Raw genomic sequence first — 71,241 nt, 5'->3', positions numbered from 1 at the left:
TTTTTTATGTGCACTGTGACCCATATAAAAAAGGGTAAGGCTTCAATCACATGGTTGTGACCACCATCTTGACACCCCTGTGGACACCTCAGTTTCACTTTGTGCACGGGAAATTATTCAAGTGCTGAAATTGGGCTACTTGCCAGATAATTGAAGCAGCCCACTGAGTGTGTTAATTTTTTTCTGATGAAACTAGGAATTTCAATAAGACTTTATATCAACAAAGAAACAAATATTCAAAGGGCCAATATCTAGCATTCACTGTCCTCTGTCGTATTCAGATAGCTGCTATATTTCTATGCCAGCGGTTTATTCTGGAATTGACAAACTTTATTCACTCTGTTTTAACAGATAATATCAATCAGGGGTGTGTCCCTTTTTCTGAGCAAAGAGCAACACTTGAACTACATATTAAGAGGTGTGCTCCAAAATGTAATGGATGGATCTAGCACTAAAAATTAGAAATTAATTGAAATGACATGTATATTTTAGAATTATATTTACATAGTTAAAATCACATATGATTAATATGGTTATTCATGTTATATGGAGAGTCATAAAGAGGGTCTTTATAACACCTTGAATACTACTTGTTCTCAGACCAGATAGAAACAAATGCATATTTACAACTTTTATCATTCACTTTCTGAACTGCACATGTCCATATATACTTAACCAATTTAAACTAGTTGATTAGGTTAGATTTGAATTCTAGAAGAACAGAGGCAGGACACCCACCGTGTATGATACCTTGCTCTATGTGATAGCTCTGAAGCTGAAGAAGTAGAAGCAGTAGGAGATTTGGGAGGAACATGTCCAAGTACGGTAGTAATAGAGTTCTATAGAATCAGAGTATAATAAATTAAGATCAGTTATAAGGAGAATCACATGGCAGGAGAAGCTAATGAAAAAAAGAGAATGAGATAGCTGAGAGCTCCTAAAGAAGGAGATACTAAAAGCACATTTTCAAACAATTCCAGTTAAGAGGAAAAAAAACAAGGACAACAGAAGATGCTAATGTAGCCAAACAAAATCCTTAATGAAAATCTGGAAACAAAAAAGGATGCGTACAGGTAACAGAAAAAGGGCCACATCACAAAAGAATAGCAGAGATAAGTAGTTTAGAATTGTAGATAAGTAGACTGGAATCAGTATTATGAAAGCAAAAACTCAGAATGAGATTTGGTTAGTGATGGATGCTAACAATAGCAAAAAGGGCTTCTTTAAACATGTTCAAAATAAAAAGGGAAAGAAAAGCATCACTATACCAGTTGCTCAATGAAGAAGACAAAATGCTAACAACAACAAAAAAAAGATAGAGCTATTCATCTCCTATTTTGTTTCAATCCTCTCCAACAAAAATAAGTGTGTGTTCTATCAGGAAATTGTGAAGAACAAATTGAAGGGACAGGACCAAACCTTGAAACTGATAAAAACATAATCAAGAGATACTTATTTACTTCGAATGAGCTTAAATCTCTGGGGCTAGATGAATTGCACCTAGGTACGGAAGAAACAATTCACTGACAGTCTGGCTGAATACTTTTTTTTTTAATCTTTGAGAAATTATAAAGAATAGGTGAAATGTCAGATAACTGGAGACAGCAAATTATGTCATTATCTTCAAAAGGGGAAAAAGGAAAATCCAGCAAACTTTAGACCAATCAGTCTGGCACTGATACTGTACCTGGGAAGATTCTTGAGCAGATTACAACAAAATCATTTTGAAAGCATCTTGAAAATAGTGTAATTACCAAAAATCAACATGGACTTGACAAGAAAAAAGAACAAACTAATCTACTGGGTTCTGTTAAATTTTTTGGTGCCCTCAAGTCAGTCTTGACACCTCTTGACTGCCTGGACAAATCTCTGCAGTTTTCTTGGCAAGATTTCAGAAGTGGTTTGCCATTGTCTCCTTTCTAGGGCTGAGAGAGAGTGACTGGCCCAAGGTCACCCAGCTGGCTTCGTGCCTAAGGCAGGACTAGAACTCACCGTCTCCTGGTTTCTAACCTGGCGCCTTAACCTCTACACCAAACTGGCTTTCTTTTTTAGGTTCTCTACTATTCAGTAGTTTCATTAAAGTCTTAGATGAAGGTGGAAAAACTACTCATCAGATTTGCACATGACACAAAATTAACAATCCCTAGAAGACAGAAGTAAAATTCAAAAATTCAAAAAATTCAAGGTTAGAGCAATGGGCTGAACGTAACAGAATGAAATTTAACTGAAACAAATGCAAAGTTTTCACTTAGGAAACAAAATCAAATGCGCTGATTTAGGGTACCTGTCTTGGTATGGGTACATGCCAAAAGATTTTAGAATAGTAGTTGACTACAAACTGAATGTGAAGCAGTAGTGTGATATGACTGCAAAAATGCGAAATAAGATTTTAAGCTGCATCAATAAAAGACTACCATAATTTCCAAGATATCAAGCAATTCTCAGGCCAAACAAAACCATTATGGGAAGTGTCTCCAAATGTCAAGGCTGGAAAAAGAATGGCCAGAAGTCCATAGACTTGAAAAGGCAGGAAGAAAAGTCCTGAACATTAAGCCATGGAGAAGAAACAGAACTTGATTTTAATGTTCTGCAGCAGACAGGTCTTTTGTGCAATAAAAAGTTTCATGCAATAAAGTAACATACCCAGCTGTGTCATATCTGCTGAAAGCAGGCTCCAGAATATGGGGATAGGCATCTGAAGTGTCATGATTTATTGCCAGGCCTGGTGTCAAGTCTAAGAAATCAAGCAGCTACAAATCAACATATATGATAACTACATAGTAACACTGATAAAAATGTGGTGCCATGATGCAGTCTTTTTTTCTTCTTTCTGTCATATTTAACATTTTAATTTGGAGATCTTACGGGTCACGTATATTCAAGGTGTTAACAAATAAGGCCACAGCAGATGCAGACCTCAGATCTAGATGATGGTATTGCAATTCTATATTATCTTCCTATTTTTTTCCAGATCAATTTTGTGCAGAGTTTTGTTTGAAAACAAAACTATAGCATACTATTTTGTTCCTTTCTTTTTAAGTAGCTAACGAATTTCTTCTTATTCACTTGCTAGAGCGTTTCCTAATTACTCTTAATTAATCAGTTCCAATTCCCACTGAGAATCAGTGGATGGTGCGAGAATAGGAGAGTATGTTTTATTACTAGCTAGTTTTACAATCAAGAAAAAAATAACCTATACGTAAAATAGAATTCTTATGAATGGACCATGCGCAGTAGCAGTGTTGCCCCCCCCCCCCCCAAGGGAGATCAGATGGAACAAAATTCCTTTCTGGAGAGAGCTTTGTTGTACACATTAGAGTTCCCAAGAGAAATAATGGCATATTTCACATGAACATTCTCATCATAAACATATCTTCTCTGAATTGAGTATGAAAAGTGTCATTTCCTCGATAGGGAATCAATCCACAAATACCTCTGGTGCCGTCTAAGCTTCTCTAGTTTAATAAGATGTGGCTTTATCAATAAAAGGATTCAAAAAGATATAAACTCTTATTAATAAAATTATCCAGGAGATACAGATGGGGGGATGGGTATAACTGCATTCAAACATTGTTTTCTCAATGCCTGCTGTTGTAACTGTTCCTGTGCTGTTTGTATTCTGCTATTTTAAATAATGCTACTCTTTTTTTTTTTTTTTTTAAAGAGGTTTGATCTGTACTGTTGCTGTAATGGACTTTGGAAAGGTCCTATTGAACAATGGGCAAAAATGGCAGTATTGGGTCTGTCTCTTGATCCACTCATTACATCTCATCATCATTGGACAAATTAAAACAGGGTCTAGGATAGGCCCAGTGCCAAGGCTTGGCTTTTCTTCTCTAAGTAGCATATACAGATAATCCTCGTTTAGTGACCACAATTGGGACTAGCAACTCAGTCGTTAAGCGAAGTGGTCACTAGGTGAAACCACAACTGTGCTTACAATCTTACTTCAGCTTTCCTTTGCTTTACAGACCTGCAACGGTCATAAATGCAAGGACTGGTTGCAAAGTTACTTTTTCATCACTGTCCTAATTGTGAATGGTCGCTAAACAAGTCAGTTGCTAAACAAAGTCTACCTGTATTATTGTGGTACAGGTAGTCCCCAGTTTAAGAATGAGTTCCATTCCCAAGTTCTGTCCTTAAGTTGAATTTGTATGTAAGCCAGAACAGTACTATTGTATAATACTGTATAAGTAGTATTGTGTAATTAATTTGAACCATTGTGTATTTAACTCAAATCATTGTGTATTTAACTCAAATTTTGCTACAATAGGCTCCATTCTTAGCTACAGGTCATTCTTAACCCTCAAATAAGTTGCGTGGGGCTGATTTTCCTTCTCATATTGAGTTTCTCTATCCCCACAGGATGTTGATGATGCTGCTTTAGTCCGGATTGATCTGGAACGCAAAATTGAATCATTGCAGGAGGAGATTATTTTCCTAAAGAAAATCCATGATGAGGTACAATTCAACAGAGTCTACCACTAACACCCCATTTTTTAAAACTGGGTATGGATGGGAAATCAAAGGCACAGATTAGTCACCTTGCTAGACAGTGCTTGTTTTTCTTTAATGTCTACAATCAGGCTGGGTTTACACGTTGCATGATGCCATCATTGTTTGGTTTTGTCTTAGTATGCGTTTGAACCCTGCTTACTAGGCATTAATCCACAAATGTATGAACCAGATCAGTTTTCAATTATAGGAAAACTGGACAACAGCTTCCCATAACCAGGTGTCCTGAAGATGTGTAAGTCCAACCAGCACACCCAAGAGCCACATTTGGTGGAAACTATGGAACCTGTAATCTCACACATCAGGAGGGGAAGAGATTGGGAGATACTGCCATACGAAATATAATGATACATTGTTTGGAAAGCTAACCTGTTTGTCATCAGACTCATTGACTGATTATTATACTGTACTTTGTGCAAACAGTTCTTAAATTCTTATTTACTTTTGTTGCACTACCATACTCAGTGTTATCTTCCACTCCAATTCTCTGCCAACAAGAATTCCAGAATGCAATGTTATCTAGGTTTAACTTCTTTTAGAATGGGATCACTGGAATGCTATATTTATATGGAAATCAGTAAAGTTCACAGTTTACCTTCCAATAGATAGTCTTCCATAGTTCCAGTATGGCTGAAAACTGAAAATTGATTATATTGTGCTATTTTTACAAAGACATCTAAATTTGTGCATTTGGGAGGAAGAAGGAACAATCCAAGTAAGCTGTCTTCTTATCTTTCTGGTCAAGAGCATTTGATCACCTTCAGTTAATTTACAGGCATTTTCCAAGGGATTTTGTGCAAAATATCTTGCTCCCTTTAATCCAGAGTCCTTTATACTCAACATCCCTGGGCCAGAACAGTCCTGAGGAGATTATTTAGTCTTGAGGTGCATAATTTTTTATGGGATAAGCTCCACATGTTGATGTTGTGCAGTGTGTGATGGGCAGACACCCAAAAATATTACATGGAGCCAAGAAAAAATATTATCCTCCAGTCATATACTTCATAATATGGGAATAAGTTAAAAACCAAGACTTTGGAGGGTTGCATACAGCCCCAGGGTCTCAGATTATACACCTCTGATTTAATCCAGTCACCAGTCCCATAATACAGAGGTGGGCTTATTTTTTTTCACACATGGACTGTACTTTTATTTATTTATTTAGATATCCAAGATCTACAGAAAACATGGTGGTGACATGGTGACATAATGGAAGGAGGGGTAGGGCCGAGAACTTCCTCTCCTCCTCCTCCAACTTCAGTGGTGTTATCTGATGTCCTGTAGGAGACAAAAACAGCCCCAAGACTATATGTGCTCACAAGGTATAGGTTGTCCTCTCCTGCCACAACAGTATTTAAATATGGGTGCATGTTTAAAGCTGACTTATAAATATTCACATAAAAAGCCCATCCCCTGGAACCTGGAACTAGAGATGCTAATTTTGTAGTCCCAATTGTCTCCAGGGTTCTGGAAGCAAAACTATGCCTGCCCTATATTAATAAATATAGTATTAGCATGGATGAGGAAAGGAAAAAAGAAAAGGTAGGTATTCAAAAACCAAGCCAGTGAAGCTTGATTTCAGCTGTAGTTCAAATGGTCTGATGGTCAAATAATTTCTTTTCTAAAGTTGTGGTTCAGAATATGCAAAATATGCAAAAACGTGTGGCTGGGTGTATTTATAAACACCAAAGGAAGTATAGGTAGCAATAAATAAATGGTAGCCCAGCTCAAAAAGACAGCTTGAGCTGATCTTAAGAATGCTAAGTGGGGTAGAACCTGATTAGTTCTTGGAAGGAAGGGCTCCAGGAAAGCCCCAGCCTGAAGGTTATATTGTGAAATTGAAAAACAACAACAACCCTTTCTGTACTGTTGCCAAGAGAACTCTATGGATGTCTCTATGTAGTCATCAGGAGTCAAGACCAACTCAAGAGAAACATTACTCACTCTTTTTTTTTTTAAACTTTGTTTAGCCTTTGGCCAAACTTAGCCTACAAGCAACTGCCAATTCATGTTTCTCTGCTTGCTTATGAGCTGTGGCTAATTGGTAGCCTTTAAGCCACAAGCGTTTATGAAGATTCTGAACTCAAAAATCATTTCGTCTCTCAGAACAGGAAGCGCTGCACTCTGTAGCTCTCAGATGTGGTGGTGAATGTTAAGAGACTTACCTCTAATTCTTAGTCCAAAGCTCCAGTTTGAATGGAGCATGGGGCTGAGTCTATAGGAGTATACTCTCACTTATGGAATATACAAGGTGTGTCCCAACCCATCCTCCTAATGTTACTTCCCTCCAAAACCTATTTTTCCTCTGACTGGTTTTATGATGGTTCTTTCAAGCAATCACATTTCCAAGTTAGGATAGAAAGTTGCTTGTTACAGGCTGCTTATGTAAGCAGGCAAAATCAAGCCAGGCCATTTTTATAGGGATTGTGAAAATGTCTAGAAAGGATTCAAACTAACAATAACAATAATTATAATGCCAACACTCCAGAGCATGGTCCAACCACAATTAAAATTATCAGTTAAAACAAAAGTAAAAATTACAAGGATGCTATAAAATCAATATGCATTCTACAATCCCAATTGAAATAATACCTAAAGAAGTAGTAAAACTTTACTGGACAGATTAGGATTGGTTTTAGGGATACAAATTCTTATAAAATCTACTACAAAGTGAATAACTTGCAAAGGAGAGGGTGGAAGCAGAGAGGGAAGAAATGCTCCATTTGATATCCCCAAGAAAATTAGAGTCAAGCAAAATGTTACTTCTTTTCTTTCACAGGGAGGAGAGTTCTGATCTATGTACTTTTGCTGACAAAAATTAGGACTAAATCAACACACACACACACACACACACACATGCAACTACAATATTGTTGGTCACACAAACTTATGAGTTTTCTAGCAACTGATCGTTCCTCTGCATTTGTGAGGTGGTATGTCATCCTTGTGTAGTGTAGTGTAGTGATTAAGGCAGGTGACCCAAGAAACTTTGGACATTATCTGTCCATTCAGCCTACCTCAACAGAACTGTTGTGAGGATCAAAGTAGGGGAGACCACCACACACACCACATATAACACTTTGAGCATCCAGAGCAATGTGGGATATCAATATACTGTAGTAAATAAGCAAACATGCACACAATGGAACAGGAAGTGAATTTGGGGAAACTATGGCTGACATGGCACTCCATACCTGGAAGGGTTCCCCTGTAAATTCTGCCCAAGGTTTCATAGTGGAAACCTTTTAAAGATTTCCCTTTGAAAACCGCACAGGCAGTGAACTCTTGCCTTCAGTCCATTAGGGGGACCTTTCTTTCGTTGTTGTTTGAAATAAAAATGGCTGGGTAGTTAGTTAGAAAGAAAAAAGACAGCATTGCTGTTAAAAGCTGGCAACCAGGAATCACATTAGTCAAGGATGAATCCCCAAGGTCATAGATCTGCCTGAATTTTCAGTGCTTTGGAAGGAACAACCAGAGGTCACCACATAACTCTCTCTGAGAGACCAATTTCATACAAACAATTGCAAAGTGGTAACGTAAAGCTGTTCTGAATTGAACCACTTGATATTTGGGGGAGGGGTGAGAGAGGATGCTAGAAAATCAGGCACCATTGCTGGAAATGTTCTATGTTTTCTGAGTTTGTAGAGGGTTTGTTACACACGAAAGCATTGCATTATGCAACCATTCTTGTGTACCAAATAAAGGGCATATGCAAGAACCATGTTATCCTCTCCATACCTCTTGTGGAATTTGTATGTCTGCATTCATTTCATTCCATTTCAGGGAAACTTGGCCCCGCCCCAAGACTGATGTTTCTGGCTTAAAAACCTTTCCATCACTTTCTCAGGAACTGCGGGAGCTGCGGGAATATTTGCAGCAGCAGCAGGTTCACGTCGAGATGGACATGACCAAGCCTGATCTGACATCTGCCCTGCGTGAGATCCGCATCCAGTATGAGTCCATGGCCGCAAACAATATGCATGAGACTGAGGAATGGTACAAGTCAAAGGTATAGCCCCAATACTATGGACAGAAGCAAGAAGGACTATCAAAGGGAATGCAGCATAACTAAGGGCTTCCTTTCCAATATCTTCTGGCTAGCATTTCTGATGCTGAAGAAGGTGGCCAGACTAATCAAGATGCAGGACGTTGACTGGAGTAGCATGGGCAACAACAACTTTCAATTCAGTGTTAGAAATTCAGGCTATTAATTTTATTTACCAAAAATTGTGTGCTGCCTACTTAGCAAGCTCTAGGCAGGTTATATTTCACCCTTCTTCTTTCCTGCATGAGTGAAACTCCTTTGAAGGGAAGATGAATCATATTTACTTTGATCGTAAGAATAAGGACAGGGATATGTGGCTAAAATCAAAGTTTCTTTTGCTCTCCTCCAACTATATCTGTTGTTGTCATTGCCATCATTATTATTTTAAACGTTGATTTTTTTTTAAAGTACCATTTGAGGCCCAGTCAGCATAGAGCAGGAGAATACATTACATTCTGCATTACCTGCTATGGAAATTGCAAGCCTCTGATTGTCCTCTCCTCTGAGGTGCTACCCATTTGAATTCAGGTTTGGTGCTTCCATTGGTATGGAAGCCAAAGACTCTCTTAAAGGCAGAGATCCAGGCATAGTTGACCGCTCAGCTTCAGGAACTGAGGTGATGAAGGATTGGAAAGGCTGGATAATGTTGTTTAAACTCCTGGCTGCAACTTTTGAAAACAACTTATTTGTATCTGATAGTTTGCAGATCTGAGTGATGCCGCGGCACGGAACATTGAGGCACTGCGTCTAGCCAAGCAGGAAGCCAACGAGTACCGCCGGCAACTGCAGGCCCTCACTTGTGATCTGGAATCCCTTAAAGGATCGGTAGGTGGAGCTGATGCTGGGAAAGACCAAAATGTCGAAAACACCTGGCTAGCAGGAGGTTGGCTAGTCCCAGCTCATAGTTCCTGTGGGTAGCAGAGTGAGGGAAATTAATAACTTTCTCCTCAGCTACATCGGAAGATGAGATAAAGCAAAGAGAATCTCTCCACTATTTGCCCCCTCCCTCCAAACTGTCTCCATCAGTGGCCACTCTATGTGGCTGCACCAGAGGGTGAGATGGAACCACAAAAGCCCTTCCATCAGCTGAGCTGAGACCAACCAACTGCTATTGATTCCTTCCCTCCCAATAAACGTTATGTAGCTTTTACTTTCTTTGTATTCCAATATCTGCCCTTTTCTATATTCTTTGTATTTTAATATTTTAATAACTATACAGATATACCCAACACGTTATGGACCCTCATTAGACAAAAATCTAAAGATTTAAAATTGCTTATTTCTTTTCTTTCTCTATTCCTTTTTCCGTTATGTTTTCTAGACCAGTGTTTCTCAACCTTAGCAACTGTAAGATGCATGGACTTCAACTCCCAGAATTCTCAGCAGTGGTCATGCTGGCTGGGGAATTCTGGGAGTTGGTCCACACGTCGTAAAGTTGCCAAGATTGAGAAGCATTGCTTTTAGACCATAAGCCATTATTTTAAACTATAAACTATCCTAGCCACTTTGGCAGACAGGCAGTTTACAAATGTAGCTGGTAAATAAATATGGGCCACATTCAGGGACCATAGTGTGGTCAACATTGATCTTTCTTGCTATGTCACTTAGGGCTCCCTGCGAGCTGCAGCCAGCGGGTGATTCTTTCCCTGTGCTGATTACAGTAGGGTTGATCACTGCCTTGTCACCTCATCAAGAACCCTTTTATTTTCTTCCTTGCAGAATGAATCTTTGGAGAGACAACTGAGAGAGATGGAAGACCGCTATGCTCTTGAGACTACCAACTATCATGACACAGTGATTCGGCTGGAGGAAGATAGTCGGAGCTTAAAAGAGGAAATGGCTCGTCACCTCCAGGAATACCAAGATCTCCTCAATGTCAAACTGGCATTAGATATTGAGATTGCTACTTACCGCAAACTCCTGGAGGGAGAGGAGGGCAGGTAAGATACAGATCCGTTTCTTGTACTGACACTTCTGCACAATAACTTTCCCAGTGAAAATGCTGAGAATGCTCTCAGTGGTCAGCCTTGCCCTATCAGAAAACTGCAGACCTCATCTGTAAATCAGCTTTGATCTAGATATACAGCGGAGTGAGGCATTAATGTCCTGAAGTAACAGAATAAATTGGACCATATCACACTGGGATCATATTTTAAATGTTCTCCTATGTTAAGGTCCTGCGATTCCCTCAAGGAAGAAACTGGTGCAAGAAGGAGCCGGCTGAGCTTCTAGAGAAGGATGGGCCTGTACAACATGCAAAGGAAGGCTCTGCCGCCTCTCCTTCCTCCATTCTTTTTAAACAGCCCCAGCAGATCATGGCTTTAGCGAGCTAAAAGAAAGAATTTACAGCCCAGTCAAGAGATTGAGGAAAGATTTTTCATGCTCCTGAAGCTGGCTGAAGGGAGTGAAAAGCCATCAGAGCCTGGAAAGAGCTGGATTTTTCCTTAGAGCTAGCAGGCTGAAAAACTGAAGAGCCAGAGGAAAACAGCCATCTGGCTGAGCTTGCCTGAAATTGCAGCAGCTGAAACTATGACAGAAAGGCAATGTCAAAGCCAGAAAGAGGTTCCACAGGGTGGGGAAAGCAGACAGGCCTAGGGAGTATTCTTATGAAGAAGCCCTGAGGCAGTTAAGTGGTACACTGGCTAAGACCCACTAAAGAGGCCCAGTGCTGGTGGCCCACCAAAGAGGTCTGGTTGCCAGTTATTGTCCACCCTGTGGTAGTTTTCTGGGAGAGGCAGGTGGAAGGCAGTGGATCACAGTAGGAAGAAGAACATGTTTACAGTGACCATACATCCTTTATTATAAGGAACAGTCCTCTATTTCAGAAAGCTGTTCTTTACATTTATTTATTTATTTATTTATTTATTTATTTATTTATTTATTTTCTTAGTTTTGCTCTTGAATTTCCCTTTGTAAAGCAAAGATATAAACATAAACATTTTTTTTTAATCCTTATGAACCTTTTTCAGATTTGCCCCCTTTTCAGGCTTGTCCTTTATTTTTTCCAAGAAAATGCGGTCACTGTACCCATGATAAAACCTGCATCAGGCCTTGGAGGACCAGATAGCCTCAGGAAGCCTTTAGCCAAGCCAAAGGCTAAGTCCTAATGGATCATAGAAGGACTACAGGGATCCTACTCAGTAGATGTAAGCAGCATAGCCCTACACACTTGGAGAAGTATTGCACTACCAACTTGTAACCAACCTGCCAATCGACTGCCCAGTATATGGGTATTGTCACTTTCCCTGCCTGTTATTGATTCCATCCTAAGTTGAACCTATCAACAACTTCAATCTGTTTTCTGCTTGCAGGTGGGTAGGTGGATCAATGGATGGATGAATGGATAGTCAGATAAATAGATACTAATCCCCATCTGCAGTATAAAATTATAGTCTATTCTCTCACTTCAGTGTTCTTCTGGTTCATTCTATTTATGTGGAGATCAGGTCTCCCTCCAAAGCTGGGACAGATGATCATGGAATATCATGAGATAAAACATATGCCTCCAGGTTAACTTGTTGCTAGTCAGACACTGCAGTTCAATATTTTTAAAAGTGATTGAATATAATCAGGTTTGAAACAAAACATGCCCTTGTCCCGTTGAGCTACCATATAGGTTCAAAATTATGAATTCACCATGCTAAAACTCTCCATTTAGTTCAGGAATACTGTAATATGCATGTGGAAAGCTCCTGACTGTTATCCTTGGCTCTGAAAAATTGTTGTTTTTACTATTTCACTTCAGTTTGAGCAACAACTTTGTCAGATTCTTGTTTCTTTCACTAGTGCTTCTTTGATCTTATACCTTATCTAAAACAGAATCTGTAATTAATTGATGGACAGAGATTGGGGAAGGAGGGAGAAATGAAAAGATTAGTACATAATTCCCAAACCCACATTGTTCCTTGCTTACTTCTGCAGGATTACTATCCCAGTACAGACTTTCTCCAACCTTCAGATCCGAGGTGAGATATTCATTCTGCCTTGCTGATCAGCACACGTGGTCCCTCCTGCATGAATCAGTACTATTTTTTTTTTAATGCTTTGCTTCCCTATCTTCTGACCAGTGGGCTGTAGAAAGATGGCTTCCGCACAGCTGGTTTTCTTTGGAACAGGGAATTATGGCAAACTGCCTCTTTGTAGAAATAAAATAATTGAATAGGTTTCAGCCTCAGAAGGAAATATATAAGCAGCAGCCAGAATGATGGATACTTTAAAAATGTATATTATTATGTTTATTATTATTTGTAATCCTCTCAGTAAGCAAAGTAAATCTCTCAAAACATTAAAAATAATGCAGTAAGTACAAGAAGTACCAAAAGAAACATACAAACGTGTTTATAAACTTGTTTATTTTCTATATATTTATTTCCTGCCTTAAGTCCAAAAATTCTGAAGAGCTTTCACAAACATTGAAAATTTTATTGGAAATAAAGAAAAAAATATTCCTTGCTTATTGAAACTCTTTCACAGGCCAATAACTGAATCCAGAGTGTCTTTTCCCTTGCTCCCGCATCTGTAGGAGAAGTTATAAACTCTTATATGGGCATCTCTTTTATCTCCTTTTCAAGGATGTGTTCAGTGATATTGGAATACTGGATCATCTCAAGACCTTTTGTTGCAATCCAGTGTAGAAACACTGTAGGTCCTGACATTCAGCCAGCTTAGAACAAAGTGGACTGCACTTGAGAAATCTCTGCTTCCAACTTCCAACCCATTTAAAAATTCTCCATCTATGAACCCTTGATAATCAACCCCATGAAGCACAGAAGCATCGCCCTGTTAGATGCTATACCAGTTCTCTGTTCTTGTATATGTTTTTATGCTTCTTCTTTCTAAGTTACAACATTTTTGTGGTTGCCTACTTTAGGAGAGGCTGTTTAAAACACTCCAAACTAAAAAGTCAAAAGTCTATCTTATGCCCTTAAATCATTTTTTTCTGTCTTCTAACACCAAAGATGTTATTATGGATTAGTTATGTCCAGCAACATTAGTTACGTTTAGTCTACTTTCAGCACTCTCTAGCAAAGTTTCTTCCATGTTTTCATGCTAGGTGTTCAATGAAGCAGCATTAGAGAGTGAAAGACATTGAGTTTTCCATCAGAGTGTTTTTTCCACCCCCCCCCCCCCCCAAGAAAGTCCTTGTCATGACTTTTCCTATGGTCTCACATCTCAGAGCTCACTGCAGATCACCAGGGGCTCCCAAGTCAAAGTTTTGCTCAGTGTCAATGACCCGGCTGTTCTTTCCCTCTTTACCAGAAACCAGCCTTGACACAAAGTCAGTTTCTGAGGCTCGCCTGAAGAGGAGCATTGTGGTCAGAACACTGGAAACTAGAGATGGAGAGGTAGGCAATAGTTACCCATGCACCCAAAGCCTTCTATTTTTGATCATAGAGTTCATCTGATAAAAAGTGTAATGAAAAATCTAGTTGGACCTTTTGTTTTCAAACATCTGAAGCATCCATGAGCGTGTCTGCTCAGAATCTCTCTATTTTTATTCCCTTTCAGCTCTGATAGCCAAGAAATTCTTCTTAATTTTCAGATTTATTTATCCTATGTATATAGCCGCCCATCTCATGCAAAGTGATTCAGATTATTACTCTGCAATGTTTCTTTCTTTCATCTTGTTCTGCCATCAGGAGGTAAATGACTCTGTCCCTTTTAGCGTTCAAGCTTCTTTGTAAATTGCCAGTATATCTTAGTCAAATTAATGTTTATCATTCTAACTTGTTAGATTACATCTTTAAATAGCCAGCATTAAAGGATCAATACAGCTCAAAACTGATAAGCATAGTATTGTATTAAGAAAAGAGGGGGAAAGGTGTGGAAATTATGTCGTAAACAGAACAACTTTGAAATCTCTGACTATAGTGGTCAAACATCTTATTCTTTGTCCCGTTGTCAAAAAACCAACAACAAAAAGGAATCCCCCCCCCTTTTGAAATGATAACAAACAACACAACATTGTACATTTCTGCAAATCAGCTATAGGTCTTACTCTCTAGAGTTAAAATATAATTCTTTTAGCCAGTTCCCATGTCCTTCTGTACTGGGATTCCTTTTTTAAAAAATATGTAACAGTATTCTTTCTGGTTTTCATACTGTTGCTTTCTTACTGTATCTCCAGTTTACTACAAAGAAAATATCATTAAGATTCCTACCTTACAAGTACGACTGGGCACAATAAAAATAAATTTTATTTCCTCTAGAACTAATGTATGGAAATACAGGTGATGGGTATGGAGAGTGGAATTAGAAGAAATGGGGAAATTTTATTAAAGATTATATTTGCAATAGTAAAAACTAATACAAACTAAAAGAAAGAAAGAAAGAAAGAAAGAAAGAAAGAAAGAAAGAAAGAAAGAAAGAAAGAAAGAAAGAAAGAGTAAAAAGGGCAAAGGAAAAGAGGGAAAAAGTAGAGAAAAGAAAGAAAAAGCAAGCAAGCAAGCAAGAGAAACTTCATCACAACAAGTATAAACAATTTTGGTAACTTTTCACCTCCTCTTAATTTACAGCCAATGATCTCTTCATCCCACATCTCATGTCTTATCTATAAACAAATTCACAAAGCATCATCATCTCAGTCCTGATGTCAGCAAAAGTCCGTTAAGGGTTGCCAGAAATAACAACATATCTTAACCTTGATCACATAAACCAGCTTTATATTCCTTCCTTTTACTTCTAACAATCTTAATCTTTAGTCCATTCAAGTAATGTTGTAGAACTTGATTTCTTTTCATTTCTTTTTTACCCCTTATCACAAGATTCATCCAAGCTTTAACAAACCTCTTTTGTAAATCCAATATAAAAGAATTATCTAGGTCACTCTCTTGGTTTATTATTTGTAATTCCCTTTTGATTTTTAAAGCATCAACCGATTCCTTTTGTATGCCCAATGAAATATCTTTTTCCATCTCATTCTTGTAGCCTGTCATTTGTAGATCCGCTTTCAGTGCCAACTCAGTCTCTGTCTTGTTAGATAAAACTTGTTCCTCTTCTGCCATTTCTTCCAAAACATCTTTTGGACACAATCCATCCAAAGAAGCAAACATTGCTATTGACATTGTTGATATTAACTTCTGATTCCATTTTTCAAAAATATCCTTCAGTATTTCCAATGTTATAATATTTTGTGTCATTCTGTAGCTGTTAATCAGGTTTCTGTATTCTTCTCCTTTAATTAAAATCTTTAGTTCCCTCTAGTGTCCAATTTTTTAAAACTGTTTATCTTTTTATGTCATAGAAAAAAAATTATGCAAGTCAACTTTCCCATGGGAAGGATTCTTTATAATTAATTGCAAAATCTGATTTCAAATTTATCTGGACCTTTAATCCATTTATCACTTTCTAAAATCAAAGTCTTAATTAGCTTTTTGCTGTTTTTTCAATTTTTTAAAAGTTCTTAAGCTTGTAGTTAAAATTTTCTTTCATTAAGGATCGAAGGTAGACTCACCCAGTGTTTTCAGACTTGTCAATCCAAAGGTTTCTAACAGCTGAAAAGTCGTTAATAAGCAATTTCTGAATGTGATTAGAAAAGGAAGTATGCAAACCTAGGGCCCTTTTAAAGGTACTGACTGCAATTTGAGCAAAATGGCTATTCCCTCATCTCCTAGTGCTCAAAACCCACCAAAGACTGCTCTCTTGCTGTCTCCTTGCAATGAGCAACTGTCTGGAGCATGTGGGTGATCTCCTGTCCTCTCCATTCGGAGAGATTCAGAGCCAGGCTACTCACTGGTTTTCGTTCTTTGCCATAGTCATCAGCTCCGCTTTTTGCAGAGCTGTCTTCAGTCCACCATTTCTTTCTCTGGAAATCTGAATTCTGTAATGTTATCAAAGTGAGTTTTTTCACCATAGAGAGGTGCTTAGCCACTTGGGAAAGAATAATTGATCCTTGATTTATATGATGAGCAGCAGATGGCACAGTATGAATAAACTCTTCTGCCTTACCTCCTGAGTCTGATCATTTTGAATCAGCATGCAGAAACTATTCTACTAGAATCATCATCGTCATAATCATCTTTAGGAGTGCACAATGAGTTTCATGTATATTACAATCTTTCAAACACCTTATAAATCAACTTCATCTGAATCTGGTGGTTCACTCCAAAGAAACACTTCCTATTTTGTAGCTTAGAAGCATTGTTCCACAAGTGTCCTACCTACTGTGTCATTTCCATTCCCCAGTACCTCAAGAGCAGTTTGAAATCTTCACTTCCATCCACCTCAGCATGCTGAGAACAGTGCTACAGCTGCTGAACTTCTGGTGGTGGAGGACAAAAGATGAGAAGCAGAATAAGATGAGTCTCTGCCAGTTGAGAATGGGTCACCCCTAAGCTCAACAGAGCTGTAATGCTGAGTGAAAAGGCTGCCTTTGCTGAGGCAGCAAGACATTGACTTAGTTTCTCACCATAATCAACTGTGTGAGAGTGGATAATTCTGGAGGTGATAAACTGACATAAAGGCCCCATGTGAAGGCTGCCTAATCACGACACTGTACCAGCTAGAATGCCACTTCTATGTGCCAATCACTTTCTACAATTTGAGTACTTTTTCAGGAAGTTGCCTTGCCTGAAATACCTCTTAGGCCAAACTAGATATGCCCCCTTCCACACAGCACTTGCTTTGCCTGCCAACCATAAGCAGCACTGTTATACCACTGTGTGGTGAAACACTTCCCCTCCTTAAAATTGCCAATAAACTAAAACAGATCATTGGAAGCCATGGCAAAGGTGCCTCTCAGAACAGCTAGAAAGCAGGGGTGGGGCATTAGCAGCAAGACATCACTGTACCTTTCTTGGGGAGGCAAAACCTGAGGAGCCAGGAAACAGCCCACCCAGCAGATCAAGGAAATATTGCAAATCAGTCTTTGCAGTGTTTCCAATAGAGCAGGAGCTGAAGTGCAGAGATTCCAGTCTTCTGGAAGTCCTGTGGCACCAGCCTGTCTTCTTAAATGCAGCCCTTGCATGTGGAAAAGCCTATGATGCTGTTCTGAAATCAATAGCAGGATCTTCCAGGGCTTTTCTGAAAATGCACACAAAAGTATAGAGGAAGAAATTTGAACCTAAAGCTTATGAGAAGAGGTTTACTGGCTCTTTTAGCTAAGGCCAAATTCCCCATTGAAAGTGCTTTACAAACTTCTCATTCACCCAACAGGAAAAAACCAGAGCTGAGGGAAGAATCTTAATCAAGAAAACGGTGGGGAGACCTTGACTACCAAGATTCACATTTACTTTAAAAAAGGCCAAACAAATAAAAGGGAACCAAATGACAATGTAAATGGCTAAGAGAGAATTCCCCCATCTTATTAGCCTTTTTTGCTGAGTGGAGTTGGGTAAAATCTCAGGTGCCCTCTTGTGTTTTATAAGGTAGACTACAGTTAGTTTAAATCTTCCTTGGCTAAAATTTTCTTTTTGCATGTGATACCTGTCCCCTGCTATTACGTTTTTCGGCTCCTACAGGTTTGTATATTGCAAACCATTAGCTAAATTAATACACGAAGGTATTAATTGCAATAACAAGAGCCAAATTAATTGCTTAATTTCTATTTTCGCCTTAGTATTGTGTTAAAAACTGGGTGAAAACCAATCACATTTTAGACTCTGTTTATAGAGTTGGTAGAGAAGTATTTTGATTTTTAAAAAAATGTAAAATGAAGCATATGCCTGGTCAAAATGAACAGAAATATGGCAATTATAGGTTAAACACCAAGTGATGCAACTTTCACATTCTCTCCACACTCTCTAGGTGATCAAGGAGTCCACCCAGGAACAGAAGGAATTGGCATGAAGTAAAAACCATGTCTCGGAACATGGAAGAATGTAGCTTAGAATGCTAAGAGAGCTTTGCGTCCTTCCAACCTTCAGTGCCTCAGTGCAGAAGCAGTTCTGGACCTGCAGCTACCATTGAGGATAAAAAATATGCAAATTTAATTACCATGCCAGAAAATAACCAAATTACTGGGTAGCTGGTGCTTCAGCTGACTATAATGGCTTTTTGAGTTTACTTTCATCTTGAGTGCTCCTGTCGCAGTGACCTTTAAAGTGTCCCCAATAGCGCAGTGTTTACACCTGGCTATGTTTTGTCTAAATAATCATTCTGGGCTGGCTTAACCACAGCTTGATGCTTCTCATTAAAACCAATGAATGAATAGGATCCATGTTATTGCTGATTACAGGAAGGTGCTGGGTGTGTTTATATGTGAGAAATAGAACCATTGACCTAAAAGGGCTGTAATTCAGAAGTGAGCTTCTTTAATGAAAATATATGTCATAGATTGTAAAGCTTAGATCTATTATTTCTTAGTAAGGAATTCAGATAGACTTACTTGACTGTGAAAAGGGAATTGATGCTTGAGACACTCGCAACTTGGCTTTTGTGTTAGGTTTACTCCCATTTTCTGGCAAAACATCCATGATTTTAAGAAATGTATAACAGACTGAAATTTAAGTTGCAAAATATTCTACTATGAGTTTACAATGAAAATCACCCATGCTGAAATTTTAGCTGTGTTGTAGATGTTAAAGTTTCTTTCCTAGGGAAAATAAACAGAGATTCCCACCTGGGCTTCCTGTACCTCTTCAAGAGGGGACCATGGTGAGCAGGAGGCAGGTTTTATTTTAAAAAATAATCCATTTGTGGTCCCAATCCTGCTTACTTCCGACAATAGAGGATTTATTTTATTTATTTGTTAGATTACATCTTGCCTTTCTTCCAAGAGCACAAGGCAACTTACAAGGGAATCTCCCTTCCTTTTTAAAATTAATTCTCATACATCAATAAGCAATTAACAATGTTTTTAGCTATTTACATCCATTTATTTTGTATCTAGTTTTGCCCTCATAGTTGGTTAATTTTGTTCACCTTTGACTGCCATGTAGTTTGAGAGGAATTCCAGTAAAACTTTGCTAGTGGCTGAAATCTGTATTCCTTCAGTTCCCCTGTGCCTTCTCTCTATCATCTTGTGTGCTAGTTTACTGGTTGTGATGGATAGAAGTATTCCAGATTAAATACATGTGTTACATGTGTCATTTATGTATGGAAATAACTGAGCCTATAGAGTGAAAATTTGGAGGTCTCAAACTCCTTCTCCCAGAAGCCCTCTGAGTCTACATGTCTTAGCTCAGCCCCCTTCCTTGGCTGGCTGGGGAATTCTGGGAGTTGAAGTCCACCCATCTTAAAGTTGCTGAGGTTGAGGAACCCTGTTCTAAGGGGTCACCTTACCTGGTATCCTCTCTCTAATCCCAGCATGTGAGAGAGGTAGGGTTCCACAACCCTGTGTTGCCTTTCTGGCAAAATAAGAGAGAAAAAAATGAGGAAAAAAATGAAATAATTCTATAGCACCACCTTCTGGCCCGGTAGCACTGAGGCATGCAGTTAAGGGCTAAATAATAAATACCTATTATTTCAGAGATCACTATTTCCCTCTGTCTCAATTGTTCCTGGACTTCCCTCCACTCAATTAATTCTGAAATGCTAGGGAAATGGAATGAGTTCCATTTCTGTTCTCAGTCTTTGTTCTTGGTTCCTTGCTCCTCTGATCCTTGGAGTTCTGCCTTAATATTTTTAAAAGAACAAAGCTTTTTCATCTCCAGGAGGGGTGAAACGAGGGATGTGCCTGTGGTACATGACTGAAAAGCATCTCTCCTGTGAATGATGATATGGGTTTAAATCCAGATGCCAGCTGGCAGTAAATGTAAGATGGAATTGCCTGCCCCCTAGCTCCAATTGATATCCAGTTTTCTTTTAAGGAGTTACGATGTTTAGATGACTCTTCCCATTCTTTTATCCAAGCAATCCTGTGCTGTAGATTAGGCTGAAAGATACTAACCAAATTGAGTATTTGAAACTGTATCTCCACATTTATAATCCAGCATTAAAACTTCACAGAATACTGATTTCCTATAGCTTTTAGTACCTTCCAAATTGATGACACTGTAATTTATATTCATCAAATTGTATGCGTTATGATCCAAGTAAAAAGGGGGACGCAATTTTAATCTCGTGGATGATGTGCAGTGGGTGATAAAGAGGACTGATGGGAATGAGACCAAAAGGCAAAGTGGCAGAAGAGAGGAAGACAGAGGAGGAAAGGTTAGGTGTTCAAGAAGGGCAGTGACAAGATGCCTGTAAGATTAGAGATCTAGGGGAAAGATGCTTGAAGGAATTTGGCGTATGGTTTAACCAAGCCAGCAAAAAGAAATAAAAAAATTAGAAAATTGAAAAGATTGCTTTCAAATATTGAAGCAATTGCTATAAATCAGGGTTAGGCGACCTATGGCACTTCAGATGTCACTGAATGACAAATTTCCAGCTTCCCTAGGAAGTATGCCTAATGCCTACCCTAGCCCTAAATGACAGTCCACTTCATTCTGAAGGCTCAGATGGTTATACTTTATCAAATATTTATTCTCTTGGTGAATACGTATGGGTAGGAGGGTTTCAATTTTGGGAAGTCCACAGCTTCAGCTTAAAGCGTAGCAGAATTCAGTTGCATAGCAGAAAAAGATACAAGTAAGCAGGTAACAGAAGTTAGGGGGTTTCTTACGGTGTGTTAACAAGGAAAGAAGAATGGCAACAAACAAGTCTTTCACACAGCATGCCTATAAGAAGCACTGAGGCATTTATTTCTCTTTTCTTCAGCAACTAAATAAGAGGAACAGAATTTGAGGGGAAGGGTTTTCCAAGAGTGGCTGGATTTTTCCACCCGTGTTAAATCAATCGCATGTCCAATTATAATTTCAAGATGTCAGCCTGCTTAATGGAAAGCATAAATTTGGAGACATACATTTCTTATATGACAAGTTATATGGCTGTGTGCACATTGTCACTTATAAGTATTGTTACTTATACAAATGCTGCTAATTGCATTTTTCACTTTTGACTCCCTGCATTGCATGCACCTATGCATGGACTATATGACATTTGTTGTGTTGTTGTGTTTAGTGGTTCTTTAGAGCAGAAAACTGAATGATGTTTAGCTCAGCCTCTTTCCTTCCTCCAGCGTCCTATGTTTAAATTAGTAGCTGTAACTGTGGAAGAAATGGGTTAGCTTTGATTTTCCTTTTAAAAAGTAGAAGTAGGGAGAAGTAGGAGTCTGAAATGATCAGTGCCTCCAACAGAGGAGAGCAACTCATGGTGGAATTCATTGTTTTCCACCACAAAGCAGTTACATGCAACTTATCTTTCTATTTTCCAGTAAAACTAGCTGTACTAACACCAGTAATGTGGGTCATATAGATATGACTAAATTATATGACCAATTAATATTTCAGATATTTTCCTTTTTGGAATCACTGTGCCAAAATACTCCTCTGTAAGTTTGATGCTCTGCTTTGTATGCTAGCCTCTCAAACCTGCTTGTATATTTCTATTAATAGATGAACTTCCAATGATAGTTTTTATAGGAGATTATACGTAAATGCTTAACAGAAACTAAAAGTATAATGAAGCTGCAGCAATGGCATTATTTAAAATTGCACTCTTGTTTATTATCTTCTTTCTTTTACAATTAAACATTACATTATAACATTGTTTCTCCTCTAGTTTCTCATTGCTTATTCTCTTTGTTTGATGTCTTTATATCCTACTCTCCAAAGTATTCTCATAGTGGCTCACCAAGGAGACAAGAAAATATATGACACAGATAGAAATATGTATATAAAAACAAAATGCAGAAGTTCCTTTTGGGATGAAAGCTGCACAAAATCAATTGCTCGTTCTGCCTTACACCAATTAAACTGGTTGAGAAGTGAATTACCCACCTACCTTCAGCTGTCAACAGAATGATTGCCCTGTGTGTGACTGCTACAGATTTGCAATATATGTGTATTGTTCAAGTATTTTTGAACCTATACTAGTTCAAAACTTTGGCCCACCTTGCCGTAGTAATGCCTGTCAGAATGGCAGCAGCTCTCAGGACTCAGCAAAAAGATTTCCTCCTGGCCACCTAAAGTCCTTTCCAAATTTGAGATGCTAATGTCTGCAGGATGAAACTGACACTTTCAGCAGGCAAAGCATTTGTAGTAACATGGTGTTCTTACAGTTTTCTTATCTGTAAGAATGACAGACAACTCAGACTGACAATGCTCAGTTAACAGCTATTCTATCTGAATTTTTCACAAAATGGCTTTTGAACTGGCTTACCAATTGGCGTATTATTACAACAGAGAATTCTACAGTAGAGAATTTTGTATTCCCATGTTTAATGAAAAAATATTAAACAGCATCCTTGCCTTCTGTTAATAGTTGCTTACTCCATTATATATTAGCTCTCACATTTAAGAGAGCTGATTGTCTAAAATGTACCTTCACTGAGGGTTCTGCAGTGTTCTTAAACTGAAACACTTAATTGATAAAGAACCAGACAGTTGATCAGTTAATTATTAAATTAGTTGTAAGACAAATCATCATCATCATCACTTATTAGGCCCATGGCAATTTTCTTGAGATGCTATTCTATAGCTGTACACTTAAACACATAGAGGCAACATTGAACAATGTGAATGATGATAAAGAAGGTGGTGATGAACACATAGCTTGTAACAATAGTCTTAATAGCATACTGAGTTTCAGGATCATCAAGGCTTCGTCTGTGGCGGCTTTTGTACACTACAGATAGCCGGAATCCAGCAACTATTTCTCCTTCTCGCCAGCAGTAGTAAATACCTCTGTCATTCATCTGGGTAAAGCGAATGTGGAGGTGATTTCCATGGTCAATGAAGACCCTCATGGTCTTGTTAACCCCAGTGAGAAATCTAGTGAGGTACAATCGAGTTGAATCTTTATCCCAGGCAACAGCATGCTCTGGCCTAGCACCAGGGCAGGCAATGATCAATCCTCTGCCAAGGGGCTGCTTGTGGAATTGAATAGGGATGTTGGAAACCCAAGGTTTTTCTCCAAGCTTTGAGATGACGTTTGAAATGGATGCCTCTCCTTCATTTGAGGGTGTCTTCCCCTTACAAGATACCATGCAACTTCGTATAACAACTTCAGGTTTTCTCATCTGAATACCACGAAGAAAATGCTTTGGGATTGACTTTGAGCCACAAGATGCCACCTCTTCTATAGTGGTATGGTACCGCCTGAACAGAGAAGAACTCCTCACATAGCAAAGACCAATTCTCCGTTGCTCACCTCTGACATCACAGCGGTTGCATTTGGTCCAGTCCCAGAAAATGGTGAAAATTGTGAAATTTGCTTCATGGAGGTCATTCTGTGGATGCTGACCCTCATCTGCAAAGGCAACAGCTATGCCCCTTGAAGGCTGTACATCTATATCATAACCATAGAAGAAATCCCCTTTCTTTGTACCACAAATATAATGCCCTGAATCTTCCACCTGAACCCGGAAGACAATGAGACTGAACATCCTAATGCTGAAACGGCGGAGCATGTCACTGCCCACCTTGATGTGGCTTGAGTCTACTATCAAAGTGCCATCAAAGTCTGTCAAGACCTTAGTTTGCTGACTGCCCATGCTTTTTTGAAAGTACCAAACTACAGTAGTTATTTCCTCTGGCTTACAATTACAGGGCAACTCAAAGCTCATATCAGCCAAGTAAGCAGCATTCTCAAACATCAAGAAAGCTGGGCAAGGAGTCTTCTTGAACACATCTTCTTTTTCCATAATGGCAAAGGCATAAAGAACATCAGCAGCACCAAGGACCATAGCTATCCCGGCCCACCCTGCTGAAGCCATTTGATGACTGTCCAAATACACATCACCCAACAGTTTCCATGTCCTATAGGAGAGGCCATTTACAAATTCTGGAGTTTACATTTTTACTATGGCCATCAATAAGGAGACCCTTTATTCTAGAATTGCTGGTTTTGTTCCAATTCTTTTGGAGCTGACTTTTTAACAATGTGTATCTGTATGGGCATATTATCCTTTCATAAGAAACAAAGACTCTAGAAATGCCTCTGTGAGTTCTAGAATGCAAACTGAGTTCTGATATGGACACATCTAAGCCCTTGTAGACCATTATGGCTGATTGTATAAATGAAGCTGCCTCATACTGAGTAGGAGCATTGTTGTTGTTTTCTAAAGTAATCAGAAACCTAGGACCATATGCTGTTGTGTTGTTAGAGACCTTCAGACTGCATTGCCATTTCTGTAGCATAATTATTGAAACCTGGCAGTGTGGTTTCCTGTTATTTTAAGGGGAGAAATACTGAAAAACTGTTATGTAACTCTTTAAATGGGTTTAACATAGTTAAGGAACAAAAGGCATTTTCCCAAATGCACCTACTGTAACTACAGTACCAACATGCCTGGCAACCTGTTTGGTTTTTGTTTTTGTTTTGCCAAGTCCTCATGACAAATTTTCATCACATTCCCAGACTATGAGCCTATGACTGAGTTATAAGGCATCTTTAGCTTTACTACTGTAATGTTAAAGACTTCTTTCCCTCACTTAAAACTGACAGAATTCTGGTCAGGTGCATGATGTGCAAATCTGTTTCACACACACAACACACACATCTGCTATGTTGAAGGTGAGTAGTAGATGGGATCAGGGAGTTGCTGATTGGCATTTCAGGCTGATGTGAGCATGCACTTTCCCCTTCAAGTCCTATTCAGCCTTTACTGATCATCTGTCAGAATTGCACAGTAATGTTAGACTGCTTTAGCTCTATAACCTTTACCAGTCTAGTGAAACTGTGGAATGATAGGAACATTACAACATGTAGGATCACCATATAATTGCACCCCCCATTGCATATAAGTATCTGCAATATTTAATGTAGCATCTGAATTAAATAATTCTTTTTGGAAGAAGACTGAGATGGAGATTCTTTTCCCCCATCCATCTACACCCCATTACTTGTGATTTTTCTATTACTAGAGTATACTCTAGATACAACTTCATAACATACGAAGTTATATAATTAAGTGCTAATCACAATTAAGACGAATTAGAGCACTCATGGTGTAGATAGCCTTTTGATGGCTGAAGCTTATGCAATGTCTTTTGTGGAACACTAAGAGATCTACAGATTGGGACAATGATACCAGTGTGTGGTAGAATCATGTTTGCTGGAAAGCTGATATTTTTTTGGTTTTCAGGATGGGTGGTTTTTTGTTTTGTTTTTTAAATGCTATTAAACTGACTTGGAACCAAAGCCTGGCTAGGCAGCTCAAAGTAGAATCCAAGGAACGTGGCTTCCCCAATTCTGAACTAGATAGAAGAAACTTATGTACTATAGCTGAAGCTTTATTTCTTGAATATGGTAAATATAGCATCCCTCGTTTGCTATGTTTACATGATATGCTAAGCCCCAAAGTCTAATCTTCTTGGTCCAAACGTATCTGTGGTTCTTTGCTGCTTTACTACTTTCACAATAATATCTTTTTATAGTATCATTTCTACCTCAATATTGTGCCCAAGATGACACAAGATCAAACAATTCGATCATTTGATAACAGCAAATTTCTTGACAATGCATGGCCTGCATGTTTATCTTTAGTTAAACTAATTGTGAAGGGTTGTAGGCACTCTCAACTTGCCAAGGCCTCCCTGGTATATGTAGCATCTCTGATGAGAAGGATGAAAGAGAATGCAAAGGGCAAAGATTAAGTACTGTATAGGTATCTGATGGACAGTTCCATCTGATACCATGATCCAAAACAACTTCCTTAAATTGGAGTAAAACATCTTGAGATGTCATTGAAATGTTTTATTGCTTTGCTGGGAAGTAACACATTTTTTATTTTCTCTATCAAGACTAAGTTCGTTGGAATCCCAACTAATATAGAATCAAGTTAATATTAGCCTGGATGTATAATACTATTTTTGCTTTGACATATGTCAGAACATTGCAGATACTCAAAAGCTTGCTTCCAAACTGTTAATTGGACCATTCCTATGGTGAACATCTAGAAATAGAAGAGACAAGCAATCTATCATACCATCGCTGACATTGTATAGTTTTAAAGAATAAAGTGCATTCCCTCAAAATATCTTAATAAAATCCTGATTATGATTAATACTTGTCTTCAGTTTCTGCAGTCTGAATTAAAAGTCCTTCTCTGATCCCAGCTGAGTTGCTTGCTATGGTTACCTATCAGTCAGAGAAAAACACTATGCAAATATGCTCAAAGACGCCCACATTTGAGTTGTCTGTTTTGCTGTGCCTTTGCTACTTCAGGGACTAAGCCTTCTAGTTAAAGCAGAAGATCAGTCAAGATGTGTCATAAGAAATATGACAAAAGTACTGCAAAAACAAATCAAATAGCAAATATTTTTTAATTGATAATGGTTTAACTGTGTGATTGGAGAAAGTAAAGTTGATATAACATTTTAATGCAACAGAGACAAAAAGCAAGAGGCAAGGACTCTTTGACTAGGTATCTATTCTTCATTCACTCTTCTATATTTCCAATATATACTAAAATAGCTGATGGATATGGTTCATTTTTTATGATTTTTATCTTTTTTTATGGGCACTCTAGTCCTTCCTTTACATTATAATATTTCCATATCCTGTGTAGTTATTAATATAAATTCAAGACATGATCAAGGAGATATGGTAAAGGCTCATTAGTTCTAACACTTTTCTTTCAACTACTTCACCTGCTTGGCAATGGATTTCAGTAACATCTGTACCATCTTCATTTGGAACCTGTGGAACTGCAGGAAAATCGCCAAGGGGAGTTCCCATTTTTTGCAATTTTTCAAACAACTGCCTGCAGCTTTCTTTCTCTTTCTCACTCAGGAGTTCAACGTTTAGACCAAAACGTTTGGTGCCTGATAAATTCTCCAAGATGTCCAAGATAGCATTGCAGTCTTCGATGCGAGCATTTTTATTCAGCACCATTAGAAATTCACCTAAGAGGCCAAAGGCAAGATCTGTTTGGAAGATCCGGCCCAAGTTCTGGGATCCAAGTTGGAGCAGGAGGTGATAGCGTTCCTGATTGTTTTTCATACATCTGCGCCAATCTCTGTAGAACTCTGCAGAGGTCTCAGGGAGGCGCTCCAATTCCTAGAGAATGTTTTAAAAATGACATAGGTCCACCACCTAGCTATTATTCTACTTTCAAACCCCATAATTAAGAATTCAGGCTTCTTCCTTTTTTAGGGTATCAATTATATGTCTTATGGAAACTGAAATTTAAACAGGGCTGGTAGAAACTGTTTTTTTAACAAGTGAACAGCATAGTATATTAATTAATGATGAGCAACCAGAAGTAGAAGAGACCCAAGTGGAGAAAGCAGGAGCATCATCTTTTGAAAGATATTTGCTCTCACTATACTTTTGGGTATAACTTCAATCAAACAATAAAAACGAAGAGAAGGGGAGAGGAGAGGAGAGGAGAGGAGAGGAGAGGAGAGGAGAGGAGAGGAGAGGAGGAGAGGAGAGGAGAGGTGTGGTGAGGAGAGGAGAGGAGAGGAGAGGAGAGGAGAGGAGAGGAGAGGAGAGGAGAAGAGAAGAGAAGAGAAGAGAAGAGAAGAGAAGAGAAGAGAAGAGAAGAGAAGAGAAGAGAAGAGAAGAGAAGAGAAGAGAAGAGAACAATTATTTCATATTCATTGTCAGATTTATCCAAATATTGAGGAAAGCAATCTTCTAGTTTTAGTGTCTAATCAAATATAGTTTTAATTTTTAGAAGAACATTTGGAGAAAAATTTCAGCTCACAGAAAAAATTACTTTTACCTGAGGCAATTCTATCTTACTCTCTTGTTTGTGATTTGTTTTAACTGCATAGGAGTTCCATAACACATTTCTGCCATTTGCCATTTTGTCCTTTTTTTCCAGAGGTTTCAAATGGGAAGCTAGAACAATATCCCTGCAGATAGAATGGAAGAAGGTTCCAGAGATATTTCAGATGATATTTCAGCAACAGCAACTTGGTCTAATACAATGTTGCAGAGATGAAAAAGTTTAAAGCTACTAAACTATCATTTTTCTCTAATTATTAAAGATGCAGGAAAGTTTCAATTGTTTCATGCATCCTATATGAGCCCTGGCCTCTGAACTGTTAATGTATGGGAAAGGCAGCTCTGTCACATGAAACTTTGGATAACTTACTATAACATTAATACAGACTGCAACATGCAGGAGAAAAAGGATGTGGTAAAGAGAACACCTCTGCTTCCTCCAGTTCTAACTGGTAACTCTAACCTCTCTGTGTCAAGTTCTCCAATTGTTGCTTCTTTCCCTGATAAATAATGCAAAATAATAAGAGGGAGAGTGATTTAATTGTTAAAAGTTATTTGGCTCCCTTCTCTCAGGTATGCAAAAGTTAAAACTGGAGGTGATGGAAACTGCACTGTATTGCTAACACATATCATAGAAACGAATACCTCTTCAGTGTTGTAGTAAGTTTCCCGCATAAGATAGAAGGATTGGACAAGAAGGTCTCATAGGTCACTTTCCAATCTCTATGTTCCATAATTAACGTTTAAGATGCTATTTAGTGTGTAATACAATATATCACCAATATTCTACATGCAGTGAACTAGTAATCTTATGGGCCAACTATTACTCTCCAGTTTTAACACACTGCAGGTAGGCTACTATAAAATGAATACATTTCTCAGCACCAATAGAACAGCGGGAAGGCAGCTCAGACAATCACTGTTGGGACAAAAATAGAGATGTTACAAATATTGTGCTTTCATCCAGAAGAGTTCAGATTCTAAAAATAACCAGGCTTACAAATGCTCACATATAAACTGTGTTAAATTCAAAGGAAGTTGCCCTCATGGATAAATTAATGTCTCTATACATCTTTTGTATCAAATCAATAAAGGAATCAGTGAAAATCAAGAAACCTGAATTCTTCGTAAGATGACACTTTCTGATGCACTGCTCGGAACTTAGCCTCATTTTCTCTCTGGTATTTCTCATCAGTGGCAATAGCTTCTTCCAACTCTTTCTCTAAAGCATGGAAATCTATCATGCCTTCCACTTTGGGAACCTAGGAACAACACAGCTGCCCAGTAATTATACATTTGATTTGAAAGACTAGGTTTCTTTCTCAAATAATCTCACAAGAAAATTCAATCAGCTTCTTATGATTATCCAAACATACCATTATTTAGTCCCACATCTGTAATGTGAAAATAAATGAGATAAAATGTTGCAGTAACTGCTTTCACTGACTATTCCAAATTAGCCATGCCTGCCTCTATCTTCCATTTCATTTGCTCTAATATATTAATACAGTCCCCATCCCCATTATTCTGTGGCCAGTGAATTCATTCAGTAAAAACAGCAAAGATCCTACTGTACTGGACAACTTTCGTCCAGTCTCCCACCGCCCCTTCTTGGGGAAGGTGGTTGAGAAAGTGGTGACTTCGCAGCTCCAAAGGGTCCTGGAGGAAACGGATTATCTGGACCCTTATCAGTCAAGTTTCAGGCCCAGCTATGGAACGGAAACGGCATTGGTCGCACTTATGGATGATCTCTGGCGGGAGCGGGATGGTGGTAGTGCGACCATCCTTGCTCTCCTTGATCTCTCAGGGGCATTTGATACCGTCGACCACGGTATCCTATTGGGACGGCTCAGGGATATGGGGGTGGGCGGCACAGTTTTATGCTGGTTCACCTCCTTTCTCCGGGGCCGATCCCAATTGGTGGTGATAGGGAGCGAGAGGTCCCATCCTCGGCCCCTCCTTTGTGGGGTGCCACAGGGTTCGGTTCTCTCTCCGCTCCTTTTCAACATCTATATGAAGCCACTGGGTGAGATCATCTGTCACCATGGGATGAGGTATCATCAGTATGCTGATGATACTCAACTATACATCTCCATCCGTGGTGAGATAAGTGATGCCATGTCCGCCCTCTCGCGGTGCCTGGAGGCTGTGAGGGTCTGGATGGGGAACAACAGGCTCCAGCTGAACCCTGGCAAAACGGAGTGGCTGTGGGTTAATGGCTCCCCTGTATCCGGGACGTTGTCATTGTTGGTTCTGGATGGGGTAGCACTGCCCCAGACAGACCCAGTGAGTAATTTGGGGGTCCTCCTGGACTCATGACTCCTGCTCGAAGAGCAGGTGGCAGCTGTGGCCAGGAGGGCTTTTGCACAGCTTCGGGTTGTCCACCAGTTACGCCCTTTCCTGGATTGGGATGCCCTACAAACAGTCACTCATGCCCTCGTTATCTCCCAGATAGATTACTGCAATGCGCTCTACATAGGGCTACCCTTGAAGAATATCCGGAAGCTCCAGCTGGTCCAGAATGCGGCCGCGCGAGCAATTTTTGGGGCCCGAAGAAGGACCCATATAACACCTTTGCTCCGTGAGCTGCATTGGGTACCGGTTTGCTTCCAGGTCCAATTCAAGGTGTTAGTTATCACCTTTAAAGCCCTATATGGCATGGGGCCAGGCTACCTGAAGGACCGCCTCGTCCCCACGATCTCAACCTGTCCCACCCGATCTCACAGAGAGGGCATGCTTCGGATCCCCGCGGTAAAAGAACTTCGTTTAGCGGGATCCAGAAGGCAGGCCTTCTCTGCTGTGGCCCCCGCCCTCTGGAACATCTTGCCCCCGGAGGTGAGACAGGCCCTCTCACTCCGGGCCTTTCAGAGGGATTTGAAGACCTGGCTCTGCCATCTGGCCTGGGGCGGGGAGGGAGGATATCAGAAATGGGGTTGGCTGGCCCCTTAGCGGCCTGGTGTGGCCCCCATCGGCCTCTTGGATTTTTCAGCTTTTTTATTTTTTAATGCTTGGTTTTTATAACTTTTACTTGTATTTATGTTTTTAGTATGTTGTAAGCCGCCCAGAGTCCCCCATTGTGGGGAGATGGGCGGGGACAAGTTAAATAAATAAATAAACTGACAGACAGACAGACATGGTCTCTTTTGAGTCGATTCAACTTTGGGTGATTTCACCGCCATATCCTTGCAAGCGGGTTCTGACACCATTATGTAAGGGATTTGCTATTGAATGCATCCTTCTGGGTCATTTTTTTTTCCCAACTCCCAATCTAGCCTACAGCCGCGGGGTCTCCTGGTCGACTCCCACCCAAGAATAGGCACTGACGGAAACGAAGTACGTAAATATAAAACAGTAAGCAAGAATATTGAGCATGAAACTGAGCAAACTCAGGGAGGCAGTGAAGGACAGGAAGGCCTGGCGCAATATGGTTCATGGGGTCACGAAGAGTCGGACACGACTTAACGACTGAACAACAAAAAGCAAGAATATATTCGGCAGCACTCCCAGAAACAGTAAGCAAGTCAGCCCGAACTCATAACGCTGTTTTGACCACTCCATATTCAGTGCCGGCGGATTCCACTGGCTTATGTTTTATGTTACTACCCCACGTATATACCCCGAAAACTGATCTCGATTCCCCTCTCCCTAACACGACCGATACCAGATAGAACGAAGGGAAGCTTTGTGGAAACGTGGTTCCATTACCTTCTTCCCGCCTAGGCCTCCAGTTTCTATAGCAATTAAGCTTCGGTTGGGTTTCCATAACAACCAGAAAACGAAACGTCACAGGGATGGCGGATGGACCTATGGCGATCGGAGCAGTCTATAATAAATGCCTGATATAACCCATGCTTTTGCAGGAATTTTAATTTTGCCGAGACGGACCGAAAAGAATCGGAAGTGAATCTCTAATTCTCCCTCACTCCCCAGCACCAAACAGAGGGGAAAGGGCTGAGAATCAATTAGGCTGGTAAATAGACAACTTCCCACTTCCGGAGGAAGTGAAAGGGACTTCTTGTCCCGCTGTCGCATCGTGCGCCGGGAAAGGAAACGTCTCAAGTAACGCGCGCTTGCTGAGAACGGAAACAAAAACGGTGAGTGTATCCATGCGCGAGTATTTCTGGCATAATCTTCCAAGCTTAAAAAATTGATTCTTTTTAAAAAAAAACCTATTTAAAATAGCCGTTAGATTGCACAATACCTCTCATTACGCTTAAAGTACGCGCTTCGTACTTTGAAGGAAGTACGGGCTGAAATTCGAATAAATGGATATAGAAACACGTAGAGGTTTTGGAGAACTCTATCTATGGAAGCTAACGGGAAGATAGATTTTAGAAATAAGACTTCAAACTTTCAAATAGTAGAGAATAAGTGTGGACCTGCTAAATCTCTACAGTATATGGCTGCCTTTATTGATTGCAGCGTGAAAAGTTAATATACAATCCTCCCTCTGAAATAAAAAGGACTCAACAGTGAAACCCTATAGATGCATTCAGATAGTTTCTGGGAAATAAAACTATAATATACGTTTCTGATGAAATACTGTTCTTTTTTTTTTTCTTTTTCTTCTTTTAACCCATAATAGCCATCATATTCTAAAACTGGAAATTGTGGCTGGCAATTCTGAAAAGGTCACTGTTGATTTAGAACAACTAATACTGTAAGAATAACTGTTTTTATTCTGGATAAGGTAAATGCTGTGAAATGAGGGCAGTTGTGGCTGAAAAGGAGTTGGAGAAGGTATACCTGATAATTAAAACTAGGGAAAATGATGGAAGCTGTTAGGGGAATTGATGAATAAAGAAACAGCTCTTAGGTAAATAAAAGGACAGGAAAGCTAATGGATTGGTAGCTTATAATAGGGAAGCTGAAAATATAATGTGGAAATATAGGCAAGGAATAGGCTGTTGAGAGGAGTAGCTTTAAATGCTGATAAATTATTAAGCTTTCAGTAAAACTAAGGTGTCAAGATAAAAATGAATTGAAAAGTATCCCAATACGAATCTTGCAAGCAGCTGTAAGCACATTAAATAACTAGCAAAGCAATCAAATATTGGAATGACATTTTTCAGCTCTGTTTTAAAGGTGTTTTTTTTTTTTTCCTTTCTAAGACCCAGCAACATGGATACAGACCTGTATGATGAATTTGGGAATTATATTGGCCCAGAGCTTGATTCCGATGATGACGATGATGAAATGGGTCGTGATTCAAAAGATCTTGATGAGGTACTGATTTCATGCTTTTGCTGCAAACAATATTCACGCTTAAGATCATCCTTTAGTTTTTTGTTTAGTTACATGCTTATGTAATTCAATTTCTGTAATGAACAGATTAAACTAAATGTGAGTTAGCCTTAATTTTAAGAGTAGCTATGTTACATGTTGCTTAGAAAGAGCGTTACTGTTTGCCAGCGTTTTAAAAACTACCCAGTGTGCATATCTGTTTGCAAGTTATAACTGTGAATGTATACACCAGCCCTAAGTTCTATAAGTGGGACTCTAGTTATTACCAGTTGGCTGAGGGCAATTTATTTTGGTTTCAGCCTGATGATGATGATGATGACGATGACATGGGAGACCATGATGAAGACCACCCTGGGATGGACGTAGTGTTGCATGAGGATAAGAAATATTATCCAACTGCTGAAGAGGTATATGGTCCAGAAGTAGAAACCATAGTGCAGGAGGAAGATACACAGCCTCTTACAGGTGAGAAATTTAAATGGTGGTGCTCAATTTCTTGCATAACTTATTACAGTCTTTTCCAAACCTTAACTCCGTTTTGTAGGATTACAGCTACTGTAAAATCCAGCCAGCTTGCCTGGGAATGATCAGAGTTTATTTTATTTATTAGTTTTATTTTTGGTTGGCTCAAAGTGGCATACATGCCTAATGCTCCTACCTCCTATTTTCTCTATAACAACAACAACAACCCCGTGTGTTGTGTTTTGCTGAGAAAGAGTGACTGGTGCAAAGTCACCAGTGGCTTTCATGCCTAGGGGAGGACTACAACTCATATCTCCTGGTTTCTAGCCCATCGCTTTAGCCGCTACCCCAGAGTGGCTCTCACAGTTGTAATTTGACATATCCCAATGGCACCAGCTTGGGGGAGACTGTTCCATTAACATGATGAGAAGGCAGCCAAACCTTGGGTAGAAGGGAGAGATTACAGCATAAGTGGTAAATAAAGATGTTTTCCTATCTGAAAAGTGTCCACAATACAGGCCTGGAAAAATATTTCTAGCGGCCAATGTGCGAGATTTAGCTCATTGCACCTTTCAAGGCTAGAAAAAAGGATATGTTTAACCATTCTTAAAACTATTCTGTTAAATGTATTTGTTTACTTAAACATCAATAGGAACTACCTAGTTGTCACTGATATAGTTTATATAATATATTATCAGGACCCTCGCAATCATTCAACTATCAATTTATGTCAAATATTAGATTTAGTAGAGCTATTGACCTAATTAGAATGTTTCCTTACATAGGCCATAAAGTAGAAATGTTAAGAATGTTAGTTTATATAAATTGCTTGCTCGTTCCTGCCATAAAATAAGGCGGGCGCGAGAGATTTAGGTAGACAGAGACAGACGGAATGTTATCGAGTTCTCAGGAATTTGCAAGGTCGTGCAAGCGTGAGACTAAGAAGAGATCCAAGAGAAGGTGTGAAAGGGATTGGAACTTGAAAGGAGGGAAACCGCAGAGAGGGGGGTTAAAAGGGAAACACTGAGAGCGGGTTTTCAGTTTCAGCAATCTATGGAATGCTGTGTACGTCTTCTCGATTAAGAAATCTTTACTGGAATGGTCTAGTCTCCAGAGGATTTACTTGGATTGGGAATTGAGTGTTGCAGACTGACATATATCTGTATTCTAAATATAACTAAAAAAAACCCTCCTGATATTGAAGGGACACAAAGGTAGCTTCTAGATAAATCTTCCTGAACTAAGAAAGTATGTGAAACTCCCAGCACATGTAAAACTAGATGTCATGGAGAAAGGTTCTAGCATTAATCCTCATCAAGAAATCTGTTCTGTATTTATTCTTTTGACAGAACAGCATATATAAACACTGATTTGCCATGCTGTATTTCAGGCTAGATGTTCTACATCAGTGAGAACTAAGCCAAAATATATTGTTCTGTCTAATTTGCCATTAGTTACATTCAGTACCTAATACTTGGGAAATTTCTCTGTCCCATTCTTCTTTGCTTGTCACACATAAATCAGAAATCCATGAAATTCAGTTTGAGACTCATAGGATGTGAAGTATGTATTATTGCACCTTTTCCTACTGATCACTAGGCAATTTAGGAATGCCTTGCTTTCCCTTTAAAGACAGTAATTTTTAATGCTTTCTTTTACTGTAGAACCTATTATTAAACCAGTGAAGACTAAGAAATTTTCCCTCATGGAGCAGACATTGCCAGTTACCGTATATGAGATGGAGTGAGTAGAACTTTGGATTTATTTGTTTTCCCTCTTCTTTTCCATCCAACCCTCATTATTGTTTTTGTTTCTGTCAGTACTTTTCACAGCTTCAAATTGGCCAGTAAAAGATATAGTAACTATTGTATTCATCTGAATTTGTATCATGTTCTGAGAGATGTAGTCCAGCTTATATGCAATGTGCAAGCTTGGTGAAAAATGCTTTATTCATATTATAACACTTTTCTTATGTTTCTGCATTACCCTTTCTGTTTACCCTTGTAAACATTAGCCCCTTAATCCATTTTATGTAATCATCCTTGCACTCAAATATATATTGTTTTAAGCTCTACTCAGTGTATTTTACTCATTTTTTATTGACCAATCAGAAGCCCTCTGTCATATGCCAACTCTTTCCTACTTATCTCAATATCTTCAGAACTTACAATCTAAACTACAGTAGTTTTTGTTCCCTGCCCTTTGTGTTTGCTGGGGAAGCCTAGTAATGTGAAAGAGAGATGAGGAAATGCAGAATATTATGAAGTCATAACATGAGACAAGTTTCCCTAGACTTTAATTGATATTGATGCAGCAACTATCCAGCTGTTCATCTTGCTCTCTTCCTGCCTTGATTCAACAGGGCAATAATCTTGCTGTGTACATTTTAGTACAAGAAGAACTCTTCCACTTCATAAAGAGATTTTCACTCCAGTATTGGGAGATTCATTTAAGCTGTTTAAACACACAGCTACAAAGTAAAGATTCTCAAAAACTGGTAAAGCTGTAATGATTTCCATCTTTGACAAGGATGAGGTGAGAGACCAAAGCATCTGTAGGGAAACTTTCCTTGCCAGTGATCACCACTAACAGCTTTTTCCTCTCTTTGATCTTCTGCTCTTAGTTTTCTTGCAGATTTGATGGACAACTCGGAACTGATTCGGAATGTTACACTTTGTGGGCACCTACACCATGGCAAAGTGAGCATCAGTTAACATGTTCACTCATAGGGTTGGATAGTTTATTTAATAAATGTGGTAGTAAAAAAGTTTTCCCTTGGGAGATTTAGGGCTCTGTGAAATTGTTCTAAGCTTTATTAAATCATCATAGAATTAACTCTGATGTCTCTGAGACACTCTTGAAGCTATTCCTTTCAATATTGCATATATTTGAAATGCATTATTGTCAGTGCAAGAAGATGCAGTAATCACTTCCCAGACTAGGAATAGCTCTTTGTTTTTGAAGCACTACACAAGGCAATAGATGATATTGTGCTTGCTGGAATTATTAACATGAATGTCAGTTACGCTGGACTTCTGTTGATTATTTTTGTAAGAGTTTTTAATGCATTTAATTTGAAATGAATTATTGTATGTTTTTAAATAATTTAATAAAAACCGATGGTGCTTTTCGGTGATTGGGCACACTTAGAACAAATAAAGCGTGCTTTAATTGTAGCATTATGACTCTTCTGGTAGAAGTAGTTTCAAAATTTGGTTGCGTGGTAGAAAGAGATACTGAAGTTATCTGCCTGCCTACAAATAAAGCTGGAATAGCTACACTTCCTTTAAATGCTATTGCATATATGCAATACGTAGGAGCAAGGTGGTCCCAGAGTGGGGAAGAAAATAAAAAAGCAAACATCTCTTTGAGCAGTGTCATTAGATCTAAGAAAGAATGAATTTCTAAAAGAGAAGTTACTAAGAGGGCAAGCAAACTGTCTAGTGAATGTGGGGGTATTAAAAAAATGCAAGGCATGGAATAACAGTCTTAAGTTACAGGAATGCAAATTCTGGTTGAATGTTATTAAAACTTTGTCAGTAAGAGCAGGGAGCCATTTACTAAGAGTAAGCTCCTTTTCATTAGACACATGTACCAGTGAAGACGTGTTAAACTGGCTTCCTACACTGTTGGATTTGATGGCCTAAATAGCTGCTTTGAACTCTCATGGCTCTGGGTTTTGAGAACAGCTTTTAACAATAGTGGCATATATATTTAACAGTAAAATAAAGGTGAAGCTCTTAGTGAATAGGTTTTAATATTTTATAGACCTCTAAAATATGTGGAACAGGAGTGTCCGCAATGTGTGTGTGAGAGAGAGAGGGGGAGAGAGAGGGGGAGAGAGAAGTCAAATTGGTGATCCCAATCAGCATCTTGATTTTAACACTCCCCACCCCACAGCCTATACCCATGCTGCTTGGTTGTCATCCCAGAATAGGGGACCACCTTGCTCCTAATTGGTAAAAAGAATTATGAAACCACATTTTTATGCTTCTTGGACTAGGAATTTTAGCTGGTTGATGTGTCATTTCTTTTTCCTTTTCTAATGCCTTCAGACCTGTTTTGTGGATTGCCTGATTGAACAGACACATCCTGAGATCAGGAAGCGATATGACCAGGATGTAAGTTACTGTGATGCTTTGTTTGGGAAGTAGATTTATGGCATTGTAAAACATATAGAAGTAATTAGTCTTCCAATTACATAGTCCATTATTCTTGGAGTGTGTGCAACAGACAGACCAGGTCAGTTTTCTTGGGATTTTGGTGCCAGGAGTCACAGGTTCAGATCTATCCTCTGCCGTGGAAATTTAGTGGTGATTTTGGGCCCCTCCCTCACACACAGCACAGCTTCACAAGACTGTTAAGATGAAATGAAGGGTGAGCCCCATATAAGCTGTTTCAAGATCTTGGAGGAAAAGCAGGTTATAAATCTAAAGAATAATAAAATCATAAAACATACACAACAGAGTATTCCAAGAGCAGATCTCTGAGACCTCTCACATGACTTACTGAGGGCAAACTGGAAAAACAGAAGTAAAGGAGAAACAGCATTCACTGTTACTAAGATAGTCTGGATGAAAATATCCTGCCTCAGTTAATCCAGTCTCTGAGCAATGCTATTTCTGTTTTATTTTTCTCAGCTTTGCTATACAGATATTCTGTTCACCGAGCAAGAGGTAAGTATATTTAAGTCTTCATACTGGTTTATGCCCTTTTGGAAGTTCTATATTTGTGATCCGTTGCCTCTTGCATACTTCCCTGAATTAGCTATTTCATTATATTCCTGCAACATTTTGAAGTACAAAAAACTATATAAAACCACACAACAATAAGTTTTGCTTCAACTCTGGCAAAAACATAAAAGCCTGTTATATCAGGCAAAATGTCAATTTTGTTCAGCATTTTTTTTCTGTAGTGACCTTTCAGATGCCCCATGTAACTTCATAAAAACCCCTATTTGCTGTTAGCATCTCTGGAACTAAAACAAACTTATGGAATAGGGAACGTGTAGGTCTTCAGTTGTTACTGGACTGCAGTTCCCAGCAGCCCCATCCAGCATGGCTATCATTGAGTTCCACTGGAAAACATCTTCCTTTTCTCCCCATTCATTTATAAATCTATACATTTCTGTTTTTCTCCTTTGCTGTCCTTTTTTCCCCTTACATTTAAAATTCTAAATGCTTTAGCTTTTCCAGGAAGATATTGTAACTCCATATTGATTTTAATTGTCCTTTTCTGCAGTTTTTTTTCTGGTTGTTCTTGGGAAAGGGGAATCTGGTCTGACCTAGAATGCATATAAATATAGGGAAATTCCAGAAGTTTTATTCCCCTTCCTATCTATAGCACAAAATCTAGGTCTCAGGTTCTCATATCTTTATCTATTTTGATGCTCAAGGGTTTTCATCCTGTCAAATGCCATATAACAGATCTCTGCCCTTATGTCTTAATGTTACAGTCCCAGAAATGTGTACAATTTTTCCTTATTCTCTTGTCGTTTCTTACCATCCTCTATCCTAAACTCTGGTCCTTGGTTTCAGATTAAAGAATTATTTCTACCTCTATCATGATCTTGTTTTCATTTCAGAGGGGTGTTGGGATTAAAAGCACACCAGTGACCATTGTCCTCCCAGACACCAAAGGCAAATCATTTCTCTTCAATATCATGGACACACCTGGTGAGTTGAACAGGCAAGAGATCTATAAAGCAGCAGAAATTTGGGCTAAGAGGTTTTAACCCTGCTATATTTAAAAAGAGAATCTTCTAAAATTATGCACAAAAGCATAAGTGACATGCAACAACCCCAGTTTATATATTTAATGACATGCAGTTCTTGACATCTGCATCTCCTGAAGTTCCAGTAGAGGGAGAATGTTGCAGTCATGAGCAAAGTAACAGTATGAATTATCCAATTATTCTCCTAGATAGATTTCATTGTAAGTGAACTGTAGTTAATAAGATGGGTTTTTTTTAATATTTGGATTTATACCCTGCCATATTCAAACAACTCTCAGTGGGTTACAGTGAATACAATGAAATGACAGTTTAAACACCTACATAGAAAACAGACATAAATGACAAAGAATAATTGAGTGATATATTATAATAAAAGTAACTCAAGAAATTAAGTTAGCAAGAACATGCTCTCTGAAATAATTTTTTAATAGTTTCCTAAAAGTCATTAGGGAGGGGCTGAGTCTGATCTCCAGTGGGAGGCCACTGCTACGGAGAAGCAGCGTTGCTTAGTGTTGGCTCTCCTCACCATCACTAGCAGCTGTTTCCTACAAGATCTGATAGGCTGAACCAATGTAATTGGGAGAAGGCAGTCCTGTACCCAGGAGCCAAGCCAAGCCTTGAAGGTCAATGCCAGCACCTTAAATTATACTCAGAAATGTATAGTAATCAGTTGCAGAATTTGTATGACAAGTTTCCAAAGTCAGGTATCAGTAAGAATGCAGGCAATTGCAGTTGTAGTTTCCAAATTTTCTTCAAGGGCAGCCCCATGTAATGCACATTGTAGTGATCCAGTCAGGTGGTAATGAGGGCATGAATCACTATAACTAGGTCCTCTTGCATCAGATAGGATCACAATTGGTGCACTAGCCAAATCCAGAGAAAGTTCCCCTTAGCCTTGGCCTCCACGTGTTGTCCTAGCAGAAGCTGGGAGTCCAGGAGGACCCCCAGATCATTAACCCGCTCTTTCAAGGGTTATACCTGCCCATCCAGAAATATACTGACATTGACAGAGGTCCCCTTTGTATAAGAAGTAATTCCATATCATTAAAGTTCCACTTTAGTCTTTGCTCCCATCCAGACCCTTAAAGACTCCAAGCACTGGGACAGGACATTGACAGTATCTTCCCTACAGCCTGAGGTGGCAATATAAATGTGGGTGCCATCAATATATTGATGATTCTGCATCCCAGACTGTTGGATGACCTCCCCCAGTGGCTTCATATAGATGTTAAAAAAATGTATGTCTTTTGAAAATGATTTGGAAGAAACATTTGGACCTCACATGATCATAGTACCTCATCATTTTTCAGGCTTCTGGGCCAGCCTAAGGAAAATGGTGCTAATACTTTGAGAGTTGCATTGACTTTAAAGAATGGATTCCTTAAACAGTAGCATTTTTTAAAGGGTAGCACACAAACCTGAAAAAAGAGAGACAGTTTTAGTGAATAGCAGAGAGATTGGACAAAAGATCTGAAGATCTTCTGAATCATTTTTGATATAGACACAGCTCTGCTAACCAACTCATGAAGGTACAATTACACTGAATGAGACCATAGGTTTTTCTAATTTAGCATCGTCTATCCACTAAGGTCTCCAGGATTTTAAATGTGTTCTTTCTAAGCCTACTTAGGGGTGCTACAGGTTGTACTTTAGATTTTATGTACATAAAGTCTGCAGGTATTCTACCACAGAATTGCAAGTTTTCCTTTCCAAAACAAGCTTCAAGCCAAGACCTTTTCAAGGTTTCCTAATTCAGGGGAGGCTGTTGTTTCCATGAATTTCCGGAACACTGAGAATCAGCAAGGGTATTTTGATGTCGGCAGTATTCCTTGTTTCACTGTGGGGTGTAAAGAAGGCCTTTGACTTGCAACATTCAAAGCTTTGAAGCACAATGGGCCCAAGGACTGATTTCTCATGCTCCAATTAACCTCATTTCCTAAGAAAAGAATGTAGTGATTTTCCATTCCTGAATTGTGGTTTTTCTGTCTTAACTCCTAAAGGTCATGTAAACTTCTCTGATGAGGTCACAGCAGGTCTTCGCATTTCTGATGGTGTGGTACTTTTCATTGATGCAGCTGAGGGGGTGAGTGTGTGTGTTCTCTTAGGTTGGGATTTTTTTCCATTGGACACAGTATTGTACAAAGAGCAAGTACTCAGATTATCTAGGCAGAAAGGAAGCTCTTTTGTTAAAAATTTTAGCCAGCACCAAGAACAGTTAGTTTTTTCCAAATTCTGAAAGCAGGATGTTTCCAGCCTAAATGATTACATAAAATGAAAAGGAGAAAGGGAGGTATTGTTTCAAGTATATACTCACGTCAGGAAAAGAAACATGTTACATCTACAGTTCCCAGACTGTACGTTGCAGAGCCCCGGGGCACTACAGTGAACTCACAAGGTTGCCACAGGATCGCAAACTATTAGCTTGAGGAAGTTCGAAGTTTTGGCCTAGGGGTACTGTGAAAAAATTACCAACACACTAAGGGTGTCATGAGCCAAGAAGGTTTGGGAGCATCTGGGTTACATCATTAAAATTTACAAGCAATTTTTGAAGGAATTGGGCACTTGAGCCTCAAGGTGGTTTCTAAAATCTCTATTCTCACAATTTCAAGAAAAGACTACAGAGCCCAATGTCTTTCTTCCTCCTCCTTTTGATTCATTTGAATTGTAGCCCAATCTGTTAAGCACGGGTAAACATTGCACAGCACAGAAATGGAGAAGGTTATACTCTAATTTTTATTTTTTAGATTTCTTATCCTGCCTTTATTATTTTGAGTTTTTTTATAAGTAACTCAAGATGGTGAACATACCTAATACTCCTTCCTCCTATTTTCCCGACAACAACCACCCTGTGAGGTGAGTTGGGCTGGGAGAGAGTGACTGGCCCAAAGTCACCCAGCCGGCTTTCATGCCTAAGGCAGGACTAGAACTCACAGTCTCCTGCTTTCTAGCCTGGTGCCTGAACCACTAGACCAAACTGGCTCTCATATATACTACTCATATATGCTAAATGCAGTACCAGCAACTTCTTTTTTGTAATGGCATCCTTTCTGATTTTTTCTCTGTGTTTGCATAGGCTTAGGTATCAGTACACTATAAAATACAATGCACCTACATCTTTTGCTTGCTAACTTCCGTATGTGGTATAGAGATTTATTTTTGTGAAAAGTCATTGTCTTAAAAAAAAGACAATGTTGCAGTAGACATTTTTATTCTAATATTTATATTTATAGATAGATAGATCAGACAGACAGGCAGCCTACAGTTGAGCATACTTGTTCTGTAGGCTGCTCCTCCACCAGATAAGGTTCACTGTTTTATTCCTCAAGCCTTACCTGGTGCCCTTATCTATTGTGTCTCCCTTTAGGTCATGCTCAACACTGAGCGGTTGATCAAACACGCAGTGCAGGAAAGGTTGGCAGTGACAGTGTGTATTAACAAGATTGACCGGCTGATATTGGAACTGAAGCTGCCACCTACTGATGCCTATTATAAGCTGAGGCACATAGTGGACGAAGTCAATGGCTTAATCAGGTACAGAAATGAGACTATTTGTAATGGATATGCTTGAATCCCACAGCCTCAATATTTGATATAGCTATCAATTCAGAACAATACTGAGCTTCCTTAAATGTCAGTTTTTTTAAATGTCAAATTTGGTAAGATTCACATCCCAGTGGTTATTTTAAAATATGTGATTTTCACCTAATTATATATTTATACATCTTAGAATCTCCCATTTATAATGTGGATCAAATGTATTGAAGACTTTGCCTCATTACCTGACTCATTCCAAAGTTGGAAATCCAATAATAATAATAATAATAAATAATAATAATAATAATAATAGCAGCAGCAGCAGAAGCAGCAGCAGCAGCAGCAGCAGTAGTACACCAGACAGTTGTCGAAGAAAAAAGGGCATTAGAAGAATATCTGAAGGACAGTGAAGTAGATGAACTGAAGCTAGTATACCATGAAGGCTTACTGAATACCAGAGAAACCAAACTGGCCTATAAGAAAGACCAAATGAAGAACAGAAAAGAGACATGGCAAGGCAAAGTATTACATGGCCAGTACACAAAACACTAGCAGGCATCACAGATAACAAGACCTGGCAATGGCGAAGAGCAGGAAAGTTGAAGAAATAGACAGAGGGGCTAATTCTGGCTTTACAAGACCAAGCCTTAAGAACAAATGCATACAAAGCCAGAACTGAGAAGGCAGCAACAGACAGCAAATGCTGCCCCTGCAAAGAAGCTGAAGAAACAGTGGACCACCTAGTTAGCTGCCGCAAGAAGATCACAGACTGACTACAAACAATGGCATGACAAATTAGCAACAGTGGTGCATTGGAATATCTGCAAGAAATACCATTTGCCTGCAAGCAAGAACTAGTGGGACCACAAAACAGACAAAGTAATAGAAAAGAAAGAAACTAAAATGTTCTGGGACTTTAGAATTCAAACAGACAAGCATCTGCCACACAACACCCCAGACTTAACAATTGTTGATAAGAAAGACAAAAAAGTCTGGATAGTGGATATTGCAATACCTGGAGACAGCAAAATAGAAGAGAAAGAACTGGAGAAAATCATAAAATATAAAGACCTGCAAATAGAAGTAGAACAACAATAGCAAAAGAAAGCAAAGATAGTACCAATAGTAATAGGTGTCTTGGGTGCAATCCCAAAACATCTGGAGCACCACTTGAACACCATCAGCATTGACAAAATCACCATCAGTCAATTGCAAAAGGCAGCTTTACTTAGAACAGCTTACATCCTACGACAATACCTTTAACGCCATCAAACAACAACATCTGCCTATCCCAGGTCCTTGGGAAGGACTGGATAAGTGGATAAAAATGCCAAATCCAGTTTAAACATCTGGCTGTGTGACCAACAATTTATTAAATTTATATGCCACCTGACTCCCAGTGACTCCATTACCTCATGGAGATTAAGTGCCAAACTATTTCATTTTATTTCAATCCGGTTTTTTCTCTTCAAAGCACAAGGTGGCATATATGGAAGCATCCTATTTTTTTCCTTACAATATACCAACCTTGTAAGAGAGGTTGGGAAGAAAGGGAATTAAGCGGCCTAAAATTCTCATAGAGTACTATGACTGAATGAAAACTTGAACTCGGGTTTCCCCAACCCTAGCCCAACATTCTAGCTTCTGCATCACTGGGTATTGATAACAAGTGCAAATTCTTTTCATTTAGCCAATTATTGGTTAAAAGGCAGATAAATTAAATTGGCTTTAACCGATTAATCAAAACTTGGGAGATACTGAAGGAAGTGTGATGGAGCTTTATTCAGTAAATAAAATCTGTGTATTCATATTATTTTACTTCTTGTTATGCAATCAAAATAGTCTAGAGAACCTAACATGTGCTCTTACCTTTCAGTTTCACTGACTAAAACCTGTCTTCATAGACCATAATTAATTCAACAATGAATTTCCTGGCAAAAGCTTTGATCCGAGTTCATATTTATCCTACAATTTTACTGTTTCTCTTGATGAAGTTGTCTGATTTTAAACTTTCTTGTTTTCAGCATGTATTCCACAGATGAGAACCTGATTCTTTCACCTCTTTTGGGCAATGTCTGTTTTGCCAGTTCTCAGTACAGCATTTGCTTCACACTGGGTTCCTTTGCCAAGATCTATGCTGACATGTATGGTAAGTATCGGACAAAATAACTCTGCACTGAGATATCCTGGTCTCTTATCCAAAAGGCTAGCCCAATTGCAAAATCCAAATGAACTTTATCCAAGTGTTAAATTTTTATTCTTTTTAATGTTGATATTTGAGTATAGATTGTGTATATGTATTTAGATTTGCCAGTTGCCAGTGTTGCATCACACTCAACAAGTCCAGCAGCAGAGGATTTCAACTGATAGTGGAGCTGTACAGATGTGCAATTTTGGTTCTCAGTAGCTGAAGGTAGCAGAGGCAGTAATCTGGTTTGTCTGCTGTTCCAGTGATATTCCTGAGGAAACTGTGATGCTTTACCCTGTATAAGTAAATGGTTCTTGTACACTTTTCCATTGTCATAAAGTTTAGGCAGTTGTGGATCTTAAAGGCTGTGGCTACATTACTCACTATGATGCTTCCAGAGAAACAGTGTTGAGAGTCTGTCCATCTCTTAGTGAGCAGTGTGTTCTCAGAGGTTGGAAGTTCATCTCTTTCTGTGCTAAAGTTTACAAGAAGGCCTTGTTGTTTTACTGCTCAGGAATCTTTTAAACATAACTAGCTGTCCATCTGGCCATCTTTTAAAGTGAAAAACAAGTCCCTAAAGATGCTAATCAGAGATTTAGAAGACCTTTCAAACTGGAATTCAGTAGATCACAAAATAACAATATTAGTTTTCCCAAGTGACTTTTGAAGCACTTCCATTTTTACCTTTTTCCCTAGCATCCCATGCAAGAACATCTAGCAGCTAAAGAGTTGTTACTGAATAAGAACAACTAATCTTGCCTCTGCCATAAGCAAATTTAAGTGTTCTTGTAAGGATTTTACACACTACATCCTCATGCTACATGCATACACATATACATGCTCTCGGGCCACTCTGATCTCCTGCACCTGCTTACATTGGTTCATTTTGCATAGTCACGCTCCTCTCTATTGTTTTTATTTCTCAAATCCATTTATTAAAACAGTATAGGATTCTCTCAGTTTGTTCCTTCACTTGCCACCCTTACTACACACCCAGTTTTCACAGTCTCCCAATTCTGTCTGATATTAGCAAATACCACCAAGCGGTCAGTTGCATCTGGAGTTGCAATTTGTGTGTGCTGATGTTCAATTTCAGTTAGTAAGATTTCAGGTTGTGATGGGCAAAGAAGGGCTGCTGGTAGAAAGAATTCCAAAGGATGGGATGCTGTAAGAGACAGAACAGAGGCTTCTAGTTACAGGTTGCTTCCTTCAGTATTAAGACCAGAAGGGAGAAATAAGGTCAAAAGTGTTACATCCACTACAAAGGGTTGTAACTTTTTGTAAATTACCCAGTTGCTTACTGAGGGGGGAAATCTCAAGGTAGATACTGTATTCAGAGGAAGAATTTGGATTCTGTGGTATCTTGGGAGGTTTTCCTTCTCAGGCAACAGCATTTCCATTTTCAGTGCAGTTCCTCATTAAGTTCTATTTCATTTTCTCATCCACGTTAGAGTGGAAAAGAGAAAGAAACTACTTTTGGAAACTGGCTGTTGTACAGACTGTTGAACTGAAGTGAGAGATTTCACTTCTTCTTTCTGCTTGTTATAGGAGACATCAATTACCAGGAGTTTGCTAAGCGACTGTGGGGAGATATCTACTTCAACCCCAAGACGTAAGGAACAACTATTTTTTATTGTCTAGTTTATTTATTTATTAGATTTATATGGCTGGTCATCTCAAATACATGACTCTGGAGAGCTAACAATATTAAAAATGATAAAAACATAAACAAAAAAGATAAAACACACAACAGCCCAGAAAAAAAAAATCACACAATACAACCAAGAGCTCTGTTACACACCTGGACCCCCAGCTCGAGTGCAGAACCAAGCCTTCAAATCCTTACAGAAGGCCAACAGGAACATAGCCAGTCTGATCTCTGGAGGCATGATATTCCAGAGGGCGGGCACCACAGCAGAAAAGGCTCTCCTCCTGAGCCCTGCCAGTCAACACACCTTAGCAGACAGGACCCAGAGTGTGCCCCTCCTGCTGGACCGAATGGGACAGGTAGAAACAATCGGGAAGAGATGGTCCATAAGTAACCCAACCCTAAGCCATGAAGGGCTTTAAAGGTGACTACCAGCACCTTGAATTGCATCTGGAAGCAAACTGGTAGCTACTGCAGCTCATGGAGCAGTGATGTCACATGCACCAAAAAACATGCACCATTAACTTGCCCGTGCCACTGCATTCCGCACCAGCTGAAGTTCCGAATGCTCTTCAGGGGCAGCCCCATGTGGAGTGCGTTGCAGTAGTCCAGTTGGGAAGTCATTACAGCATGAGTGACCATGAGCATGGCCTCCCAGTCCAGGAATGAGCGCAACTGACACACAACTCGAAACTCTGCAAAGGCTCTCCTTGCCATGGCTGCCACCTGCTCGAGCAGATTATGCACTGGTTCTGTCTGAGGCAGGGCAACCCCATCCATAACCAAAGATGGAAGGAACTGGGAGGTGCAAAACTCAAAGCCATGGTCTTGCTAGGGTTGAGCTGAAGCCTGTTGCGCTCCTTGTTGAATAGGCTTTCCCTAAAGCAGCTTTGTTTATGTGTTACAAATTCAGCATTCAAAACTGAAAACAACGTAGGCTGGGATTGGCGGGATATGTAGGGATGTACCCTGACTTCTCCACTGGAGGTGGGGTTAAAGTACTGCTATAAGGGCCTGGAACAAGTGTGATATGTTTGGTTTTATGTTTGTGGTATTTTTGCTGTTACTGGTGAATGAATGGGGTGAATGGATGCCTTGGCCTGGGAGAGGGGAGCGAGGGATTTTCTCTTCTGTGAATGCACATTCATGCAGAAATGGGCTGGAATATATTTATAAATGAACAAATGCGTTCCTGATTATCCTGGCAAGCAAATCAAACTCTGCTTTCTTAGGCATTCAGTACCTGAGTCAGGAGAGGTTTTCATAGCTGTGGTAACATTCCACCTGGCATCTAATCTCCAATTCAGTCATCTGATGTTCAAGAGCATGACAAAAAAGTGAAATTGTAACTATTATTCTGATCTGTCCTAATAGTCATCTGATAATTATGGTTGGGAGAATAACATGGGGACATGGTTGAGTTTTGCTTTCCAGTTACTTTAATACATGGCTAGAATTTTCCTAAGCATCTTGGTACAATACCAGAACAGGATTTTTAACTAAGTTTGATGAACTATCAATGCATATTCAGTTATGTATCATTTTGTACTTTCTAGGAGAAAATTCACTAAAAAAGCCCCAACTAGTAGTTCTCAACGAAGCTTTGTGGAATTTATTCTTGAGCCTCTTTACAAAATACTAGCTCAGGTATGTTCATAACTCTGGTGAATGTATACATGTCTTTTGATTGGGAATATTGGAAATGTAAGCTATTTTTACAATATTGGAGACTTGTCATTTCAAGAAGAAAGATGGAGCAGAAGAGTAACCACTCCTTTCCTCCCAAGAGTGAAACATTTTGGATGTGCCTCAAGCAGTGATAGATTTTATTTTGCTACATGTATTTTAGCAACAATTTGTCAGCAGTTGTGTAGTTATATCTCGAGGGTAGACTAAGTGACTTCCAAAATCCCTTTTTAGCTCTGGGATTCTATATCTGACATCCATCCTGTTTGCACAGACTTCAAAAAAATATACTGTTGTTCTCTCCCTTACTTCAAAGTTTAATGTTGCTCTGCTTCCTATAGTGAGAGATAAACTAGTGGGCAAAAACATCCTGGGAAGAAATATGGAAAGTTTTTTAATGAAGCAAGCAGTTAAAAGTTCTGTGGGAGACTTGTTCTATAACAGTAGAAAAGACAATCTGCAATGGAGCAAACAAATTTGAGAGAATGCATCAATCTTAGTAGAAGAGGAGGTTGGGGAAAAGCATTGTATTGTTTGTTTAATATATTTTTATTTCAAAGCAGTTTACAACCAAATTAAACCTATTCAAATAGAAGGTTAAAATTGTTGATAAAAGCTTACATTGTATAAAATATGCCAGTTAAAATAATGAAATATACAGTAAAAACAATAACAGAGTAAAAACTGCAGTAAATTTTTAAAAATATCACAGCAGGATTAAGAATATCACAGCAGGTTCCTTAAAAGGTCTGGGAGAAATAAAGAGCCTTTAACTGGCACAGAATAGACAGTGAAGCTAGTGCCAGGTATACCTCATTTGGGTTGGCATTACCAAGACGGAGCTACTACTAAAAAGGCCTACTCCTGGGTAGCCACATGTTGCACTTTAGCATGGGAGAGTACCCAGAGCTGGTCCTCTGAAGCAGATCTTGGCATACAAGTAGGACTGTAAACAAAGGGCATTCCTTCAGTTATTTTAGATACTTTATCCCTTGTCTAGACCAGACCACAGCTGTCATCTTGACTCTTCTCAGATACAAAACTGTTTTTCTTGGTTTATTAACAAACAAACAAGAACTTTGTATACATACATATACAGGTAGTCCTCATTTAGTGGCCACAATTGGAACCGGCAGCTCCATCACAAGCTAAGCAAAGTGAGGGAGGCTGTGCTTTCTGGCTTGAAACTGACAAGACTAATCAGTTTCACACCTTTGGCTTTTGTTTCCCTCCTAAGTACTCCCGACTCCACCCCCAGCGCTGGGATAATTAGCAAGAAGGGAATTAATGTTTGTATTTACATACATTGGAGAGGAAGAGTTTACAAAGAATAAGCAGGCACACAATGGGAATACACATTGAAAGCAGTGCGCTGGCAGTCCTGTGCACGCTGGGGGCTGGGAGCTGCAAGCACGCTACACAAACAGCCTGGTTATTCCCCATTGTGTGCCTGCTGATTTTCTTGTAATCCCTTCCTCTCCAATCTCTCTGCTCTGCGAGCAGGGGCAGGGGGGGTGTGAACAAGCAATTTCTGTAGACAATCTCTTCTGTGCCTGACCTGTTTCCCTCCCTTGCAGAGCAGAGATTGGAGAGGAAGGGATTACAAGAGAGTAAGCAGGCACACAATGGGGAATACACCAGGCTGTTTGTATAGTGCACTTGCAGCTGCCAGTGCCAGCGTATTGCTTTCAATGTGTATTCCCCATTGTGTGCCTTCTTACTCTCTTGTAATCCCTTCTTCCCCAATCTCTCTGCTCTGCAAGGGATGTAAAAAAGAAAAGCAATAGGTTAGGCACAGGACAATGAGTACTGACTGTAATGGTGATCACATGACTGAGGGACACTGTGAGGGTTGTAAATGGTCATAAACTGGTCGTAAAGTTATTTTTTCAACACCATAGTAACTTCAAATGGTCACTGAATGAGGCAATTGGTAAGTGAAGACCACCTGTATGGATTTCTAAAAAGACGTGAACAATCAGCAAAACCAGACCTTAGTATTTCCTTAATATTCCTCCCACACATCAATGTATTCAACTGACATAAAACAGTCACAATTCCCCTAACTGGCATAAACCATAACATCAGACCATATATGAGAGAAGGCTTTAACTTGACTAGCATGAAGGCGAAGAATATAAGTCAGCTTCTCTGCTATGGCAGTGTGCCAGACGTTCTGAAACCAGAGCTCTAGTAACATAGTTTTATCTTTCTGGTGTTTAGTTACAGACATTCTGTCAGCAGTCAACAAAAATACCACTGGTTCTTTAGAGTGAATATCTGCATCAGACCATAGAAATACATTCAACAAAGCAAACTCTGGATACATAACTTTAGAAATCTCCAAGAACACCTCAGACTAAAAGGAAAAAAACATGGAAAAGCTAACACAGATGGAAATACGTGTCCTTTTCTTCACAGCCATTCCAACATAAAGAGTTTCTCTTGTTCATACATACTAGTTTATAAACAAAAATATAGCGTCTATGAAACAATTTCAGAAAATGTTCTTTAATTCGGGCCAAAGAAGAGGCTACTGGTTTCCATTTCCATACCTTATACCACTTTTCATAGTTAGTCTTTTTGTTAATCTTTTGTTGGAAATACTTTTCTCAGGCCATTTTCAGACCAATTAGGGGCTGATATATTGGTTCCATAATATTACATAATTTAGTTTTTCAAAATTTGTCAAGGATCTTTTTGCTTGGGCCTTTATTTTTGAATTAAAAAGGAAAGATCTAAACTGTAAGTGATGTAACCAGACGCAATTTAGAGGACTTAGTTCATCAATTATCAGCTCTAAATAAATAGGTTTGCTGGAATAATATAGGTCCTTCAGTCTATATGATTGCTTATTGGCCCCTGGCTTAGAAAGTAAAGTGACAGATACAGGAAGGGAGGAAGCATTGTATTGTGAGGGTCATATTCAAATTGTCATGTAACCCATCATTGCCACCCTCTCCAATGAATTTAGTGTCTTTTGAAACTTCCCTACCTACATCTTTCATTTATTTTCCTGCCTCCATGTTGCACAGGTAGTTGGGGATGTTGATACCACTCTGCCTCGAACATTGGATGAACTGGGAATTCACCTGACCAAGGAAGAGTTGAAATTAAATATCCGCCCTCTCCTGAGGCTTGTCTGCAAGAAATTCTTTGGAGAGTTCACAGGTAAAGTTAATTATACTTCTCATAACTCCCTAAATCCTCCCAGCCAAAGGATAGCTAAACACATGTTGCTGAAGATTTCTTTAGGAATAACTCCTCAGTGTAACCTGACAGAGGTGCATTTAGAACACAATGAGTTAAAGCCCTAACCAGGAGGATGAAGAGAAATCAAACAAGACTTGTTCTGCCACAAAGATGTTCCTGAGTGTGGTGCTTTATTTTTTCTAGAGAAAAAAGGGCAAACATTTGTTTATATAGGAAGAACTCAGAGGGACCTGATTTGGATGTAAGCCTATTCCTGGTGACTACAGTGTTTTTAGCTCATTAAGTGCCCTTGGGCAATCACTTTCTCTCAACCTAATCTCACAGAATTGTTAGGATAACATGAGTTTGACTGGTACATAAACCTGAACTTTAAAAAATGGCAGCATTAAAGTATTATCAAATTTAAGTGTATGACCCAGGGAATGTCTCTTATCCTTCGTTCTTTTACTGCACTTTTTATAGCATTAAAAATTGTTATTAGAGTGGGCCTCATAGTAATAACTTTAAGTTCCTTGTGTTTGTTTATATATTCAAGGATTTATTGGGCTCCTTTCTGAGCACAACATGGTTTTCAAAAGGTTTTAAAAGGCTAAAAATAACGAATGCACTTAATCAAAACATTAAAAGAAACCCTTCCACTGCTAAACTTCTCGAAGCACTACGCAGTGATTAATCTAATGTGGGTTGCAGTGAAAAACTATTAAAAGGTTTCTTTAAAGTTAAAACAAAAAAGCTCTCACCAGAGCATTTATGTATGCTCCAAAGCGTTACTTCTTTTGTCTGTATTGAATTCTCTGCATCTCCGTTTCAGTGGGTTACCTTAATTTTTTGTTTCTTTAAGTATGAATATTGATTTATTTTTTCATTCTGTTTAGAATTCTTATGTGATTTACAATTCATTAAAATACAACAGTACAACAGCCAAAATCTAAGTCTTAAAATCATACATAAGAGACAATGCCTGGGTGAACAAAAACAGTTTAGCTTAGCACTGGAAAGATTATCAGGGGCCAGGAATGCAGTCATCTGTACAAAATAGTATTCCATCACTAGGGAAAGATAAAGGGGTTCGCTGTCAGGAAAGTTCTTTCTCTTTTAATTGAGGAATCTGAAGCAGAGTCTTGCCAGAAAATCATGTAGGCTGGTATGAGGTGCATTTTCACTTATTTATGTCTTAAATAAGTCTAGAATTTTAAAAGTTTATACTCGCACCTTGAATTGGTCCTGAAATCAAATAAATAACCAGTGAATGTTTATAATCCTTAGTATCCCAGCCAAAACTTTGTCAGATGTATTTATAAAGGCTTTGTCTTGTTCTGTGTCCCCATCACCTTATGGAGAAAGATCAAGAAGAAACTATGTATCCTATGTCATAAATAAATTGTTGGGAAAAATCAGTAACACTTAGTGTCTGCTTTTCTCCATCTTGCCTGTAAAATGCAGAGGTGTTGACACTGTTCTGCATATTGGACACTCAGTTGTTTCTGGCACAAACCAAACCTATCTGGCCAAGTAAATAATCTCAAAACAACTCTAAACAGCATAATTCTAACCTGACACCTTCCAGATGGTTTGTACTACAAAGTCCCATAATCTCAACCTAGATAAAGAAAAAGGTTAGGTTGGATAAAGGTGTTCTAGAACAGATGCTGTTGTGTAAATACCATACACTGAATATAGTGGGTGTTCCTACATAAAAGAGGCTATACTGTAATCCAGTGGAAATTGGAAGCTGGCACAAGCTTCCATCTCTGTCTTTTCCAAATATTCAAAAGCTGTATTGTTGTCTCATTTAGCTTTTTTTCTTCTAGGTTTTGTGGATATGTGCGTGCAACACATCCCCTCTCCCAAAGTAGGAGCAAAGACCAAGATTGAGCATACTTACACAGGTGGAGTTGACTCTGACCTGGGAGAGGCCATGAGTGAATGTGACCCTGATGTAAGAGTTTCGTTTACTCTTCCTTTGTTTGTAGTTGGCATCAGTCTGGTTCATGTATTTGGGCTTGAGTAGCATTTCATTTCATTTCATTTCATTATTAAATAAAAGAAGAAACATAAAAGACACATTTCACTTACAGAAGAAGAGGGAAGCAGGTATGTTGCTCCAGATGTTTTGGGATTGGACAAAATAGACATAAATAGAAACCTGCAAATAGAACGACTATGGCAAAAGAAAGAAAATATAGTTCCAATAGTTATAGGTGCATTAGGTGCACCACTTGAACACCATCGGCATTGACAAAATCACCACCAGTCAATTGCAAAAGGCAGCTTTACTTGGAACAGCTTATATCCTGTGATGATACATTTAGCACCATCACACATCTGTCTATCCCAGGTCCTTGGGAGGAACTTGATAGGTGGATAAAAATGCCAAATCCAGTCTAAACATTTGGCTGACTGTGTGACCAATCATCATCATCATCGACAGCAGAATAGAAGAGAAAGAACTGGAGAAAATCACAATTTATTGTTGTTGTTGTTCTTATTATTATGGTATTTAAACAAATTGTAAATCAGTCAAAGGCTGATTTTTACCAATTTTTTTTCTTTGGGAAGGGTCCACTTATGTGCCACACCACAAAGATGTATAGTACAGACGATGGAGTCCAATTCCATGCATTTGGCAGGGTGTTAAGTGGAACCATCCATGCAGAGCAACCTGTCAAGGTCCTTGGAGAAAACTACACTCTAGAAGATGAAGAAGATTCACAGATTTGTACTGTGGGACGCCTTTGGATCTCTGTAGCAAGGTAGCTGTTTCTGGGAAAAGCTATTTGGTATTTTTTATTTGTTGCGCTGCAGGAGTAGTGTGAAATTTTGCACACTGTCAAAAATCTCAATGCTATTGGGAATACCAGCAGAGTTTGGTGTTATATGCATCCTGGCCCAGGACTGTGTTACTTTAATTACTAGCAGATTTTTTTTCTCCCATGTTCGCTTTTTGTAGTGTCTTTCTTTTATGTGGAAACCTTATAGCCTCCTTTAATCTGGCACCCAGTTTAGAGACAAGACTAGATTATGCAGAGAAAACAAGTACATTGTTAAAGTAAATGGGAACAGTATATTCCTTGCATATATTGGTATTGTTTTTAAGGTAGAAGAAGACATGAAGATTCCTTTCTAAATTAACTCTTTTTAACATCCTGCATACTTGGGAGCAGAGGAAAATCTGGACAGAGTTTTGTTGTGGAAATTCGAAGTTAGCTGAAGTTTGCTGTAATAAAAGCAGCGACCTGAGAGACCAGTTCACACATTTCCATAGATTGGCCAGACTCTGTCTCTTCTGATCAGAGGTTAGTGCTACTAGGCCTGTGCAAATTCTTAAAATGGATGCTTCACTTGGCACCCCTCTGGATCCCCTCTGAAACTCAATGCTGCTATTTCAGGATTCTCCTGAGGTGTTCTGGTATTGTGGAGTGTATTCTGCACGTGCAAATTCATGCTGAAAAAACCACAGGAGGGCATTATATTAGTTGTGTCAAGTTTTCACTGGTGTTTGAAGATTTGAGTGAATCCAAAATGGCATTTCACTTATAAGCAAAGCCCAGGCTTACTGCTGAGCGTCCTTCTCAGCACTCAGTTGAACCTCACTTTTCAGTCCATAAAAGTAGAAATTTGCATGTGAATGAAAGTTAAGTTCAGTTTCTCAGGATGGTTCAGGACCTATACAGCTACAGCTTCAGATGCTCTTCAGTATTACCTATTATATTCAGGTAATAAGGGAAGTTCGCCACCTTTTCCTGAATGTTCTGGGAGCCTGACATGGAGGACCAAGAATGATACAGTTATGATAATTATTTAGTTGAGACAACCTGTTTTTGAAGATTTCACATGCAAGTTATTCTTTTTTTGGTATCTTGAAGTGTTAGGTGCAGTTGCACGAGAGACAGTGACATTACAGCTGTGTGAATGGATTGCTAACAAGTCATGTATACAGATCTCTTTGGCCCTTTTTAAGAGAGGTTGCAATTGCTACTCAGAAAAAATCTGTTAGAATACCCTTGCAACAATGAACAGGAATATTGGAGATGTATTAACTGATGTCTTCTTTTCAGGTACCATATAGAAGTTAATAGAGTGCCTGCTGGTAACTGGGTGCTTATTGAGGGAGTAGACCAGCCTATCGTGAAGACTGCCACTGTCACTGAGCCCAGGGGGAATGAAGAGGTAGCACAATTAATATCAACATTTTTCTCATGGGTAGTGGGAAAAGCAACCAGAGTGCCATATCCCATGTTCCTGATACTCCAGTTGTCTGTTCCTTCATCCTGACTATCTTTAGCTTAATGTAATTAACTTTCAAGTTTGGTGTGCATTTTGTATACTGAGCAGACCAAGATGTTGAGGATTAGCAGATAATCTGGGGTTTTTTTAGTTTGTTTTTTTGCTGATACATAGTTGGTTCAAATGTAACAAGCGTAATAAAATATGGTGTGTTTTTCCATCTCTCAAAGCAGTAAATAAGCACTATATAATATCTTTTAGCTCTGTGGTCATTTCCCATTTCCTCCAGCTACACTTGGCTCTAATCTTTACTACCTTACATTCTTGCATTGAAGCTCTCCCCTTTGGGAAAACTGCTTTTGTGGAGAGCATGGGTAAAAACCTACAACATGCTGCATGGAATTCAAAGACTGAACCCTGGAATGAAAGCCTTTTTCCTCTTATAGATCTGCTCTTGACCAAAGGTGCAAAAGTTCTGGAAATGTTGAAGCAATGGGGAAAAAATGTTTTGCTCCTACTCTTTCCAGATTTTTCCAGACCTTCATGTCTCTGTTCTTGGTTCATGAATTCTTAGATTTGTTAAGGGACCAAGTATCCTGTGGCACTGCATTTATCCTCAGCTCAAGGAGCAACACGAGTCTGGTAATTGCTCTTCCAAGTCCTTTGTGTACTCAGAATTAAAAGCTTTGACTCCATCCCATCATGATGAATCAGCTTCACATTCTTTGATTACCAACACGGAGCCAAGTGTCACTTTGTCTCAGCGGATTAATAGTTTCTCCTCCTCATTTATATTCATGCTATCCTGAACATTTTTGTAGTACCAAATCTTCAGGAACCCTTCGGGCAGCAGCCTTATTTATCTTTCAGTGATCACCTGTGTGGCTGCACAGCAACCTGCTGTTTCAGCTGCAGATAAATATCTGTTTTTACTGCCACAATCTTCAAAATAAATAATAGGCTGTGCCCCTTTGGTCATACATGCTGGTCCTGGTTAAATGTTTCTTGATACCAAAAGGCCTAGGTTTAGTTTCAGCCTGTCTACAAATTTTCTGATGACTACTGGAAAAACTTTGTGTATTGATCAACAGTATCTTCTACTCAGTCACATTCGTATGGAAAGTAGTGACCAGTAGGGACAGGTGAAGGTACTGTGACAGGAGGCATTCAGTTGAAACAGATCTTAGCTATGTTTTTAGAACTTTACCTCCCTAAAACTTTGAATTGCCTGTAACCACCCAGCCCTTTGGAATAGTCTCCCACCCGAGATTCAAGGGTCCCCTACTCTTTTAGCCTTCTGGAAGGTTGTTAAGACCTGGCTCTTCTCCCAAGCATTGTGTTAGGATGGGGTCAAGTCAGGGGATCTGGCACCTTGTGGGAAGGCTTTGTTCTGTTTTTATCTTGTTGTTTTTATAGGTTGTTGTGAGAATCACTATGTGAGATAGGTGGCCATATAAGTTCTTTAAATAAATCAATCTGTCTTCTAAGTGTTCCACATATCCTAGGACACAGGTGGGAAGCCTTGGCCCTTTGAATATGTCAGGCTACAGCCAGTGGATATGGTAGTGGGCATTGTAGTCTCATGTTATTTGGAGGCCCAAGGTTCCTTGTTCTTACAATAAGAAAAAGTACACAGTGTTTTTGGAGAACTTGTGGGTGGGAGGTTGATGTCTGCCATCACAAGCTCTTTGGAGGAATGCAAATGTGATGAATTATAATAATTACCTGTTTTGTTCAGGCTCAGATATTCCGTCCCTTGAAGTTCAACACCACATCTGTGATCAAAATAGCTGTGGAGCCTGTAAATCCATCCGAACTGCCCAAAATGCTGGATGGCCTGCGGAAGGTCAATAAGAGCTACCCCTCTCTCACCACCAAGGTGCGTGTTCAGTTCGGAGAATTGAGAGAGGGGTGAAAACAGTTAATGGAAAATATATATATAAAAAAAGGCAGATTATAACATTCACTGGCCATACAGATAGTCCTTAGTTAATGACCTCTCATTCAGTGACCACTCGAAGTTGCAACGGCACTGAATGAGTGGTACTTACAACCGGTCCTCAAAGTTCCAGCCATTGCATCACCCCCGTAATCACATGATCGCAATCTGGGTGCTTGGCAACCAGCTCACATGACGGTTGCAGCGTCCTACAGCCACATGACTGCCATTTCTGACTTTCTCTGCCAGCTTCCCACAAGCAAAGTTAATGGGGAAACTGGGAAGGAAAGTTACAAGCCGCTCCCGCTGCTTTTTTCTCCCAGGGATCTCATACTCCATAGTGTGTTTGTGCTGAAGCACCTCCTCCCCAGCCTGCACACACTTGTGCAGCGCCCCCCTGCCTCACTCTGTAGTACTCATCCGCCCTCTGGCCTGCTTGTGAGCCACCCAGTACTTGCACCTTCCATCTGGCTTTCCCATTGACTTTGCTTGTGGGAAGCCAGCAGGAAGTTGCAAGTCACAGTCACATGAGGTCTTCGCTTAACAGCCCGCAATTTTCGCTTAACAATGGCAACAGGAACTGCCTGAATTGCTGTCGCTAAGCGATGTGGTCACATGACATTGCGCTTTACCACCACATCGCTTAGCAACAGAAATTCTGGACCCAATTACCATCATTAAAGCGAGGACTACCTGTAGTCTGAGATCTAAATTCCTGTCCCAATGAAGAAGTGTTAATAACTGGAGAACTAATTTTGGTGACAAAGTTAAATTGATTTAGCTTTTGAGTATGCTTCAGTAAGAAAAACATGGGAAGCCTGTAGCAAAGAAAGGCCTTGGGGCATTTTAGCTTTTTTTTTTTTTTTTTTTTTGCTTGTTTGTTTTTTGGCATGCTTCCACTGTGACACACTCATTGTACTGAAAGACAGAAAGCTAGGACATGCTCTGTATGCACTGATAGTTCTCTATAGTTTATTAATGGGCTGAAGAACTCCCAAGTATTAAATTTGAATGTATTTTATGTTTTCTTAACTTTAACACTTGACATGTTTCTGTGTTTTTACTCTCTTTTCAAATTCATATGATCAGTCATTAATAGCCATTTCTTAACCTGAGATTCTGGGCTGTTCTCAGGATTTCCTCATAGAAGCAAATGATGACTAAGATATTGCTTGTCTCTAGCATCCATCATTCAAATGTATGTTGCTGTTTGAAAAGGAAACTTTAATTTAGCTGTCTATCAGGCCCTCCCTAATCTGCATGTCCTATAAATATATGAACTTCAGTTCCCCAAATTCTCCATCCAGCATGACCACTGCTGAGAATTCTGGGAGTTGAAGTCCATGCATCCAAACGATGCCCAGACTAGGAAAATCTAGTTTAATATCCATATCTTGCTTCTGTTGCTATAGGCTAGGTAAAGCTGCCAATCCATTTATTTTCTTATATTTTATATTCTCTCTGTGCCTTATCCAGGTGGAAGAATCCGGGGAACATGTAATCTTGGGAACAGGAGAGCTCTATCTTGACTGTGTAATGCATGATCTTCGGAAAATGTATTCAGAGATTGATATCAAGGTACTAACAATGCACCCACAGCAAAATACAATGATGCTAAAGTGATAGCATGCACACAGTGATGTCATCCTGCAGATACTCATACCTCAACATCTGGTACAAGTACATAAATGGTGGCGTGTGCATGATGACATTGTTATGCACCTCTTAGCCTTATGGACACCTGTGAATACAAAGGAGTTTACCTTTCTAATACTGCCCCTGAATTTGACTTTTGGCTTTTCCTGGGTTCCCCCATTTGAAATGAGTTGGGGGGAAGTTGGATTATTGACTCTCTGCCCATTCTCCTAATTTGATTTTCAAAGGTAGCTGATCCTGTTGTCACATTCTGTGAGACAGTTGTGGAAACATCTTCCCTGAAGTGTTTTGCTGAGACACCCAATAAGAAGTAAGATCTTTGATGAGAATCTTAAAAATGAGCCATATTGTGATGTGATAACACACAGTTTCTGATATGCTGTCTACTTGAAATGGTCTGGAGACATTCAATAAACTATTTACTTACTTACCTATTTACTTGCTATGCTCTCTTTAAAATCCCTCAAATGACATAGGAAATAATTGATGTGGAAAAGTATCTTTTTGGGGAGTATACATTAAACTACAAAAGCCATTTTAAGTCCCTCCTCATCACAGCTATCCAAGTTAATAAGCTATTTCTGTTCCTTCTTTGGGTCAAAGTATTTTCTCCCCAGTTGTTACAGACTGGTTTTCAACAATGTACAGTACAATATTGCCCAGAAAGAGAGCAGGCTACAGTAGCTGTCAGGCATTCTACAATGCCCACAGGCCCTCTTACTCATAGTTGTTATGTTGAATCCTTCAGCTCCTTTCAAAGTAAACTTCAGAAAGGTGAGGACTGAATGGGTTTGCAGATGATCTGTTGAGGGCCACAGGCTTGGAGTGGGTCGCCCCATGTATGTGGGGCCACCCCTTTTTTGTTTTCTCCCATTGTTTCATGCTCAGTAGGTTGCTAAATGCTGGCTGGAGAATTCTGGGAGTTTAAGTCCACACATCTTAAAGTTGCCACGGTTGAGAAACACTGGTTTAAAGTGATTGTTTCCAGAGGGTTTTTAAATTAGCTCAAGGTATGTGTGTAGCCTGAGGAATGCAGACTGCTCTCTTAAACCCTAAAAGATTTCAAGTGAAAGAAGAGCCCCAGTTTACCTGCAGCTGCCAAGACTTGAATGAAAATAATAGTTTCAAACTGTCAGGAATCTCATCTCCCTTATTATAATAATCTCAAATGGAAGAACAGTTCCTAGTGAAAGAAAATCCAGATTGAAGTTTTAGCAGTGCCTTTCATTTTAGAAAACATTCCCTCTGTCCTTTGTTTTCCTTCATCCCGGGCAAATAACATTTGAATTTTTGTTCAGGAACAAGATTACAATGATTGCTGAGCCTCTAGAAAAGGGTCTGGCTGAAGACATTGAAAATGAAGTTGTGCAAATAACATGGAACAGGTATGAATTTGCTAGAGACCTGCCAAGGTGGGAGAATTTGTGAAGTAAATAATCCCTTTAATTCTGGTCCAGTGGTCCAGCTTTACTGTTTAAGTTGTGAGCTTATGGCTGTTATACGTTTTTTGCAGTTACACCTGCCAGTTCCATTCTATGTTTACACTGTTGTGAATACAGAACTGAGCATTAAAAAAAAAAAAGTCAACTGTATTTTTTAAAATATGGTTGGGTCTAGGGGCATTACCATGCCATTACAGCTTGCTTGCTGTGTCAAGGCCACCTTAATTCTTCCAAAAATGTGTAGTGAGTTAACCAGTTAGTCAAAAAAACATTGCCGTGGAAAACACATCCATGCTTTAAGGGGTACAAAAGTTATGCCAGGTTGCTAGGGAAAGCTGAGCAGTCTTCCCTTTGAAAAGGTATAAGGAGGAATTGACAAACATCTGTCAGAGACCAGCCATGGTGTAGTTCACTGTTGGAGAAGAATGTTAAGCTGTCTGACCTTTGAGTTTTCTCCCTTCTGCTGTTGTAATATTTATATATCTCCTATTAGGAAAAAGTTGGGTGAGTTTTTCCAGACCAAGTATGACTGGGATTTGCTGGCTGCCCGTTCTATCTGGGCATTTGGACCAGATGCTACTGGACCAAACATCTTGGTGGATGATACCTTACCCTCAGAGGTAACGATCCTGCAGAAGCTATTTACATCAGATGGTTTTGAGCTTGTGATAACCATCCCAAATGGATATTCATATCTAGGAATATTTAATAGGGCTGTGCAATACTCAGGAAAAATGCCCTTTTTTAATTCAGAAAAGGTGCTTAGATGTGTGTAGGTGTGTGAATGTAGTACTTGCCTACAAACTCTTTGAAACAGCTGCCTCTTTTCCTTGGATCATGCTACTGCTGCCACATGATCTTGAGAAAAAAGGTGGCTGCTTTAAAGAGTTATGAATACATGCTGTGTTCTACCATGCCTTGCAAGGCAAGATTTTGGAACTGAATCCAAAGCATTGCACAGCCCAGATATATAATTCTGTAGTCCTGAAATATAGAATGGAAATGATGATAACAGAAAACTAAACAAACAAGCAAAATGCAAGCTATATTGATATTCAGTTCTCCAGAAAGGCCTGGTTTGGGGTTGGATTAGAAGATACCTTCCACTTTCTGAAGCCACTCTTTTTCTTGCCTTCACAATGAATAAATGTAGGAAAATTGATCCTGGTTTGCACTGCTAGTAATGTAGATATCATGAAAAAGAAAGAAAGCTGGAGCTTTAGAGCTGGGAGCCATTTTGTTCCAGCTCTAAAATGTTGTAGTACTCATGCTTGCTTTTGGGATTGTGTTATTCCAAGTAGTCCTACATGCACCCAAACTGAATTCACACATTGTTGTGAGTCATGGTTTCTTTTCACCGTAGCTTGTTGAACAATCCCTAATGATCTGGTTCATACGTAAATCCATGAAATAGATTAATTAGCATACCACGTTATGCTTAGTGTACAGAGTCTGGTTTCTCCCATCTGATAACGCTGCTGCTTCTTTTGTACAGGTTGACAAAACCCTCTTAGGTTCTGTGAAGGACAGTATCGTTCAAGGCTTCCAGTGGGGGACTAGGGAAGGGCCCCTCTGTGATGAATGTAAGTAAATGTTCAAGAAAGCCAGTCAGTGTTCTCAGGCCCATTCCGCTAACACTATATTTTCAGCTCATAAAGAGACACTCACATCTTAATGCACCAGAAATTACAGCAGTCCTGATGAGAGTGGAGTATCCATTACTACCCCTTAGAAAGTTCCCAGGCTCTTGATTACTCTATGGAACTGTGATTTCTGCTTAGCAGTATGGATTACTCATTTATTTAACAAATAGTAATTTCTCCAGAAGAATTTGTCAGGGAACTTGCTGGAAATTTTAAAAATTTATTTCATCACCACTACCACTCTTCAGATGAATCAAAGACTTAGAAATTGTGCATGGTAATTGTGTCATATTAGCCAGAATCCTCCATTAGCTTCTTGCCTTGCTTTAGCTTCTTGCAAAAGTTAGTTCAAGCAATTGAAAGAGCCTTCAAATGTTTCAGGGATCTTCAGAGCCTTTGTTGGAGCTCAGTATATACAGCCTATACATTTTAGGATGTAAGTAAATTGAGAATAATTTATAGATATGAGATATTCTATTCATATGAAGATAGAATAGCTTGCTTAATCCCGCCAACCCCCTAAGTTAATACTGCAGTTTTAATCATATGAACAGACCTGGTTCACTTACTGTGTTTTGTGCTCCCTTTTTTGCTAGTGATCCGCAATGTGAAATTTAAGATCCTGGATGCTGTCATTGCCCAGGAACCCCTACATCGGGGAGGCGGGCAGATCATCCCAACAGCCCGTCGGGTGGTATATTCTGCCTTCCTCATGGTAAGAAACTTCTAGCATAGCAACAAACACTAGCTATCCTGACCCAGTGGCTTGCTTTGCAAGACACACTAAGCTATATTTTGGTTAGGCTCAGCCCTTCATTCAGACCTGGACTATGACCTGACATAGTGTGAAGAGCCTTAACTGTAATTTGAAACTACAGCTTGTTTTAACTTAACTCACCTTAATTATAGCTCTACACATTATTTAATTCTGTGTAGAGGTTTAGTGGATGGCTAATTCCCTGCCATATGCTGGAAGAGTAGGAATTACTGCATGGTAGAACCACTTCTGCTAGTGTTTTACTGCTCCAATTCCATTTTTCAAACCTTTTCAAAACTTGCAAGCTTAGGAAAAAAAGGGGCCAAGGGGCCATGTGCCTGTATTTTTGTTTTTAATTAATAGTTAATTTTTTAACTATTTGTTTAAAATGTTGTAGTCGATAGTAGCTCCTGGTTTTTTTTACTTGGAATAAAGTGGATTGGAAGGTTGGAACTGTTATTCCTGGAGCAAAATGGCTTCTAAGGAGTGATAGAAGAGGTGGGAAATATATTCAATCTAGAGAAACAGAAACTTACCACTGATGAGCTTATTGGGGAACATTCCTCTCCAGCTAAACTCTTTTGCATGGTGTTTTCCTCAGGCCACACCACGGTTAATGGAGCCGTATTACTTTGTGGAGGTCCAGGCTCCTGCTGACTGCGTCTCTGCAGTATACACAGTCCTGGCCAGGCGTAGGTAAGTGGCAGCTTTAAGCTATGTTTAAGTTTAAAATAATATTGATTGAAATAGCCTTGGAGGATATATTTCTTAAACTTTGTTAATGCTTTCTTGAAATTCAGTACTTAAAGTACACATAATTCATAATGTAGCAAACACTGTTTTAATCTTTTCTAAAAAAGGACAGGAGGGTTTGTCCCTTCTCATGCAAGAGTGGGGAAGGATTCTGTTGAACTTCAGGCCTGAGCATCTCTGATATTGGCCAGGCTGACTTCCCACTCCTGCTTTAGAACCAAACTATGTAATCTGTTCTGACTGGAAAAAAAAAAAGAAAAAGAAAAAGAATGGGAAAAGAGAAGTGCCAGAATGACAAAGAATGGATCTCTTGGCAACTGCACTGTTTTGTCTGTCTGTTTCTGTCTCAGGATACAGTAATGTCCATGAATGTACATTTCATTTAAAATAAAGATGTTTGCTTGTTTGCTCACAAAGGACTCACTGCTCCAATTGTTGTTAATAACGTTGTTATTGAAACTTGAAACTTAAACTTTATTACAGCCAAAGACCAGCAGAGAACATACAATTTTTTTTTTCTTTTCAAAAATCACATGATGAAGGGGAAGAAATGTACAAAACCAATCAGAGTATAGTTAAAACTGCCATAATATGTAGTAAAAACTAAAACTATGGTCTCAGCGGCTTAATGACGCTGAAAGTTGCCGGCCAGAAATGGTCGACACTTCAGCGGTTCGAGTCCAGCCTTCGCGTTAGCAGGGTGAGCTCCTCTTTCCTCCCCAGTTCCTGTAAACCCAACAGTTTGAAAACTCACGTGAGTAGATAAATGGGTACTCTCACTCCGGTGGGAGGAAAAATGCTGGCGGCGCCTTGCAAAAAAAGGAGTCGGGAGCAGTTGCCGGTAAGCACGAAAAACCGCGTGCGCCTGAAAAGGGTGCAAAGCAACGGAAATCCCGCCTCCTGTGCTCTCCAGCTGGGCTCTGCTCTAGGAAGGAGGCTCTGGCAAACCACTTCCGAAACAATTGCCTTGAAAACTGCAAGGACTTGTCCAAGCAGTCAGTGCAGAGTCGGTAACGACTGAGCGCAGATTAAAAAAAAAATAAAAGGTCAAAGCTATAAAAATATATACTAGGCAAACTAAATCCTAACAGAGATGAAATGGATAAAATCAGGATAAAGCTAGACAATTATAAAATTATACTATATAAATACAGGTAGTCCTTGACTTACGACCAGTCATTCAGCAACTGTTTGAAGTTACGACAGTGCTGAATGAATGGACTTATGACCCTTGATAAAGTTATGGCCATTGCAGCTCCCCCACGGTCATGTGATCAAAATTTGGGTGCTTGGCAGCCCACCTGCACTTACAACTGCAGGGGCACTTCAGTTCCCACCCACCCACCTGTCTCTCCCCCCATCTATGTCCTTTTGGCCACCCTGTACCCTGCCTTGCGGGAACAGCAAGCAGCCCCAGAACTGTGCTGCTGTGGAACTGCAAGAAGCTCCTGAGCCTCAGCACAGCATGAAGCTGCAGCTGCCCCAGCCCAGCTGCACGAAGCCACCCCAGGAAGGTGCAGCCGCCCCAGCCCAGCCACCTGAAGCGCACTAAGCCATCCCAGAAAGCGTTTGGTTGCCCAGCTGCCTTCTCTCACAGTTCCCCGCACTGATCTTTCACCTTTTGTACCCAGCCCCTGTGGCCAAAGCAGAAGTGCCTCACTGCCTTTGCTGTCTCCTCTCCTTTTTGGACCCAGCTTCTCCAGTGAACTTTTCCAACACATGGCTCCCTGCGCTGACTTTGTAAAGCTGTGCTGACTTCAGAGAGGCAGCATGCTGGCAACATAGCGGCGGAAATTCTGGTCCCAGTTGTCATAAGTCGAGGACTACTTGTATAGTATACTAGACAGTGAGTAAAACAGGAAGATATCAGTTCATCAAAAAGTGAATCTAAATTCCCTGATCAAAAATAAAAAGTATGCAACAAGTTATTATTCCAAAAAGGGTTTTACAAAGAAGCTTAGGAGGGGGAAAAATTATCTAAGGAAAAAAGAGAGTTGTTGGTAATATTTTGGAGCAACCAACATCTTCCTGATCATACATTCCACCATATAATTTTGCTACATTATACATTGTGATGGAGCTCTTATCAGGCAATAGGAAAGATGAAATGCCTGGGACAAACTGGGAATATAGGTACTTTGTACATGGTTATAATATTGACAAGCAAGTAGCACATGTTCAGGTGTTTCTATTCTTCATCCCCACAGGAGTACAATAATTTTGTGTAGGGGATTTTTTATACAGTATCTCCCCTCTAGAGCCCCTGAAGGAAGGGTGCTTCACCTTGCAGGGGTGAAGGCTCTTCTGTACCCAAGTAAATCAATTCTGTGAAGTATGAGGCAGGTTTTAGAAGTACCTTATATGCTGGTCCACTGGCAGCTTAGAAACACTGCTTAGATCACTTTGGCACTCCACTTCATTATTGTTGCATTGTACCAGGCATTAAAGATACAGGTAGTCTTTGACCTACAACCATTCATTCATTTGAAGTTACAACAGCGCTGAACAAATGGTGTTTATGACTGGTCCTCAGAGCTCCGGCCGTCCCAGCACCCTCACGGTCAAGTGATTGCGATCTGGGCACTTGGCAATTGGCTCACACTTACAACCGGTTGCAGCATCCCATGATCTTATGATTGTCATGTGCAACTTTCCCTGCCATCTTCCCCAGAAAGTCAATGGGGAAGCCAGCAGAGAAGGTCACAAGTCACTGGGATAAGTCTGCGCAGCATCCCCCATCTACCTGCACACCCTCCCCCAGCTCCTCTGCACTTGTGCCTCTCGTGCACCCTCACACACACTCCCTGAGCCTCCCTCATACCCTCATACACCTTTGCCGCACCTCCCTCGTACCTCCACGCAGCCTTGAGCACCCTCGCCATGCCTCCCATGCACCCCCTTGCACCATTGCACACTCTCCCCGACCCTCATCACATTTCCCTTGCACCCCCTCACGCCCTCCCCCACCCAACAGCAGCCACTTACCTGCCTGCCAGCCTGCTTGCAAGCTGCCTGGGACTTGCAACTTCCTGCCAGCTTCCCCACTGACTTAGTTGTGGGAAGCTGGCAGGAAGTTGCCTCACCTAACAACCATGGGATTCAAGTTGACAACAGCATCACTTAGCGATGGAAATTCCGGTCCCAATTGCCATCATAAGTCAAGGACTACCTGTAGTCAAATACTATGCAAGAGAATTTTTGTTACTTGTCTTCCTCTTCAAAGTTAAAATTGCTTACTGAAGACACCTTGCTTGAGCCCCTCCAGAGTCTGCAGAATCCTGGAGCTTGTTGTGCTAGATATTATCAGAGAGAAAGAAGAAGCAGCTGCTGTTTTTTGTTTCTTTTGTAATGGCTGGTTCTGACTTGGTATTGGCTACTGAAGACAAATGAGAAGTTTATCTCCATTGTTTATGCACTTTGTAATGAGCTGGTTGTCTTTGCCAAGACAAATGTTTACATTCTTCTTTTTTCCTTCTCAGAAACTATGGACATCCTACTTGCTCTGTTCTCCTCTCTCCCGCCCCTTCCCCCCATTGCTATGCTTTGGTATCTCACCCATTTTTCTGTCTAATAAAACTTGTCTCCTTTCTTGTGTCACACTGGGGCAAACAGTGGGATTGTGAGGGAAACATGGAGGAAATCAAGAGAATTTACTTCCTTTTTTGTATTTTTGCAGAGGCCATGTGACCCAAGATGCACCAATCCCAGGATCCCCTCTGTACACTATCAAAGCCTTTATCCCAGCTATTGACTCATTTGGATTTGAGACAGACCTCAGGACACATACCCAGGGACAAGCATTCTCGCTCTCTGTCTTCCACCACTGGCAAGTAAGTGGTATGGAGATAGATGAGAAAAAGTTGGAGCTCCAAAGTTCTCAATTTTTTATTCAAACTCCCAGCCTGCCAGGCAGAATTATTTAAAGAAGTGCCATGGATTTGTGTAGGAGAACCTGCTAAGACAACCTACATTAAATGTTGAATTACCCCACATGCTTTGGCAGGGAAAAAAAAGCCAAATAGCATGTTCGGAATTCTACGTTACTGGTATGTTGAGTTATTTTGCATAAGTTCTGCTTTTTTGGTATAGGGGGAAAGGGCAGAAATTTATTCCAATTTTGCTAAGGTGGAAGAAGGACAGATTGCTACTTGGTGCCCTGGAATTCTTATCTCCCTGGCCAATGGAATTTCTGTTCAGCCTTTCTTACTTCTTTTCTTCAACATCTCCCAAGCTATTAAGAAGTCAATATTGGGTTTCCTTCTGAAGCTTGAACAGTAAGCTTTTTACAAATCTGTTCCATAGCTACCATACTTAGCTCCAACTATAGCAGCAGGAGAGATCTATAAACTATAGGTAGTTTAATCCATTAAATGTGTTTTAGAAGCAGATCTGTGATTTTGAAATGTGGGCAAGACTCTTCTTGAGAATGTTTTAAAAAGCATTCATTTAGTGCCCTATAAATATGAGTAGAAAGGCATGAGGTAAAAAAATATTATTATTTTATTAATAATATTCCAAAATGAAGATTTTGAATATTTTATGTGTCAAGACTGATTTGGAAATCCAGCTCAACATTTACTAAATGTGCCTGACATTACAGATTGTGCCAGGTGACCCCCTGGACAAGAGCATCGTGATCAGACCTCTTGAGCCACAGCCAGCCCCCCACCTGGCCAGAGAGTTTATGATCAAAACTAGACGCAGGAAGGTAAGACGTAGATGAAAGGCCATTTTATCTCTTGGCTTTTGTAGTTCTTTCCCTGCAATGGAATTCAGACTCTTCCCCCACCCCCAACTAATGATCACCATTCCATTATTTCTCCTCCAGGGTCTAAGTGAGGATGTGAGCATCAGCAAGTTCTTCGATGACCCTATGTTGCTGGAGTTAGCCAAACAGGATGTGGTACTGAACTATCCCATGTGATTGTGCTCAATTTGGCTCAATTCCTACTTCCCCTCCCCCCAGCATACTAGCATTTTCCCAGCAAGACTGTTTCATCGATGCTACTATCCCATAGTCAAGACAGATTTTTGGCATACCAGTTTTGTAAGGGCAGACCCCAGACTTGTGAACAAACCACTTTGGCAATTGTCCTACTCCATCCTTCAATAAGGCTTTGTACCATCCATTGGAGAACTGAGCAATGCTTGAGTCCTCAGCTTGCTACGTCTGAAAAGAATAATGCCAAACCTGTCCACTTGTGTTCATTTTTTTAAAAATCTGCAACCAGTGTGAATGTATCTTTATCTAAAATGATACTGACAGAGCTGTTGGTTTGGGGAAAATTTAATCTTTTCCATTCCAACTGAATTGTAATATCCCAACCTGCTCACAGTGGTAGTGTGGTGATTCTTTGCTACCAGATACTGTTTGGATTGTGAAAGACGAAGAACTCAGCAACAGTTCTGTGAGAGAATATTTATTGTCCTGTTAAAGTTAAAAGGAGATACAAACGTAAAGTCCCATCTTCCTGTGCTATCCCTAACTCATTGAAGTTTGACTTTGGACATCTGATTTTTGACATCTGACAACTGAGGTTTTGATGTAGGAGTAATGTAAAGAGAATAAATATTTTTTATGTCTTGTAATAAACCTGTCTGGGTCTAGTTCTTGGTTTCATTCCTATATGTGTGAGTGAAAGAAATCTCTCCTTCCACCAATACCATTCAAAATTATACTGGAAATCCCATGTGCTCATTTCAGAGTGTTACCTCCATCATTGAATTTTGCTAGTGATTTTTTTTCCATTTGGGAAGGATTTGGCAGAAACCAAAGCCTCAAGCAAAACTGTCTTACTGAATTGGGTTTCTGGACTATCTAGACCACTGTTGTCAACTTCAGATTGCAGCACTTCTTTACTCTTGAGAGACCATTAACAGCTCTTCTGACCAAAGTTGTAATTTTAACTGGAGATACTAAGGATTGAGCCATGAAAGAATAGATCTGCTGCCAAGCTGTGGCTCTATTCCTTCTGTCTATATTTTACTTATAGTTATAAATAGCTTACCTGTTTGTTTATTCAATTTATATAGCTGCCCATCTTACTTTTACGTGACTCTAGGTGACTTACAATAAAACAAATAAAATCCATAAAATACCCAATATAGAAAACAAATAATAAAAACACATACTAGCAGCGAGGCATCATCTAATCTATCATCCTTAAGTATGCATTTCTGGCATTCCTCTTGGTTGAGTATGGCTCTATATGTCTTCAAACTACCTGTCTACTATATGTCCCATCTTTTTATACTTGTGTTTGTACAGCCCTGTCTTCCAAATTTATTGTTGGTCTTAATCTTGAAAATCACATTCCCAGAAGGCTTGAGTTTGAAGTATTCTATCTACACATCTACATATATCCATGTCCCAACATCTGAGTAAATAGTATTACTGTAAGCCATCTACTGTATCCAATATGTGCATTTTTCAAGGATCAGGTTATGTTTAAAATAGTGATATTATGAAGAATTTTGTGAGAAGGGACAAAAAATGAAAAGAAACCAAGTTCTACGACATTATTTGAAGGGACTAAAGATTGAGATTGTTAGAAGTAAAAGGAAGGAATATAAAGTTCATTTAATATATTGTCGAAGGCTTTCACGGCCGGCATACGATGGCTGGTGTGGGTCTTCCGGGCTGTGTGGCCGTGTTCTTGAAGTTTTGTTTCCTACCGTTTCTACCGTACAGCACCGGTCACAGGTGCTGGCGAAACGGTAGGAAACAAAACTTCCAGAACACGGCCACACAGCCCGGAAGACCCACACCAGCCATAAAGTTCGTTTATTTGATCAAAGTTAAAATAAATATGTTGTTATCTCTGGTAACCCTTAACGGACTTTTGCTGACATCAGGACTGAAATGAACGAGGTTTTATGGATTTGTTTATAGATAA

The 71,241-nt window shown here is 39.5% G+C and overlaps 4 protein-coding genes across 6 annotated transcripts in view; 2 read left to right on the top strand and 2 right to left on the bottom strand.

The window, feature by feature from the left end:
- The window catches only part of GFAP (glial fibrillary acidic protein), a 21,864-nt gene extending 3,518 nt beyond the window's left edge, over positions 1-18,346 (top strand). Inside the window, exons 3-9 of the mRNA XM_007423451.2 lie at positions 4,366-4,461; positions 8,363-8,524; positions 9,260-9,385; positions 10,280-10,500; positions 12,482-12,525; positions 13,820-13,905; positions 18,305-18,346. Of these exons, the coding sequence (XP_007423513.1) occupies positions 4,366-4,461; positions 8,363-8,524; positions 9,260-9,385; positions 10,280-10,500; positions 12,482-12,525; positions 13,820-13,905; positions 18,305-18,346 (777 nt within the window). The remainder of the gene's footprint in view (positions 1-4,365; positions 4,462-8,362; positions 8,525-9,259; positions 9,386-10,279; positions 10,501-12,481; positions 12,526-13,819; positions 13,906-18,304) is intronic.
- Positions 18,347-22,098: 3,752 nt separating this feature from the next.
- FAM187A (family with sequence similarity 187 member A) lies at positions 22,099-25,657 on the bottom strand. The gene has a single exon (XM_007423452.3). The coding sequence runs from the start codon at positions 24,255-24,257 to the stop codon at positions 23,010-23,012; it is 1,248 nt and encodes a 415-aa protein (XP_007423514.2). The 5' UTR covers positions 24,258-25,657; the 3' UTR covers positions 22,099-23,009.
- A 1,155-nt stretch (positions 25,658-26,812) lies between these two features.
- Positions 26,813-32,145, bottom strand: DNAAF19 (dynein axonemal assembly factor 19). 3 transcript variants are annotated; one of them, XM_025163550.2, is made up of 4 exons: positions 29,336-29,462; positions 28,865-29,138; positions 28,215-28,347; positions 26,813-27,544 (listed from the first exon to the last, which is right to left on the bottom strand). In XM_025163550.2, exons 2-4 carry the CDS (start codon positions 28,951-28,953, stop codon positions 27,068-27,070), a joined length of 699 nt encoding a protein of 232 aa, XP_025019318.1. In that variant the 5' UTR covers positions 28,954-29,138; positions 29,336-29,462; the 3' UTR covers positions 26,813-27,067. The 3 variants fall into 3 exon arrangements, with proteins under 3 accessions (XP_025019318.1, XP_007423502.1, XP_007423500.1); XM_007423438.3 differs by lacking the exon at positions 28,865-29,138 and adding an exon at positions 31,925-32,145 and having other exon boundaries at positions 26,816-27,544; positions 29,336-29,481; XM_007423440.3 differs by having other exon boundaries at positions 28,865-31,916.
- A 72-nt stretch (positions 32,146-32,217) lies between these two features.
- EFTUD2 (elongation factor Tu GTP binding domain containing 2) lies at positions 32,218-69,941 on the top strand. The gene is made up of 28 exons (XM_007423441.4): positions 32,218-32,313; positions 33,331-33,445; positions 33,763-33,928; positions 35,590-35,668; positions 36,549-36,624; positions 37,981-38,046; positions 38,566-38,601; positions 39,510-39,600; positions 41,660-41,742; positions 43,024-43,190; positions 45,218-45,342; positions 46,930-46,993; positions 48,586-48,676; positions 51,751-51,886; positions 53,740-53,867; positions 54,488-54,681; positions 55,987-56,098; positions 57,894-58,034; positions 59,571-59,672; positions 59,978-60,060; positions 61,049-61,135; positions 61,686-61,812; positions 62,688-62,775; positions 63,432-63,550; positions 64,194-64,288; positions 68,022-68,175; positions 68,946-69,053; positions 69,174-69,941. Exons 2-28 carry the CDS (start codon positions 33,341-33,343, stop codon positions 69,267-69,269), a joined length of 2,919 nt encoding a protein of 972 aa, XP_007423503.1. The 5' UTR covers positions 32,218-32,313; positions 33,331-33,340; the 3' UTR covers positions 69,270-69,941.
- Positions 69,942-71,241: the final 1,300 nt, after the last annotated feature.

The sequence above is a fragment of the Python bivittatus genome, unplaced genomic scaffold (assembly GCF_059951505.1).
Source record: "Python bivittatus isolate LINGU-HERP-01145 unplaced genomic scaffold, Pbiv_v1 ctg000410_np1212, whole genome shotgun sequence".
NCBI lineage: Eukaryota > Metazoa > Chordata > Lepidosauria > Squamata > Pythonidae > Python > Python bivittatus.
Note: the sequence above shows the minus strand (reverse complement) of the source record. Positions and strands in the feature narration are given on the sequence as shown.

Excerpts from the sequence above, each read along its gene's own strand:
- FAM187A (XM_007423452.3), bottom strand. The coding sequence starts at position 24,257 with ATGGCTTCAGCAGGGTGGGCCGGGATAGCTATGGTCCTTGGTGCTGCT.
- DNAAF19 (XM_007423438.3), bottom strand. The coding sequence starts at position 29,463 with ATGATAGATTTCCATGCTTTAGAGAAAGAGTTGGAAGAAGCTATTGCC. Across the intron at positions 28,348-29,335 it reads TCATCTTACGAAGAATTCAG|GGATATTGTTCTAGCTTCCC; the intron begins GTTTCTTGATTT and ends TTCTATCTGCAG. Across the intron at positions 27,545-28,214 it reads GTAAGATAGAATTGCCTCAG|GAATTGGAGCGCCTCCCTGA; the intron begins GTAAAAGTAATT and ends AACATTCTCTAG.
- EFTUD2 (XM_007423441.4), top strand. The coding sequence starts at position 33,341 with ATGGATACAGACCTGTATGATGAATTTGGGAATTATATTGGCCCAGAG. Across the intron at positions 35,669-36,548 it reads GTTACCGTATATGAGATGGA|TTTTCTTGCAGATTTGATGG; the intron begins GTGAGTAGAACT and ends TTCTGCTCTTAG. Across the intron at positions 48,677-51,750 it reads TTTACAAAATACTAGCTCAG|GTAGTTGGGGATGTTGATAC; the intron begins GTATGTTCATAA and ends CATGTTGCACAG.